Source organism: Cupressus sempervirens, chromosome 2 (genome assembly GCF_028749045.1).
Source record: "Cupressus sempervirens isolate cs-2001-9-10 chromosome 2, ASM2874904v1, whole genome shotgun sequence".
NCBI lineage: Eukaryota > Viridiplantae > Streptophyta > Pinopsida > Cupressales > Cupressaceae > Cupressus > Cupressus sempervirens.
Window position 1 is genome coordinate 9,847,386 of NC_143119.1, and position 72,089 is coordinate 9,919,474.

Here is a 72,089-nt window from a genome sequence, read left to right on the forward strand (position 1 = left end):
TTTGAAATGAATAAAAGCTTTAGCTTTACTTCTAAGAAACTAAACCCATGTTCTTCTACTAAAATTATCAATGAAAGAAACATAATAAACTGATCTACCAATAGAAGGAATATCAACTGGACCAAATACATCCAAATGGATTATATCCAAAATACATGAGGACTTATGAGAACTTGAGTAAAACTGAATGCAATTTTATTTACCATCGATACAATGCTCAGAAAAATAAAAATCAAGATTTTAGTCATTCAACCCATCAACAAGGTTTTTCTTCTTTAGGGTTCATAGACCTTTATCACCTATGTGGCTGAGTCTCTAGTGCCATAACATACTCTTCTTTGTAGGTAACTTTGATTCAATAGATAGAGCACCCTTGGGTACCCAGAAACCATGACCATTTGTTGAAAGAGAAACCCTCTCTAAGTTAGTCCTCTTCAAAATATTATTAGAAGTACAATTGTACTCAACCATGCATGCATCAATATGGTACAATGTACCCAATCTTCTTCATCTTGCTATTACTATAGTACCTTTCACCATTTTCACACCTACTTCAAAAAATTGTACATGCACACATGCATCTATTAGTTTACTAATAGATAACAAATTCCTTGCTAGTCTTAGGATATGCAAGACACCATCAAATCTTCTAATTATACCATTAGAAAATTTCACACAAATGCTTCCATGACACACAATATCAAGAGTTAAGTTATCACCTAAATACAGCTTACCACCATCAAACTTTTCTTATTTCCTAAACCAATTTCTATTAAGAGTCATGTGAAAAGATGCACCAAGTTCTATCAACCATGCATTATCACCTGCATGAGTGGCCAAGGTGGCATTGAAAGCATCTCCATCTTTCTTCTTAGACTCAAAATTAGAATCTTGCTTCTTCTTCTTTTTCTTTTCCTCTTTGTAATCCTTTCAAAAGTGTCCAAATTTGCCACAATTCCCACAGATTGCCTTGGACTTACCATGAGATTTTGATCTCCTCTCATTCTTGGACTTAGAATGGCCATGTTTCTTTTTATTCTTGCCTCTTTCCTTTGGTCTTCCTCAAACACTCAAAGCCTCTTTGGCATTTAGAGAGACCCTCCTTCCCATCTCTTTAGAAAGTAGAGAACCAACAACACCATCCATCTTCAAGATGATTGAAGTGCTCTCTATGGCCATGACAAGGTTGTCCCACGAGTCTGGAAAAGAACATAGTAATAATTGTCATGTTTCTTCTTCATTCATTCAAACCCCAACTAAGGTCAACTAAGTCACCAACATATTAAAACTTTCAAGATGATCAAAAATCTATCCACCTTCTTCCATTCTCAAGGAATGCAACTTCCTTCTCAAGTAAATCTTGTTCAAAAGTTATTTTTCTTGACAGATCACACTTAGCTTCTTCTAAAGGTTTTTCATAGTTGGTTCTTCATGGACATTAATCAATATAGAGTCTACAAGACATAATTTGATGAGACTTTTAGCTTTTCTATCTCTAATATCATACTCCATGGCTAAAGTTGGATTTGTGGGCCTTAACTTCTTTTCATCGATTGCATCCCATAGATCCTAATCAAATAATAGATCTTCCACCTCCAGCTTCCACATTTCAAAGTTTGTGCTAGAAAACTTCTCTAGATCAATCCCCTTGATGTGCTTGCCATCTTTGCAATCCTACAAGATGGAAATTAAAAATCTCAAGACAAGCTCCCACTCAAACCTTCATTAGCTCAAAAAGCCCTATACCCAACAAATAAAACCAAAATTGAACAGGCTTTGATACTACTTGTAAGGAAGCTAAGGCGTGTGGAATCACTTCCTACACTAATCTTTGAGAGAAAAATTATACAAATTCAGCTAACTATTTCAGAGATCTCAAAATGCATAACAACATAATCAAAATAACAATGAACTCATAAAATAATGATTAGTATGGGGAAACCCTTCTAGGAGAAAAACCCCATCCTCCAAAACCTACAGAATATATTCTCAAATCTGGAAGATTACAATACACTTGCAATGCAAGTTCTTACAGGAGTGCATCACCACAACTTCAACTGGGACTTAGACTTAGAGAGACTCCTTCTAGTACTAGTCTTGCAACCTAAACTCGATGATTCAAACACCTCCCCAAGCCCTCCTTTTATAGTGATTTGACACTTGGAAACCATTTTTCATTTTACAAAACCATGGGCCAAAACCATGGGCAAAACAACCATGCCACATGTTACCCACTTGTAATTGTACCTCCAAGAATACTATTTTTGTTCATAATTTTGTCCTCTAGTTTAGACCCCCATAAACTTCATATAATTAGTTGTTTACACTCTAAAAATAGCCTTTCTACAATGTTCTAGAAACTAGACACATTTTTAACAACTTGTACACCTTTTTCCAACTCATAAACATGTAGAAAACTACCACAAACAAATTCTAGAATTTTCTAAAAATTTCCTAGAGTTTTCTAGAAAAAGCTTGCAAGGTTCAGACACAATTATCAAAATTCTCTTGCTTTTCAAACACCTTGCAAGAGTTAGAGGATCCATAGTTTCATGGACTCAATTACTAGAGGTTGAGAGGCCCATAGACTCCGAACACCATTTGAACTTCTCTATGCTCACAGGCTTAGTTAATGCATCATCAACATTCACCAAAGTCTCCACCTTTTCTAGCTTCACCTTGCTATCCTTGACCATGTCTCTCACAAAATGATATTGTACATCAATATGCTTGGTCCTAGCATGAAATGTCAAGTTCTTTGCTAGGCAGATTTCACTCTGACTGTCACTATACCATGTTTGAATTCTATGTCTAAACATAGTCTCTTTAGCTAGATAGCTTCCTTCTAGGCATAAGTAGCTACCATATACTCTACCTCTATAGTGGAAAAAGTTACCATAGCTTATCTCTTTCTCATCCAACTAATTGCACCACCAAATAGTGCAAACACATATGCCCTAGTGGATCGTCTACTATCAACATCTTTGGCCTAGTCTGAATCCGCATAGCCTCAAATATCCAAGGAATTCTCATATCCTATTCCATGAAAACATATAGAGTACTCTGAGGTACTTTTCAAGTATTTGAAAACTTTTTTTACTGCATCCCTATGTGCTCTTCCTAGATTATAGATATAATGAGAAGGTACTCCCATTGCTTGGGCAATGTCTAGTCTTGTATAGATCATAGCATACATCAAACTTCCAACAACACTCTAATATGGTACTTGACTCCTCTCTTCCATCTCCAATGGGGATGTAGGACACTATGAGCTAGAAAGATTTGTTCACATATTAATAGGAACACTCAATGGTCTGGAATCCTACATATTGAATCTTCTCAGAATAGTACCAACATACTTACTCTATCCTAGCTAAAGCTTTCTATTTTTATTATCTCTTATAATCTCCATTCCAAGAATGTACATTGTTGAAACAACATATTTCATTTCAAACTTTGTTGAGAGATGAGATTTTAGTTCTATAATCAAATATTTTCCTTTGCTAATAAACAATATGTCAGCAACATATAGGGCAATAAAAAGGAAACAATCACCATGAAACTTGTAGTATATACATTGATTAGATTTGGATCAAACAAATCCCAAACTCAATAAATATGTATGAAACTTATGGTACCACATCCTAGGACTTTGTTTTAGACCATACATGGATTTCTTCAATTTACAAACCAAATGACTTTTACCTTTCCCCAAAAAGTGCTCTGGTGGTGTCATTTAAATTTCTTCCTCCAAATCTCCATGAAGGAAAGTTATTTTCACATCCATCTGCTCAACTTCTAGATCATAAGCTACTACAATAGAAAGTAAAAATCAAATGGATTCCATTTTTTCTAGAAGAGAAAAAAATTCACCATAATCAATTCCTACAACTTGATAGTAACCTTTTGCAACCAAACGTGCTTTATACTTCTCAATGCTTCCATCTAAACCCATCTTCCTTTTGAGCACCCATTTATAACCAATAGGTTTTTGTCCTTCAGGTCATGGTACAAGGTCCCATGTGCCATTCCTCTTAAGAGCTACCATCTCTTCTTCCATGACCATCTTTCAAGACTCTGAATCATTCATACCAAGAGCATCTTTCGTAGATTTCTGTTCATCAATTTTAGCATTCAAAGAAAATATACACCTCCAATCATCAGGAGAATATCCATACCTTTTTGGTGCTTTCCTCTGTGTACTAGACCTTCGAATAAGATTAGGTTCAAGTTTAGGTTCAAGTTCATGATTAGGTTCTCCCTCTTCGGTTGATGATTTAGAACTCATAGAGCTCTCTTCAACAACTTTTCTTTCTAAGGGCCTTGATTCAACCTTATCAAGTGTAGCAAGAAGTTGAATCACATACTTTTTTTATTTTATTTGTTCTAGTTGTACTATAATAGAAGAAGAGCCAGTTTCTCTAAAATTAACACTTCTAGATTAAAATACCTTTTGTGCAATAGGATCCAAAAGCTTGTAACCTTTCACACCATAACTATATTTGATGAAGATACATTTGATAGCTTTGTTGTCCAATTTTGTTTGCTTCTCCTTTGGCACATGAGCATATGCCTCATAGCCAAAAACTCTCAGATGTCTAAGTGAAGGCTTGTGGCTTGACCATGCTTCCATTGTTGTCTTAAAAACAAGAGCTAATGTAGGAGGCCTATTTATTAGGTAGTGGGCAGTGGCTATAGCCTTAGCCCAAAACTTTTTTTCTAGTCCAGCTCCACTGAGCATACTCCTAGCTTTCTCCATCAAGGTCTTGTTCATTCTTTCTACAACTCCATTCTACTATCGAGAATATCGAGTTGTCTTCTCTCTTTTAATACCAAAATCTTTACAAAATATATCAAAAACATTGGAGAAATATTCACCACCATTATTAGTTCTCAAAAACTTTATCTTCTTTCTAGTCTCCAATTCAACCATTGCTTTAAATTCTTTAAAACGATTAGAAAATTTAGCTTTACTTCCAAGAAAATAAACCCATGTTCTTCTACTAAAATCATAAATGAAAGAAACATAATAAATTGATATACAAATAGAAGGAACATCAACTCAAAAAATTACATTTGAATGGATTAGATCAAAAATACAAGAGGACTTATGAGAATTTGAGTAAAACAAAACATAGTTTTTTATACCATAGATACAATGCTCACAAAAATCAAAATCAAGATTGTAGTCATTCAACCCATCAACAAGGTTTTTGTTCTTTAGGGTTCATAGACCTTTATCAACTATGGGGCCAAGTCTCCCATGACATAACATAGTCTTCTCTATAGGTAACTTTGATTTAGTAGATAGAGCACCCTTGGATACCTAGAAACCACAACCATCTATTGAAAGAGAAACCCTCTCTGAAGTAGTCCTCTTCATAATCTTATTAGAACTAATATTGCACTCAACCATACATACATCAAGCTGGTACAATGTACCCAATCTACTTCCTCTTTCTATTACCATAGCACCTCTCACCATTTTCACACCTACTTCAAAAAACTGTACATGCACACTTGCATCTATTAGTTTACTAACAAATAAAAAATTCTTTGCTAGTCCCAAGATATGCAAGACACCATCAAATCTTCTAATTTTACCATCAAAAAATTTCACATGAATACTTCCATGACCAACAATATCAATAATTTAGTTATCACCCAATTACACCTTACCACCATCACACTTTTGATACTTACTAAACCAATTTCTATTAGGATTCATGTGAAAATATGCACCTAAGTTTATTAACCATGCATTGTCACCTACATGAGTGGCTAAGGTGGCAATGAAAGCATCTCCATCTTCCTTCTCAGACTTAGAATCATAATCTTGCTTCTTCTTCTTTTTTCCCTCTTTGTAGTCCTTTCAAAAGTGTCCAGGTTTGCCACAATTCCAATAGATCATCTTGGAATTACCATGATATTTTGATGTCCCCTCATTCTTGGACTTAGAACAGCCATGCTACTTCTCATTCTTGCCTCTTTCCTTTGGTCTTCCTCGAACACTCAAAGCTTCTTTGGCATTTAGAGAGACCTTCATTCTAATCTCTTTAGTAAGTAGAGAACTAATAATGTCCTCCATCTTCAAGATGACTGAAGTGCTCCCCATATCTATGAAAAGGTTGTCCCATGAGTCTAGCAATGAACATAACAATATTTGGCACCTTTTTCCTCATGCATCCACATTCCAACTAAGGTGAATTGAGGCACCAACATATTAAAACTTTCAAGATTCTTAGAAATCTATCCACCTTCTTCTATTCTCAAGGAATACAACTTCTTTGTTAAGAAAATCTTGTTCATAAGTGATTTCACTTGATAGATCTCACTTAGCTTCTTCCAAAGTTTTTTCACGGTAGGTTCTTCATGGACATTAATAAGTATAGACTCTATAATATGCAATCTGATAACATTTTTCGCTTTTCTATCTCTCACATCATACTCTATGGCTAAAGTTGGATATGTGGGCCTCAGCTTCTTATCATCGATTGCATCCCATAGATCTTGATCAATCAATAGATATTACATCTTTGGCTTCCACATTTCAAAGTTTGTTCCAAAAAAATTCTCTACATCAATCATCCTTGATGTGCTTACCATCTTTGTAATCCTACAACACAGAAATGAAAAACCTCTATACAAGCTCCCACTCAAACCTTGATTAGCTCAAAAGCCTTGTACCCATCAAATAGAACAAAAACTGGCTAGGCTCTTATATGACTTGTAAGGAAGCTAAGGTGCATGGAATCTCCTCCTACACTAATCTTTGAGAGAATAATTATGCAAATTCAACTAACTATTACAGAGATCTCAAAATTCATAACAACATAATCAAAATAATAGTGAACTCATAACATAATGATTACTGTGGAGAAAACCTTTCAAGAGAAAAACTCCTCCCTCCAAAAGTTGCACAATGTATTCTCAAATTTGGAAGATTACAATACACTTGCAATGCAAGTTCTTATAGGAATGCATCACCACAACTCAAACTCAGACTCAAACTCAAAGAAACTCCTTCTAGCACTAGTCTTGCAAACTGAACTTAATGATTGAAACATCTCCCCAAGCCCTTATTTTATAGTGATTTGGCATTTGAAAACCATTTTTGGTTTTACAAAACCATGGGCAAAAAAACCATGTCACATGTTACCCACTTGTAATTTTTAACTCCAAGAATACCATTTTTGTCCATAATTTTGTCCTCTAGTTTAGACCCCTATAAAAGTCATATAATGAGTTGTTTACACTCTAAAAATAGACCTTCTACTTTTTTCTAGAGACTAGACACATTTTTAACAACTCATACACCTTTTTCCAACTCATAAACATGTGGAAAACTACCACAAAAAAATTCTAGAATTTTCTAAAAAATTCCTAGAGTTTTTTGGCTACAATTTTTTGAGTTTTTCGATAAAAGCTTGCAAGGTTGAGACACAATTCTTAACATTCTCCCACTTTTCAAACACCTTGCTAGAGTTAGGGGATCTATAGATTCATGGAGTTAATTGCTATGAGTTGAGAGGCCCATAGACTTTGAACACCATTTGAACTTCTTTGTGCTCATGAGCTTAGTTAATGCATCAACAACATTCACCAAAGTCTCCATCTTTTCCAACTTCACCTTGTCATCCTTGACCATATCTCTCACAAAATGATATTTTACTTCAATATGGTTGGCCCTAGCATGGAATGTCACATTCTTTGCTAGACAAATTGCACTCTAATTGTCATTGTACCCTATTTGAATTCTATGTCTGAACATCATCTCTTTAGCTAAATAGCTTCCTTGCAGACTTGAGTAGCTGCCATATACTCTACCTTTGTAGTGGACAAAGTGACCATAGCTTTTCATGGCTCATCCAACTAATTGCACCACCAAATAATTTAAACACATATGCACTGGTGGATCTTGTACTATCAACATCACCATCTTAGTCTAAATCCACATAGCCTTGAATATCCAAGGAATTCTCATATCCTATTCCATGAAAACATATAGAGTACTCTGAGGTACCTCTCAAGTATTTGAAAACTCTTTTTATTACATCCCTATGTGTTTTTCCTAGATTATACATATAACAAGAAGGTACTCCCAATACTTGGGCAATGTCTAGTCTTGTACAGACCATAACATACATCAAACTTCCAACAACACTCTAATATGGTACTTGACTCCTCTCTTCCATCTCCAATGGGGATGAAAGACACTATGAGCTAGAAAGATTTGTTCCCATAGTAATAGGAACACCCAATGGTCTGAAATCTTGCATATTGAATCTTCTCAAAATAGTACCAATATACTTACTCTTTCCTAGCCAAAGCTTTCTATTTTTCCTATCTCTTATAATCTCCATTCCTATAATGTACCTTGCTACACCAAGATATTTCATTTCAAACTTTGATGAGAGTTGAGATTTTAATTCTGCAATCAAACCTTTTCCTTTGCCAATAAACAACATGTCATCAACGTATAGGGGAATAACCAGGAAATAATCACCATTAGACTTCTAGTATATATAGTGATTACATTTGGATTGCTAAAATCCCAAACTCAACACATATGTATCAAATTTATAGTACCACATCCTAGGACTTTATTTTAGACCATACAAGGATTTCTTCAATTTGTAGACCAAATAACTTTTACCTTTCACCACAAAGTGTTGTGGCTGTGTCATATAAATTTCTTCCTCCAAATCTCCATGAAGGAAAGTTGTCTTCACATTCATTTTCTCAACTTATAGATCATAAGTTTCTACAATAGAAAGTAAAAATTGAATGAATGTCATTTTTTCTACAAGAGAAATTTTTTTACCATAATCAATTCTTGCAACCTAGGAGTAACGTTTTGCAACCAAACATGCTTTATACTTCTCAATGCTTCCATGTGAACCCATCTTCCTTTTGAAAATCCATTTAAAAACAATAGGTTTCCAACCTTCAAGATATGGTACAAGGTCCCATGTGTCATTCCTCTTAAGAGCTACCATCTCTTCTTCTATGGCTATCTTCTAGGACTCTGAATCATTCATACCAAGAGCCTCTTCTACAGATTTTGGTTCATCAATATTAACATTCAAAGAAAATATACACCTCCAATCATCAAGAGAATATCCATACCTTTCTAGTGCTTTCCTCTGTCTACTAGACCTTTGAACAAGATCTAGTTCAAGTTCAAGTTCATGTTCATGATCAAGTTCTCCCTCTTCCTCTGATGATTTAGAACTCATAGAGCTCTCTTCAACAACTTTTCTTTCTACGGGCCTCAATTCAACTTTCTTAGGTGTAGCAGGAAGTTGAATCACATCTTTCTTTTCTATTATGTTTTTTAGTTGTACTATAATAGAAGAAGGCTCAATTTATCTAAAAATAACACTTTTGGAGTAAAATGCCTTTTTTGCAATAGGATCCCAAAGATTGTATCCTTTTACACCATAACAATATCTGATGAAGATACATTTGATAGATTTTTTATCCAATTTTGTCTACTTTTCCTTTAAAACATGAGCATATGTCTCACAACCAAAAAATCTCAGATCTCTAAGTGAAAGCTTGTGGTCAACCATGCTTTCATTGGTGTCTTATCAACAAGAGCTGATGTAGTTGACCTATTTATCAAGTAGTAGGCAGTGGCTATAGCTTCAACCATTTTTTTTTGTTCTAGTCCATTTCCACTCAGCATACTCCTAGCCTTCTCCATCAAGGTCATGTTCATTCTTTTTGCAACTCCATTATGTTGTGGAGAATACAAAGTTGTCTTCTCTCTTTTAATACCATAGTCTTTAAAAAATGTATCAAAAACATAGGAGAAATATTCAATGCCATTATCAATTTCTCAAACACTTTATCTTCTTTCGAATCTACAAGTTCTCAAATGCTTTATCTTCTTTCCAGTCTACAATTCAATCATTGCTTTAAATTCTTTGAAATGACTAAAAACTTTAGCTTTACTACTAAGAAAATAAACCCATATTCTTCTGCTAAAATCATCAATGAAAGAAATATAATAAACTGATCTACTAGTAGAAGGAACATCAATTGGACCAAATACATATGAATGGATTAGATTCAAAATACATGAGGACTTATGAGAACTTGAGTAAAATTGAACGCGGTTTTGTTTACCATAGATACAATGCTCACAAAAATCAGAATCAAGATTGCAGTCATTCAATCCATCAACAAGGTTTTTCTTCTTTAGGGTTCATAGACCTTTATCACCTATGTGGCCAAGGGTCTAGTTCCATAACATAGTCTTCTCTGTAATTAACTTTGATTTAGTAGATAGATAACCCTTGGGTACCTAGAAACCATGACCATCTATTGAAAGAGAAACCTTCTCTAAAGTAGTCCTCTTTACAATCTTATTAGAAGTACTATTACACTCAACCATGCATGCATCAAGATGGTACAATGTACCCAATATGCTTCCTCTTTCTATTACCATAGCACCTCTCACCATTTTCACACCTACTTCAAAAAATTGTACATGCACACTTGCATCTATTAGTTTACTAGCAGATAACAAATTCTGCACTAGTCCTAGGATATGCAAGACACCATCAAATCTTCTAATTCTACCATCAAAAATTTTCACATGAATACTTCCACAAGAAATAATATCAAAAACTAAGTTATCACCCAAATATACCATACTACCATCAACCTTTTCATACTTACTAAACCAATTTCTATTAGGACTCATGTGAAAATATGCACCTGAGTCTATCAACCATGCATTTTTACCTACATGAGTGGCCAAGGTAGTGATGGAAGCATCTCCATCTTCCTTCTTAGACTCAGAATCAAAATCTTGCTTCTTCTTCCTTTTCTTTTCCTTTGTGCAGTCCTTTCGAAAATGTCTAGGTTTGCCGCAATTCCAACAGATCGCCTTGGACTTACCATGAGATTTTGATCTCTCCTCATTCTTGGACTTAGAATGGCCATGTCACTTCTTATTATTTCCTCTTTCCTTTGGTCTTCCTCAAACACTCAAAGCCTCTTTGGAATTCAGAGAGACCTTCCTTCTCATCTCTTCAAAAAGTAGAGAACCAAAAATGTCCTCAATCTTCAAGGTGACCAAAGTTCTCCCTATGGACATGACAAGGTTTCCCCATGAGTTTGGCAATGAACATAGCAATATTTCACACCTTTCTTTTTCATCCATCCACACTCCAATTAAGGTCAACTAAGTTACCAAAAAATTAAAACTTTTATGATGCTTAGAAATCTATCCACCTTCTTCCATTCTCAAGGAATACAACTTCCTCCTCAAGAAAATCTTGTTCACAAGTGATTTCACTTGATAGATCTCACTTAGCCTTTTCTAAAGCTTCTTCATGGACATTAATCAATATAGAGTCTACAAGACACAATCTATTGAGACTTTTATCTTTTTTGTCTCTCACATCATACTCTACAACTAAAGTTGGATTTGTGGGCCTCAGCTTCTTTCCATCGACTGCATCCCATAGATCCCAATCAATCAATAGATCTTCCATCTTCAACTTCTATATTTCAAAGTTTGTGCCAAAAAACTTCTCTACATCAATACTCCTTGATGTGCTTGCCATCTTTGCAATCCTATAACATAGAAATAAAAAACATCTACACAAGCTCTCACTCAAACCTTGATTAGCTCAAAAAACCCTGCACCCAACAAATTCAACCAAAACTACTCAGGCTTTGATACAACTTGTAAAGAAGCTAAGGTGTGCAAAATCACCTCCTATACTAATCTTTGAGAGGAAAATTATGCAAATTAAACTAACTATTGTAGAGATCTAAGAATGCATAACAGCATAATCAAAATAACAATGAACTCATAACATGATGATTACCATGGGGAAACCCTTCTAGGAGAAAAATTCCACCCTCCAAAACGTGCACAGTGTATTCTCAAATCTAGAAGATTACACTACACTTGCAATGCAAGTTCTTATAGGAAAACATAACCACAACTCAAACTCAGAGAGACTCCTTCTAGCACTAGTCTTGCAAATTGAACTAGCTAAATCAAACATCTCCCCAAACCCTCCTTTTATAGTGATTTGGCACTTGGAAACAATTTGTGGTTTTACAAAACCATGGGCCAACACCATGGGCAAAACAACCATGCCACATGTTACCCACTTGTAATTCTTAACTCCAAGAATACCATTGTCATCCATAATTTTGTTCTCTAGTTTAGACCTCCATAAAAGTCATATAATGATTTGTTCACACTCTAAAAATAGCCCTTCTACATTTTTCTAGAGACTAGACACATTTTTAACAATTCATACACCTTTTTCCAACTCATAAATATGTAAAAAACTACCACAAACAAATTCTAGAATTTCCTAAAAAAATTCTATAGTTTTCTGGCTACTATTTTTTTGGAGATTTCTAGAAAAATCTTGCAAGGTTAAGACACAATTCTTAGTAATAGGTGGGGACAATTCTTTATATTTCAAACTTGTAGATCTACTTCTTATCTATACTTTTCTCATAAATCATATGCTCTAATCTTTTTCTTTCTATAGTTAGTCACCATATGTGTATATTCTTTTTACCTCTGCACAAGTTGATTTACCCTTGTACACACTACCAACAACAAGAAAATATGGAGAAAAGACTAAAAACACTTTTCTCACTCCCACCAGGTGTGACAAAATTGTTATCTCTAGAAGTTGCACCTCAACTGGATTTTGAAATTCCAGTCACTCTGAGTAACATGGAAACACTCTTGGGTAGTGGGAAGTACCAAGGTTAGGAGTGAATCTCTGAGTTATAGGTTGGTTCCTTATGATATTTCACCTATTTACTTTTTCAAATAGAAAATTAAACTTGAGAGGGAAAGAGATAGAAAGATAACCTGAAAGTAAATGCTGAAAAGTAAAATGGGTCATACACCAAAAATTTAGATGAAAATATTTCTGGCTTGACACAATGAAACAATTTTGAAAAGTTTGGTGAGCACAATATTGACTCTAGGAAAACTCATACATGAATAATTTACAAGAAGGAAGAACTTTGGACAAGATGCCAAGGGGAATGCTAACATTCACAGTTAACTATTTGAGATAAAGTACAATTTCATGGCTTGCAACCTATACAAACATTCTAGAACTTCACTTGCAACTAAAATTGAGTCAAAAACCCAAGGATTCAAAGTAAATCACAAAAAGTCCTATCAATTCAATAAATAAAGTAGGAAAAGACACAAGAAGGGCTCTTGAACTATTTGTTTATTTAGATTTCAAAGGTCATTCCACAACATTCATCCAAACTAACTGTAAAGTAAAGTAATCTGTAGAGAAAGCATGAAGGATTCTTAAGAAATATTGACAACACTATTTTGCATTAAAACTTCAAAATTTCAGCTCCCTTTCTATTGGAAATATAGAAGGAGTAACTAAGAGTGGGGGGGTGAATCAGTTACTACTAAGATAAATCTTAGATCCGTTGGATGTTAGCAATAAAATTGATTGCCGCTATTATCTGGTAAACACGTAGAAAATGTTGTAACTCAATAAATGTAGAGTGTGATTTAATTTTAACTGATCTTAAAACATTAATATTGATTAATTTTCAAACATAAGAGAAATAATATGAACACATGAGACACCAGGATTTAACGTGAAAACCCAATATGGGAAAGACAACCAATGTAACTAGTTACTATTTTCACTCTTCTGAAGTGAGCCTTGTTAGGAGCCAACCCGGCCAAAGGTTACAAAACACACTGTTAGGTGTAACCTTGTTAGAGGATTTAATCACCATATAAGGAGTGGCCTTGCGAGAGGTCTTAAAACAATTCAATGGAACTATCACCTTGTTAGAGGATTTACAACTAGTTGTTAAACCAACTCTATTAAGAGATTTTAGATCACTGCTACAATGGCAAGAAAGTAATAATGATATAACCTGATTGTGATGCAACCAAATTGCTAATTAAAGATCTCTATTTTACTTCATACTTGATGCTTCTTGATTGAATAAAACTTTTTTTCTCCAAAAGGATACCTACTTATCCTTCAAGTTCACTCTTACTCTTTCTTTCTCAATTCAATTAGCATATTCACACACACACACAAAAATCTCAACTTGACCTTTCATTTATACCATCTAGATTGTCAAGTCGACTCAATTACAAATTACAATAACCAATAATCATTACCATAGTTTTCTAGAAACAATACTTTAAAATAATTAAGCTTCTTATGTCAAAACAACAAGATCCTTCATTGGCCAACCCTGCTCGGTAAATACTGGTTCTGAGACAATTTCCTGTGTTAACCAATAGAAGCTTGGTTAATATTGTGAACTTGAAAAATCCTTTGGAAATCAAGTCAACTTAGTAAATGCTTACTCTATCAAACTTTCCTTCGCTAACTATGAGAACTCGGTTAACACTGTTTCCAACAAGAATTCCTTTGATGCCTGGGTGAGCTCGGTAGACACTATCTTCATAGAGTAATCTTCAAGAATACTCAGTAGACAAGGCAAATTGTCTAGCTGACCAAGTGAGTTCGATAAGCACTGATTGATAATTGATATGACATTTTTGTAACATCAAAGACAACACATAATTAGGCAATTGCATCCAACAATCTCCCTCTTTGGCATTGATGGCAACACAACATGTCATAGCATAATGAAATTTGAAAACAAGACTTTCTCTAATAGAAAGTTTTCTCCCTCTTAGATTTTGACAAGAAACTTCTTCTCTTTCATGTAGTAATCTCCCTCTATGAAGGAATTACATAACTTCTAAGATAGTGTACTTCTTTTCTCAAAAGATATAATTTTTTTTTAGAAAGATATGACAATAATCTTCTCCCTCTTTGACAACACATGTCAAAGAAAACACATCAAATTAGTATCAATGTACCTTGAGTTTTGATTCATATGTAATATTTTCTTTGACTATGCTACATCAACTAATTGATCTTCAACTTGGTTCCTATTGATGCATCACTAAAACTTTATTTAGTGAGCTTCAGATAGGGGAGTGACCCCTAACTTATCTCTTACATATAGGAATTCATCCTTAGGTAATGGCTTGGTGAATATGCCTGCAATATCTTCTTTTGTGTGAACATATTCCAATCTGATTTCTTTATCCTACACTAATTCTGTGACAAAATAATATTTTATGGCAATGTGTTTAGTTTTGGAATGCATCAATGGGTTTTTTGATATGTTAATTGTGTTGGTGTTATCACAATACATGACAACTATCTCTTTGATCTCAACCTTCATGCCTTCCAACAACTATTTGAACCAAATAATTTTAGAACAATTCACTGCTACTAGAACATATTCTGCTTTTGTTGTAGATTGGGATGTGCAGTTTTGCTTTTTTCTTGTCCAAGATACCAATCTTTTACCAAGAAATAATGCTCCACCACTTGTACTCTTTTTTTCATCAAGATTTCCTACCCAATCAACATTAGTGGATACCTTTACATCTAAGTTTCCTCCAAGTTTGTACCATAGACCATAATCTTCAATACCTTTTAGATATCTCAAAATTCTTTTGATTTCCATCATATAATTTTCTCTACATTTAGCATAGAATCTTGCCACTATCCCAACTACTAAAGCAATATCAAGCCTTGTATAAACTACATACTATATTTTTCCAATCATTGATTTGTATAAGGTCTGATCTATCTCTTTTGAATCATCATCTTTGGTAAGCTTTAGGCCAGTACACATGGGGGTTCCAACTGGTTTAGAATCTTCCATTCCAAATTTCTTGAGTATCTCTTTAATATACTTACATTGAGTAATGTAGATACCATTCTTGCTTTGCTATATCCAAAGTTTGACAAAGAATTTTATCTCACCAAACATGGACATTTCAATCTCTCTATTCATTTTTTTTGAAAATTATTTGCATAGATCATCCTTCCCTATAAATATAGTGTCATCCACAAATATCTCTACCAATACAATCTTGTTATCTAGTCCTTACTTGATGTACAAACTACTATTATCATTAGTTCTCTAAAAACCAATTTGTATAAGGTAGTTGTGCAACCTCTCATACCATGCTCTAGGAGCTTGTTTTAGACTATACAATGCTTTGTGTAATTTGTATACCATGTCTTTTTTGTCTCGATCAACAAAACCTTCTAGTTGCTCAATGTAGACTCCTTCATCAAGAATACCATTGAAAAATGTAGATTTAACATCCATCTGATATACTTTGAATCCTCTATGAGCAACATACACAAGTAGATTCTTAACACCTTCTAATCTTGCAATAGGAGAAAAAGTCTCACCATAATCAATTCCTTCTTCTTGAGAATATCCTTTACACACCAATCTTGCTTTGTTTCTTGATACTTGTCCATCTTCATTCAACTTATTTCTAAATACCCATTTTGTTCTAATCACATTTTTATCTTTAGGCCTAGGAACAAGAGTCCAAGCTTTGTTCTTCTCTATTTGTTCTATTTTTTCATTCATAGCCTCAATCCAAATTTTATTTTTCAATCCATCTTTAACATTTCTAGGTTCAAAATCAACAAGTAAACATGTACCTTTTAGCTTACTTCTTGTCATAGTACCTTTTGATTTATCTCTAATAATTTGATTACGTGCATGATGCCTTCTAATATACTTGGCCAATATAGGTTCTTTTCCTTTTGAATGAATTTTACTATCTTCATTTTGAATTTCAACTTCTAGCTTTGGTTGCGTAGACTTGATAGGCATTGTTTTAGTAGCTTTAGAATGTGACTCAAGTCCTTGTGACTCAATTTGAACTTCTTGCAACTCAATAACTGAGGAAGACTCAGGAGTTGAAGTCTCCTTTTTGATACATGTGTCCAGCAATGTATCAAGTCTAATGTAAATAAATCTCCTGTAATCTTCTAATTCCTTTTTGCTTTCTTCTTTAGTCCTTTCTACAAACTCATCAATTCTCACATGTGCACTTTCTATGATTTTATGAGTAGACAAATTCAAACATCTATATGCCTTACTTCTACAAGAATATCCTAAGAATATACCTTCATCACCTTTTACATCAAATTTTCCTTTTCTAGATTCTTTCAAGATATAACATTTACTTCCAAATACATTTAGGTAACTTACATTAGGTTTATAGCCATACCATAATTCATAGGGAGTTTTATATGAGTCCTTCTTCAATTGTACTTAGTTCAAAGTATGAACTACAGTGCTAATAGCTTCCTTCTAGTATTTGATAGCAACATTCTTTTCAATCATTAGAGTCCTTGCACAATCTATGATGGATCTATTTCTTCTTTTAGCTATTCCATTCTGCTCAGGAGTACCAGGGGCTGATACTTGTATTTTAATTCTTCTTTCAATGCAAAAGTTATTGAATTCATTGGAGATGAATTTACCACCTCTATCTGATCTTAAGCATTTCAATCTTTTCCCTATTTCCTTCTCTATTCTTGCTAGATACTATTTGAATTTTTCAAATGCTTTCGACTTTTCTCTAAGATACATGACAGTCATCATTCTAGAATAGTCATCAACGAAAAGAATAAAGAACTTTTCTCCACTATAGCTTTCTATTCCAATGGTTCCACATAGGTTAGTATGCACAATTTCTAAGACATATTTAAAATAATAGTTTTTTCTTTTAAAACTAGTCTTTCCCATTTTTCCAATTTGACAATTTTTGCATAAACCAACATCTAGTTTCTTCAAACTAGGAATACCTCTTACTTTTCTAAATTTTCTTATCTTGACCATATCATAAAATTTTACATGACATAATCTCTTTTACCATAACCAAATTTCTTCTATTTGAGCAATAGAACATGAACAATCACCAAGATCAAGATAAAATAGGTTACCTTTTGTTTGTCTATCTGATCTAATTAGATTACCTTTGTCATCTAGAAGTCTTGCCTTGTCATGCATATATTTCACCTTGAATCCAATGTTGATTAGTTGTGCCACACTTAGGAGATTATGTTTTAGTCCTTCAACCCAATAGGCATTGCCACATATAAGTTCTTCGGTTAATGAGATTTGGTCTTTCCCTTTTATGTAACAAGGTTCATTGTTTCCAAACCTTACGCTACCATCATCAAAGTCTTCAAAGTGTTCAAAATTTTTTTTGTCTCTATTAATATGATGTGAACATCCACTATCTATGATCCATGTTTCATTTTTACTGACATGAGAGATAAGTGCCATCTCATCTTCTTTTTCATTTAATTCATCTTTCATAGCAATGTATACTATCTCATCTTCACTGTTATTAGAATCTTTAACCATAAAACAAGTCTTCTTACCCTTGGCCTTGGATGATTTGTAATTTTTGAAATCCTTCTTGTCATTGCACTTGTGACTTTTCTTCTCATCCTTGCTTTCTTTGTTTGGGCCTTTGGTAGTAATATGACCAATTTCTTCAAATGAAAAATAGATTAGGGAAACTTTACCTTTGTATTTTCCTCTACCTCTAGAATATTTCCTTGCAAGTAAAGCTTCAAAAACTTCAAGATCACTATCAAAACTTTCTTCTGATTCTTCTTCACTTTCTGACTGAATGTCCTTTATTTTCTTTCCTTTCTCCTTAAGTGAAAGTTTAGCCTCAAATGCAGATTCAATATTCTTGGAAGTTGGAAAATAATTGTCATAGTTGTCTAGCTCAAAAGCTGTTAATCTTCCTACTAAGGTATCCAAAGCTATCTTATGATTTAGCTCACACCTATTTTCTTGAATAGTACTGGATACAATTATTCAATTGTGTGTTTTCTTTGATACAAAAAATTCATATCTATTATCAGACAGAGTCTACCAAGCTCAGTTGGTTAGCAGAGAAAATTCCAAGGTCTACTGAGCATTCCTAAAAAATACTCTATGGAAATAGTTTCTACCAAGCTCACTCGAGCGTCGAAGGATTCTGTGGCAGAAGTCAGTATTAATCAAACTTACAAGTTTAATGAAGAAAATTCAGTGTTTATCAAGTTCACTCGGTCTCCAAAGGATTTTGCAGAATTCATAGTGTTCACCGAGCTTCAGTTGGTTAACACTAAAAATCATTTCTAGAGTAGTGTCTACTGAGCAGGATCAACCAATGAATGATTTTATTTTTTTAGGAAATAAATTTTAGTTATTTCATGTAATGATTGTAGTTGACTAATGTAATGATCATTGGCAAATGTAACTTGTAAATGAGCTGACTTGACAATTTATAAGGTATAAATAAAAGGTTAAGTTGTGAATTCAAAATTGTAATGAGCTAGCATGCAAGTGTGTTGATTATATGAAGAGGAAAGTGTGAGAAAATTTTGAAGAAGGATCATATATCCTTGAGGAGTAGCAAAGTTGTATTCGATCAGAGAGGATCTAGTGAAGTAGAATAGAGATATGTATCAACAATTTAGTTGCATCTCATTCAGGTCAACTCATTGTTACTTTCTCACCATTGTAGTAGTGATTTCTAAATAGTTTAACAGAGTTGGTTTAACAAACATTTTGTAAATCCTCTAACAAGGTGATAGTTTTATTGAATTGTTTTAAAGTTCTCTAGCAAGGACACTCCTAGTAGGGTGATTAAATCCCCTAACAAGGTCACACCTAACAGTGTGTTTTGTAACCTTTAACAGGGTTGGCTCCTAATAGGGCTCACTTTAGAAGAGTGAAAATCAGTAGCTAGTTACTTGGTGGTTTTTCTCATTTTGGGTTTCCACATTAAATATTGTGTCTCTTGTGTTCATGTTATTTCTTTTATACATGGATGTTAATCATGATGAATGTTTAAGATCTATTAAAGATAACATACACTGCATCTACCGAGTTACAACATTTTTCTATATGTTTACCAAGTGAAAGCAGTAACTATTTTATAAGACATCTAAGGGATCTGTAGATTTATTTTTGTGGTACCTGATTCACACCCCACCCCCTCAATTACTCCATCTATATTTTCAACAATTGGTATCAGAGCATTTGGTGCTTGTATGCAGGATTTCAAGGATTTAAGCTAAAGATTAGAATGTCTTACAAGAGGGAAATTCCAAGGCTTAACAAGGATAAATTTTTGGCATGGCAAGGTCTCATAAGACTCCATTTGGCTTCCATTGGAGATATATGATTGAAATATCTTGATAATGAATATAAAACTCTTGTTGGTACATTATTTATCAATGACATTGCTAAGAAGAAGACTCATAACACCATGATGATAGACACTACATCAGTCATAAGCTATGAAGAATTTGATGATATCAAGGACTGTAAAACTACTTTTGATATGTGGAACAAGCTGAAAGATATCTATGGAGGTGATGAAAATGTGAGGAGAGCCAAAGTATAAAGTCTAAGAAGAAAATTTGATGAGATGAGGATGAGAGAGCATGAGAACATTGCTAAGTATGTTGAAAGAGTCAAAGCAAGCATGAATGCAATCAAGGCTTCTGGAGGAGATATCAAGAAGGGAATAGTTGTAAGTAAAGTTCTTAGAACATTGCTTCCTATTTATGCAATTAGAGTTTCTGCAATTTAGGAAAGAAGATGTGAAGCAAATCATAAAATAAATTTAGAGGCCATAGTAGGAAGTTTGATTGCATTTGAGCTAGATAACTAAAACAATTATGTTCTAGCTTCCAAGAACATTCAATCAACATTTGAAGCCAAGCTTTCACTCAAAGAAAAGGGTAAAAAGATAAAGGATTCTCAATGAGAAAGTAAAGAAGAATTAGAATAGAGTTCTGACAATGATCTTGAGGTGGCTGAAGCTCTACTTGCAAGGAAATATTCTAGAGTCAAAGGAAAATACAAAGGTAAAGTTTCTCTAATCTATTTTTCATGTGAGAAAATTGGTCATATTGCTGCTAGGTGCCCAAATAAGCAAAACAAGGATGAGAAGAAAGGTCACTAGTGTAATGGCAAGAAAGACTTCAAATCATTCAAGGACAAAGGTAAGAAAACATGTGTCATGACTAAGAATTCTAAATATTTTGAAATAGTGAAAATGAAATTGTTTACATTACTGTGAAAGATGAATCTAATAATGATTAGGAAGATAAGATGGCACTTATCTCTCATGTGAGCAAAAATGATACATGGACCATAGACAGTGGTTGTTCTTATCATATGATTAGTGAAAAAACAAAGTTTGAACAAAGTGTGAGGTTTGGTAATAATGAACCTTATTTCATAAAAGGAATAAGAAGAATCTCACTAGCCAAAGAGCTTGTATGTGATAATGCCTATTGGGTTGAAGGACTAAAACACAATCTGTTGAGTATGGCACAGCTAATCAATATTGGATTCAAGGTGGAATTCATGCATGGAAAAGAAAGACTGTTGGATGACAAAGGAAAGCTAATTGGATCAGGCATACAAACAAAAGGTAATTTGTTTTATCTTGAACTTGGTGAATGTTCATATTTTATTGCCCAAGTTGAAGAAAGTTGGTTATGGCATAGAAGGTTATGTCATGTGAATTTTGATAACCTGATGAAAATAAGAAAATTCAAAAAGGTAAGAGGCATTCCTAGTATAAAGAAACCTAATGTTGGTCTATGCAAGAATTGCCAGATTGGGAAGATGGGAAATACTAGCTTTAAAAGTAAAAATATCAGTTTGAAGAAATTTTGGAAGGTGTGCATACTGATCTGTGTGGACCTATTGGAATTGAGATCTATATTGGAGAAAAGTTCTTCATTCTTTTTGTTGATGATTACTCTAGAATGATGACTTTCATGTATCTTAGAGAGAAGTCAGAAGCATTTGAGAAGTTCAAATGGTATTTGGCTAGAGTAGAAAAGGAAATAGGGAAAAGACTGAAATGCTTGAGGTCAGATAGAGGTGGTGAATTCATCTCCCATGAATTCAATAAATTTTGCATTGAAAGAGTAATCAAAAGTCAAGTATTAGCTCTCGATACTCTTGAACAGAATGGAATAGCTAAAAGGAGGAACAAATCTATCATGGATTGTGCAAGAACTATAATTATTGAAAAGAACATTGCTATCAAATATTGGAAGGAAGCTATCAACACTATAGTTCATACCTTGAACTGAGTACAGTTGAAGAAGGACTCATTCAAAACTTCCTATGAGTTATGGTATAGCTATAGACCCAATGTAAGTTACCTAAAAGTATTTGGAAGCAAATGTTATAGTTTGAAAGAATCTAGAAAGGGAAAATTTGATGTGAAGGGTGATGAAGGTATGTTTTTGGGATATTCTTGCAAGAGTAAGACATATAGATGTTTGAATTTGTCTACTCACAAAGTCATATGTGAAAGTTGATGAGTTTGCAAAAAGGACTAACGAAGAAAAAAAAAAGGAACCAAAAGATTACAGGAGATTTGTTTTCATTGAACCTAATATAGTGCCAGATACATCTATCAATTAGGAAACTTCCACTCTTGAGTCTTCAGTCACCAAATTGTAAAATGTTCAAACCAAGTTGCAAGAACTTGACTCACATTCAGATGCTACTGAGCCAATGCCTACCAAGTCTGAAGGACCTGAGCAACAGTTAAATCAACCAGAGCTAAAAATTAAAATTTAAAATGAAGACAATAGAATTCAGTCAAAAGGCAAGGAACCTATATTGGCCAAGGATGTCATGAGACATCATGCACCAGATCAGATTATTGGAGAAAAATTTGAAGGTACTATGACAAGAAGTAAGCTAAAATATACTTGTTTACTTGCTAATTTTGAACTTAGAAATGTCAAAGATGCATTAAAAAATGAAAGTTGGATTGAGGCTATGAATGAAGAGATGGAGAAAATAGAGAAAAAAAAACATGGACTCTTGTACCTAGGCCTAAAGATAAAAATGTGATTGGAACAAAGTGGGCATTCAAAATAAGTTGAATGAAGATGGTAAGGTATCAAGGAGCAAAGCTAGATTGGTATGTAAAGGCTACTCTCAAGAAGAAATAATAGACTATGGAGAGACTTTTTCTCATGTTGCAAGACTGGAAGGTGTCAAAACCTTACTTACATATGTTGCACACAAAGGATATAAGGTATATCAAAAGGATGGCAAATCTGCATTTCTCAATGGTATTCTTGATGAAGAATTCTACATTAAGCAACCTAAAGGTTTTTTTGATCCAAACAAGAAGGACATGGCCTACAAATTACAAAAAGCATTGTATGGTCTAAAACAAGCCCCTAGAGCATAGTATGAAAGACTGCATAACTATCTTATTCAGATTGGTTTTTAGAAAACTAATGATAATAGTAGCTTGTATATCAAGGAAGGACCAGATAATAAGATTGTTTTGGTAGAAATATTTGTGGATGATACTTTGTTTATAGGGAATGATGATCTATGCAAAGAGTTTTCATAATAAATGAACAAGGAATTTGAAATGTCTATTTTGGTGAGATCAAATTCTTTGTTGGTCTTCAAATTCGGTAGAGAAAGAATGGTATCTATCACTCAATTTAAATACATGAAGGAGATACTCAAAAAATTTGGTATGGAAAATTGTAAACCAGTTGGGACTCCCATGTGTACTAGACTAAACCTTACCAAGGATGATGAGTCAAAAGAGCTAGATTAGACCTTATTTAGATCAATGATTGAAAAATTGTAGTATGTACTTCATACAAGGCCTGATATTATTCTCGTAGTTGGTATTTTAGCAAGATTTTTAGAAAAACCAAGAGAAAATCACATGATGGCATTCAAAAGGATCTTGAAATACTTGAAAGGCACTGAAGATTATGGATTGTGGTATAAATTTGGAGGAAATTTGGACTTGAAAGTATTTTTAGATGTTGATTAGGTAGGAAATATTGATGATAGAAAGAGTACAAGTGGTGGAGCATTCTTTCTTGGAAAGAAGTTGGTTTCTTAGACAAGTAAAAAGAAAAATTGTGCATCCCAATCTAAAGTAGAAGCAGAGTATGTTGTAGTAGCAATAAACTTTTGTAACATTGTTTGGTTCAAAAAATTGTTGGAAGGCATGAGGGTTGAGATTAAAGCACCAGTTCTTACATTTTGTGACAATACAAGTGTAATCAACATATCTAAAAATCCAGTGATGTATTCCAAAACCAAGCACATTGCAATAAAATATCACTTTGTTAGAGAATTGGTGCAGGATAAGGAAATTAGATTAGAATATGTCCATACAAAGGAATATATTTATGACATATTCACCAACCCATTACCTAAGGATACATTCTTGTATCTAAGAGGTAAGTTAGGGGTCATTCCCCTATTTGAAGCTCACTAAAATGAAATTTTAGTGATGCATCAATAGGAACTAAGTTGAAGATCTTTTAGTTGATGCAGCATAGTCATGGAAACATTGCATATGAATCAATACTCAAGGTACATTGTTACTCATTTGGCTTGCATTTTCTTTGCCATGTGTTGTCAAAGAGGGAGGGTTTACTATCATATCTTTCTAAAATTTGAAACTATTTATTGGAGAGTTTACTGCCATATCTTTCTAAAATTTGAAACTATTTATTAGAGAGTTCATTGTTTGAAAAGAAGCTATGTAATTCCTTCACAAAGGGAGATTGCTACATTAGAGAAGTTTGTAGCATAAAATCTAAGAGGGAGAAATGTTCTTTCAGGAAAAAGACTTGTTTTCAAATTTCATTGTGCTATGACATGTTGTGTTGCCATCAATGCCAAAGAGGGAGATTGTTAGATACAATTATTCAATTGTGTGTTGTCTTTGATGTTACACAAATATCATATATATTATTAGATAGAGTCTATCGAGCTCAGTTCGTCAGCAAAGAAAATTCCAGAGTCTATCGAGCATTCCTAAAAAGTACTCTATGGAAATAGTTTCTACCGAGCTCACTCAGGCGTTGAAGGATTCTATGGCAAAAGTCAGTGGTAACCAAGCTCACAAGGTTAATGAAGAAAAGTTAGTGTTTCTCGAGTACACTTAGTCTCCAAAGGATTTTGTAGAATTCGTAGTGTTCATTGAGCTTCAGTTGGTTAACACTAGAAATCATTTTTGGAGCAGTGTCTACCATGCAGAGTTGGCCAATGAAGGATTTTATTATTTTAGGAAATAAAGTTTAATTATTTCATGTAATGATTGTAGCCGACTGATGTAATGATTATTGGCAAATGTAACTTGTAAATGAGCTAACTTTACAATTTATAAGGTATAAATAAAAGGTCAAGTTGTGAATTCAAAATTGTAATGAGCGAGCATGCAAGTGTGTTGATTATGTGAACAGGAAAGTGTGAGAAAATTTTGAAGAAGGATCAGATATCCTTAAGGAGCAAAAAAGTTGTATTCGATCAGAGAGGATCTAGTGAAGCAGAACAGAGATCTATATCAGCAATTCAGTTGCATCTCATTCAAGTCAACTCATTATTACTTTCTCACCATTGTAGCAGTGATTTCTAAATCTCTTAATATATTTAGTTTAACAACCATTTTGTAAATCCTCTAACAAGGTGACAGTTCTATTGAATTTTTCTAAAGTCCTCTAGCAAGGCCACTCCTAGCAGGGTGATTAAATCCTCTAACAAGGTCACACCTAACAGTTTGTTTTGTAACCTTTAACAAGGTTGGATCCTAATAGGGCTCACTTCAAAAGAGTGAAAATTAATAGCTAGTTACTTGGTGGTTTTTCCCATATTGGGTTTCTATGTTAAATTTGGTGTCTCTTGTGTTCATGTTATTTCTTTTATGCATGCATGTTAATCACTATGAATGTTTGAGATTTGTTAAAGATAGCATACACTACATCTACCAAGTTAGAGCATTTTTCTATATGTTTACCGAGTGATAGTAGTAACTATTTTATAAGACATCTAAGGGATCTATGGATTTTTTTTTGTGGTAAATGATCCACCCCTTCCCCCCCAAGTTACTCCATCTATATTTCCAACAAAATAGAATATACTCGAATTGCATAGATAGGAAGCAATGTTCTGAGAACTTTACTTCTAGTAGTTTCATTCTTGATTTCTCCTCCAAATGCTCTGATTTCACTAACACTGGCTTTGATTCTTTCCACATATTTGGCAATATTTTCATCTTTTCTCATTCTCATCTGATCAAATTTTCCTCTAAGGCTTTCTGCTTTAGCTCTCCTCACATTGTCATCACCACCATAGATTTCCTTTAGCTTGTTCCACATACCAAACATAGTTTTACAGTCCTTGATATTATCAAATTCATCATAGCTAAGAGTTGATGCAATATCAATCATCATGGTGTTATGGTTCTTTTTATCGGCAATATCTCCAATAGATAATGTACCAGTGGGAGTTGTGTATTCTTCATCAAAGTATTTCAAGCCTAAATCATTAGTGTAAGCCAGATGGAGTCTTATGAGTCCTTGCCATGCTGAAAAGTTATCTCTATTAAGCTTTGGAATCTCTCTCTTGTAAGACATCTTGATCTTTAGCTTAGGTCCTTGAAACCTTTCCTACAAGAACCAAAAGCTCTGATACCAATTATTGAAAATATAGAAGGAGTAACTGAGAGGTGGGGGTGAATCATTTACTACTAAAATAAATCCTAGATCCCTTGGATGTTAGCAATAAAATCAAATTCTGTTGTTATTCGGTAAACACATAGAAACTATTGTAACTCAGTAAATGTAGAGTGTGATTTACTTTTAACTAATCTTAAAACATTAGCAGTGATTAATTTTCAAACATAAGAGAAATAACATGAACACATGAGACACTAGGATTTAACGTGGAAACCCAATATGGAAAAAACCACCAATGTAACTAGTTACTATTTTCACTCTTTTGAAGTGAGTGCTATTAGGAGTCAACTCGGTTAAATGTTACAAAACACACTATTAGGTGTGACCTTTTTAGGGGATTTAATCACCTTGTAAGGAGTGGCTTTGCAAGAGGTCTTAAAAAAATTCAATGTAACTATCACCTTGTTAGAGGATTTACAACTGGGTGTTACACCAACTCTATTAAGAGATTTTAGATCACTACTACAATGGTAAGAAAGTAACAATGAAATGACATGATTTTGATGCAACTAAATTTCTAATTACAGATCTCTTTTCTACTTCATACTTGATCCTTCCTAATTGAATAACACTTTTCTGCTCCACAAGTTACCTACTTATCCTTCAAGTTCACTCTTGCTCTTTCTTTCTCAATTCAATCAGCATATTCAAACACACACTAAAATCTCAACTTGACCTTTCATTTATACCATCTAGATTGTCAAGTCAGCTCAATTATAAATTACAATAACCAATAATCATCACCATAGTCGGCTAAAAACAATACTTAAAATAATTAAGCTTCTTATGTCAAAACAACAAGATCCTTCATTGGTTGGCCTTGCTTGGTAAATATTGGTTTTGAGACAATTTCTTGTGTTAACCAATAGAAGCTTGGTTAAAACTGCGAACTTGCAAAATCCTTTGGCAACCGAGTGAACTTAGTGAATATTGACTCTGTCCAACTTTCCTTCACTAACCATGAGAACTCAGTTAACACTATTTCCTGCTAGAATTCCTTTGACACTTGAGTCAGCCCGATAGACACTGTCTTTGCAGAGTAATCTTCAAGAATGCTCAGTAGGCAAGGAAACTGTCTAGCTAACCAAGTGAGCTCGATAAGCACTAACTGACAACTGATATGGCATTTGTGTAACATCAAAGACACCATACAATTAGGTAATTTTATCCAACACTTTCCACATCTTGGAAATCTTCATAAAGAGAAGGATTGAAACAAGCCTCAGATGTGTGGGCATATGTCAAAAAATATTGGAAGATTACAGAATTGAAACTCTAACCCTACCATTTCTTATTGACCCTTTTCACCATCCTTGGAATATGGCACATGTCAACACTTGATTGGTTCAACCTCAAAATTTCTTGAAACTGGGCCATCTGCATTGCATGTCCCCCCTCTTGTTATGTCTCTTTGGGTAACCTTCTTGCTTCTTTGGTTAGTGACATAACGACAACCCTTCATCAACCTTCAATCTAATGGTGGAAACCAATAACTACAACATAACTATTTTGGGCCTAGTAGGACATGTGTCCTATTATTCCTATGCTTCCACCCAGTTATTTGGTGAACCATGTTAAATCTTTATGTCATGTGTTCTCTTCTATGTGATTTATTATTTTTTGATATTGGTTATATTTGCATACAATTTTTATTTTCTATTTATTGTTAATCCTAACACCTAGGAACCAATCTATAAACATCCTCCAAAACTGAGATAATCAATAGAAGAATTGTATTGAGATGAGGTGAGTACAAATGTATTAAGGGGATTGTTTATAAAGACATAAGTAGATATGTGTGGGTTGATGGAAAAGCATCTTGGGTGTAAGAACAATCTCACATCAACCAAAACTATTTCATTTTAGTTGTTTGAATAAGGCTTGTCTTAATACAGAGTTTCTATCTATGGGGGCTTGCTACTTAGGAGGTCATTCATATGAGTTTAGAATGTCCAAATTTCAGAGGAGGATATTCATCTTGGATATATCAACCTACCACTTGAGGCTTAGTGCCATATCATGAGTATTTATGGATTTATTGCAAATTTTTAGTGTGTAATTTTGGTATAAAAACTTTAGGGTCACTAAAGGCCTCAATGTGTTTGAATGGGGTCCAAAAATGTGATGGATGGGTGCTTGCACCAATTTGGGTGTGCATGCCAATTTCAGCTTATAGATTAGGAGGTGAGGATTTTGAAAAGTGGTTATAATAGCAAATCGAAGCAACATTTCAAAGTTACAACCTTCCAAAGTTGGCTAACCAAAAGTTCTTAAATAAATGTCAAAGATGTATTGGCTGACTCAATATGTATTGTAAGGGTCTATTGGCCCTAGGTATTAAATTTCAATCTCTAGAACCTTCCTGGGTAGCATGAAATTGCATATTTAAGAAATTCTCATACATTGTCTAAGGCAACTCTGGGTGATAGTTTGCAACTTTGTCTTGCATATTTTTGTAATGAAGGCACCCATGAGGGTTATCATATTGTAATTATGAATTCTATAATTATGCATTTGTGGTGATAATAAGAAGCCTATATTTTGTTCTCACAAATTTTTGTTAATTCCTTGTTTATGTTATGTGTTCATGGTATTAAGGGGAGCACCCTTCATCATGGGTGTACCATTTGTGTCCTCTCATCTATGGGTTTTTATATGAACTATCTTGATCATCATTTTACTTAGTGATTTTATAGAATTATTCATTTTGTTAAAATATAATTATATTATCATTAAATAATACCTTAATATTAATTCATTATGATAGAATACAATTGAATATTATTGTTAATATTAATTTAATGTAACTTAATAGGCTAACTTGTCTCGTAAAAAGTTATATATTTGATAAATCAATTAGAATTAACTAGTACAACCCTAATTATTATTAATAATATATATTTTATTACTATTATCATTCTATCATTAATATTTCAATTAATTGCATCAACTCTTCAAAATTATAAAATTAATTTTAACTATTACTACATACATTAATAACTTTTATTTATAAATATATAAGAAAATATTAATTTGATAATTAATTTAATTTGTTTTTAAGTGATAATTTTAATTTAACTTAATAATATTAAATAATAATAATAAAATATTTAATATTTCATCAATTGAATGCCAATTTTTGCAAATGACATTAAATATTAAAAATGAACAATTATTACATAAATGAGATTTTGAATGTATTTCTATGTTTTTAGTGGAGTTAGGTGGTTAGCCTTTTGGATGTTTCTAAATAGATAATAGAATCTTTCCTTTTGAATGGAGTTAGGTGACTAGTCTTTTGAATGTTTCTAAATAGATTATGGAATCTTTTCATAATGGTGCCATTTTGAATGGAGTTTAAGTGACTAGTCTTTTTGATGTTTCTAAATAGATTATGGAATCTTTCCATGATGGTGCCATTGCATGAGTCTATTTATTTGGATTTTTGTGTTTCAAATCTAAGGTAAAAAGAAAACAAAGCTTACCAAAGGAGAATTTTGAAGGCTGATTTTCAATTAGTGGTAGATTACAAGTTTTGAATCTACGAATTGAGGTAAATTAAAGGAGTTGCATGTTCTAGATTTTCCTTCTTACAATGGTTATGTTTATGATACTTTTTTATTAAATATAAATTGTGCTTATTTAAAATATATTATAAAAAATAATAAGGAAAAATATTTAAGTTTTTACTCTTGTTACAAGAACTTATTATCTAAAAAATTCTTTAAATTTCTTTGATTATTTATTGGTTTTTTTTTTTTTCAAATATTTATTTTAAATTAACTTATAATAACCACTCTTTATAGATTTATAATAGAAATTATCAAATTCTTTCTTTCTTTCTTTTTTTTTACAAATATTTATTTTAAATTTTCTTTTAATAAACACTCTTTATAGATTTATAATAGAAATTTGTAGTTTAAATCTTAAAAAGCTAAAAAAGATCTTCTATAATATATTCTCTAAGAAGTTTTTGTAGTTAAAACTGCTTTTTTATTTTAAATAGAAAATTCAACTTTAGCATGGGATATTATTTATTAAATTATTCTATTTTTCTAGTTACTTAAACATATATATTCTTTGAGTTTATACAATTAGTTTTCATGAAAAAATAGTATTATATATATTATTTTTATTATACCTTTTTATTAACTAATATTGTTTACAGTTAACATATATCATAGAAAAATAATATGCTAGATTTAAATTAATTTATAATAACATGGCTTGAAGAAATTTGTATTTTAAATCTTTATAAAACTAAAGTTTCTTCTTTTATTATATTTTTTCCAATGATATTTTATAATTAAAAATGCATATCTATTTTAAATAAAAAGCTACTTTAACATATAATATTTGTTTATTGTTAATTATTGTCAAACATTATATGTGAAAAATAGTTATATACTTGGACTGACTTAAAGATCTAATATTATTTGTTACAAATATTATGTCTTAAGTAAGTTATGTATTTGATTCTTTCATACTTATTACAAAATTGAGTTATTTATGCATTTTGCACTTAGTGCTATTATTTAAAAAAAATAAAAAATAAGTTTCATGTACTAATTAATAACTATCATAGATAAAGAGCCTACAAAACACAATGATTAATTTAAAAGAAATACAATTCACTTTTATTTGTTTGATGTCTTTCTTAATTAGATTAAGAATGGAAAAAAAAATGATTATTATTTATTTATTTTTCAAAAAGTTAAGTAAAGAGCAATGAGATTTTTTTATTTAATTTAATTCCTTCAATTGATGTAAATTCAATTTCTTTGATTAATATGAATATGATGAGTGTATTAATCTTATTCATTTATAATTTATAAACAATAACTTGGAGTGATGACTCATAGAAATTCAATAAGGATGTTAGTGAAATTCAATCATTGATATATGAATAAATTAGAATGCTATTTGCTTCTTCTTTTTTACTTCTTGTTGTCTTTTTGTGTTATGACATTTGAAAGTTGATTTGTTTTGTAGGAAATTGATCATTCAAGAAGCTAAAGTTTGAACTCAATTATGACTTCCAATTTTAAGGTTTTGGAAGAGATAGATAAAGGTGGTAAGAGAACCATTGTTTCTAAAGGAACTTACGAGTATAGAAAGAATGTAGCTTAAAAGTACATGGAAAAGAAATATATTAATAATGTACAACAAGAGATTAGACTTTTATCTAGATTAGATAATCATCCAAATATTATAAGATATTATGGTTGTACAAAAGATGAAGATTTTATGTATATTGCATTGGAGGGGTGCAATTGTAATTTAGGAGAATTTATTAAAGTACAAAAAAGATATATATTTCTCGGTAAAGATATAAATGAAATAAAAGATGAGCTAAAGAGGAAAAAATTGGAATCAATAAGAAATTTATATCAAAATAAAAAAATTGAAATGCACATTATAGATGGAAGTTCAAAGAGAGTTCCTAGCGACCAAACGTTGAGTATACTGAGGTGAGTTCTAACAATTTTATAATATTTTGATTTTATGTTATTTAACTCTTAAATTAGTACTAATCAATTTTTTTTAAATTTAATATAGAGAAATAAAGGAGGGTCTTATTCACATACATAATGCATCTGTTATTCATGGAGATTTGACTCCCTCAAATATTTTATTAAAATTTGAGCACAATTATCTCCATGCAAAAATTGGAGACTTTAATTCTGATGGTAAGATCCATTACTTGAGTTCCTTTCTATTTATTAAACTTTTTTTTTTTAACAATAAGACTTCAAGCATTATGAGTTTCATAATATATTATCAATATAATTTATGTTTCATATATGTGCATTCATGAATTCTTAAATTTTATTAAACATATATTTATGATTATATTTAAATATAAAAATATATCAATTGTGATACTATATATTATGATATATCTATGTTATTTTGTAATAGGTTATGGAACATTTGGATGGAGAGCCCCACAACAAATTAATAGAAATTCACAAACTATATTAATAGACGCATTCACTTTTGGATGCATTGCTTTCAATTGCATTACTGGAGGACAACATCCTTATGGTAATAATCTTCAACAAAGAGAAAAAATTATAAAAAGTGGTGGTCACTTTGATCTTTCCTCTATTGAACATATTCCAGAAGCATATGACCTTGTGTCTCGACTTCTATCTGGGTAAGATTTTTTTATATGCAATACATATTTGAATTGATAAATATAAGTATTTCTAAATGTGTTTATTTATATTTTATTGAAAAATAATTATTGAAGTGTCTTAATTCTATTTCAGATCAACAATATATCAAGTGAATCGACATCCGTTCTTTTGGAATTCAAAAAAGCGTCTTGAATTTCTTTGTGCTGCAAGTAATCGAATATGTTTGGCACAAAAAAGGAGCCGCCTCTCTCGCCAATCGTCGGGCCCATCGAAAGGAAACATGTTTCATTTGGTTCGGGTGGACGTAAATATATTGAGTGGTTTTAGAAAAGCTACAATGAAAGTTTTAAAAGGAGTTGATTGGTATCAAATCTTAGATCCTATGATAATAGAGCAGCTTTACAACCCTGTAAATGACCATATTCCCAGTGGAGATGTAAATGCAGATGACCATATTGCCACTGGAGATGTAAATGCAGGACTAAAGTTAACTACTTTGCTTCGAGCAATTCAAAACTTGTCAAATCATTATGAAGAGTTGCCTGAAGATGCACAGGTATATAAAAATTTAAACTTATAATTATTATATATAATATTTGAACTATTCATATTTTCTTCTTTATCTATATTTTTCATAAATAAATTTATAACATGATTGAAATGGATGACAGCATCTTCTTGGTGCAAAAGATGATGGGATGCTGGAGTATTTTCATTGTAGATTTCCAGATTTATTTTTTGAAGTTTATTGTATTATACATTATTGTTGTTCCACTGAAACTTCATTTCTTAAATATTTCAGACAATAACTTGAGCAAGAATTTTGCTACCTGTTAAATAAATAATAGCAAGTGATTTCTATTTGTATTTCTTGCTATATATTTACATACCATTTATCGTAATTTGCATAGAATTTAAAATATTATTTTTATACTTTGATTTATTTAAGTTTTTTAATGTAGTAAAAAATAGAAAATATGTTTAGTTTAAAGTTAAAAGTCATATTATGAATAATCTAAAATATATATAAATCTTGTAAAGAGGGTCAATAATGGATATAAATTCTTTGCATGTATGAAAGGGAAAAAAAGAAACAATTTTAGTTATGTAAGATATTATTGAAAAATTGTAAACTTTTTAAATTTTAATGTGTAAATTTTTTAATTTATTTTCTCTATTATTTATTTTAATTATCATCGGTTCACTTAATTTGATTCTATAGGATCCTCCTTTTTAATAAGATATACAATTATTATTAATTATAAATGAGAAATAATTTCCATTAAATGTCTTTTAAGTTACATCATATTTCTTCAATGCATTCTATCAAGCAATTCTATATGCTTTCACACTTGGATGGATTTTTGACCAAATTCTTTTCAAAAACCCCCGTTTTAGAAAGCAAGAGCATGTTGAACACATTACAGAATTTTTCTCAACTAATCATAATTGATTATTTTTAAGATTAATTAAATAGTGTGGGCTCCTTAAAAATTTCTTGTTTTGACTGTATGTAATATGGTGGGAAGAATGTGTTGGGCCCAATGAATTTAAAACATTTGTGGTATAAAATATTTAGGGTTTAAGATTTCTAAATATTTATTAGGCAAGGTTAGATTTCTAAAAATTTAGATTTCTAAAAAATTAATCTAAATTTGGAAATTCTTATTTTAACTAGGGTTTAAGATTTCTAAATAGACTTTGAAATTAACAATGACACTATTTTAGATTTCTAAAGATAATCTACTTAGTTGTGGGCAAGGTTCTAAATATATTTGTAGATGTTAATGAGAGGGGTTCATAATATCAATAGACTCACCAAATCTAGAGATTAAAAGTCTAAAGGATTAAAACTAAAGGGTAATGGGAAGAAGGGTATTATGGGGAGTTAAGGAGGGTGGAAAATGAAGGTGCCATCAACTCCTATATTAGCAAGGGAGTCTTCTTGGGTCTTTCCCTCTCTATAGATGTGGGTAATTTTATAGAGGGAAAAATGATCAAGTAAAACTAAGGCTCTATCCAACCTCCTATTCAAAATCCAATAGGGGAGGATTTCTTGCTTAAAGCATCGAGGAAAATATGAGAATACCCTTCAATGATAAGGATTTTCACATTAATCATTTTACATAACAAAAGACATTCCACCAAAACTTCTAATTTTGCTATGTTATTGAAGGTCATTCCGATTGGCTTAGCGATTTTCCCACAAATATTTCCATCAAAATCATGAATAATACATTTAATTCCAACAAGGCTTGGATTACCTCTTGAGGCTCCATCAAAGTTGATCTTAAATTGATCAGGTGGGGGGGGGGGGGGGGACCAGACACAATCCTATCTTAATTGTTTTACATTGTTCCCACCAGATCCCACACAATGAGGATTGATAAGTCTAACCCATTCTTTCTTCATTCAAGCATCCCAATATGAAATAGTCCTTTAGGTTAGAAAATGGTCCTCAATTTATTGTTAATATTTTTTACTATACTGGCTTCAATTTCATTACAAAGAAATTCATGAGACATAGCAAGATTCTTGAAAATTCTTCTATTACGTTCTTTCCATAATTTTTGTATTTGCATAGCAAGGGTAATTAGCCAAAGAGGACTATAGGAGCTCTTGGGAGCTCTAGTAGACTAATCTTGGAGGTGACTCAATAGGGTATTAGGGAGGGCCATGTGGATATGAATTTTGTTTCATAACCATACCTAGAATTTATTGGCATAGGGACAAGTGAGAAGGAGGTGGTCCATTGATTCCTCATTTTGTTTGTAAAGGTAACATCTAGATAGGCCAAAGAATTCAATTTTCTTAAACCATTATGTTGTGAGTGATTTTTTTGATATACTACCTAAAGGAACATGCCAGCTTTGGGAAAGCTGAACTTATTCCAACAAAGATTGAGAGGGTGAAATTGGTCTAGTGAACAAAAGAGTTATACCCTTCCTTAAGATTTTAATGTCCTGACTTGGCCTTGGTCCATACTTTTCACAAATCGACATGTACATGTTGCAACTAGGTGGCTCACTCATTGTCAAGTTATAGTTAGGGTTTTTGGTTAAAGGAGTAATCATCAATTCTTTAACATTTTGTATTCAACCCATCTCCTCGAATATTGCTATCCAAATTTGAAATGATACCTTAATAGTTGGCTGAAGGTTCAACTTCATTGACATTGAGCATCAAGGAAGTAGTTTTTTTGATACTACATCATAAAATGATTGTAAGAAAATCAGCTTTGTTCAACCCTTGATGCTTGCATATATTAGGGTTTATTAGTGTTGAATGTTAAACTAATCAACTGGGTATGAATGTGAATTCTACATCTAAGGTAAGATTACATTAAAGGGTAATGCTTATTCAATATGCAAATGTATATTAGTCACACGCAATGAATATGAGTAATGCTTAGAACATCAAGCATTTTGAGTTGACAATTAAGTTGCAATACAAGCATGAAGGGCTCATTATTCTATTCAAATTGGAGCATAATAGTACAATCCATTGGGTAGATAACTATGACTATGCTCCTACATTTACAAATTCATTGATGAACTCAAGAACCTTTCCTTCCTAAAATTCACTATATAATTGGGTTGGATTGCTAGACCCTCCTATTTTTCCTAAGAACTACATTTACTAATATTTCTAGCTAAACATTCTTATGTTAAAATTCCCATGGTCGTATCCACTATAAGACTCCTTATTAAAGTAGCATCTTGAATAATGACTTACTAACAGACATAATGGTATTATCACAAAACAACCCTCACATTTCAATATAATCACCTCTACACATCTATTTACTAAGTTATTTCCTATTAAGTCCTTAGTATTACATTTTGATAATTATTGAATTTTATTTTATTAAAAAAAACCTATGTTCTATCATGATCCTCTAACCATTCCATTACAAACATGGATATCCTATAATGACTTTATACTCTAACCACTCAATGTTAACTACCTCCCACAAACAACTAACAATCATGTTATATATATATATATATATATATATATATATATATATATATATATATATATATATATATATATATATTCATTCCAACCCTATCACTTATATCAAATCTATTGATATTGCCTATTCCCTATTATGTCTAAAATTTATTTACCAACTTATAATTTTAATTGTAAGTATAACAATTATTATCTTTTACCCATGTTATTAGTTTTCCTTTCATTATAAACTAAATCATTTAATTAATTTCCTAGCACTTCTACTAACTAATACTAAACATTGACACATTTCCTATAAAATCTAACAATCCTAATAATATGTCCTCACTACACATATGCTATTCTAATTGATTCCTAACTAACCTACATGCTAACATACTGGCATTACTAACTATCTACTAAATTATTACTACCCATAATTACATCTCTAATATATTTCTTAAACTATCTTTTACTAAATTAAACCCTTATTTCTAATTTCCCAACCAAGACTATATCCAATCCATACATACCAACTAACTCCCACTTCATCGTTACATTCATACTTAATATACTCTTTCTAAACACCTACCTCTATACACTTAAATTTCCACTAATCCTCACTCCTTACACTCCTAAAGGCATGTGGCTCTATATACCACCCAAACTAGCCATACCTTATTAACTTTGGGATAGGCTAATCTCCCACAAAAAAGTACCAAAAACAAAATAAAGTCAAACCTTTTTTTTCCAAATTCACAAAAACATAGTGATTTGTTTCCAAATTTTTTGGTTTTTTTTTACTACAAACTATGGAGATCACGAAGATCAAATGCTGAAATTTTCAAAAAAATCCATGATGTTTTTTATCATTTGAAAAATGGTCAACTGTACATTTTTATGGGAGGATAGCTGCATCCATTAACTTCCACATAACCCTTTTCCCTTAGCCAACCCACCCTCTCTCTCCTAAGTAGGTGGCATGTGTCAAAACACATAGGGGAAGCACTCAAGGACATGGTCTGACTTTTCAGTCATGTCAAAGCCTAAAAGTGCTCAAGGAGGAGTGTGATGTGAATAAGGGAATGGGGAGGTGGAGACCACTCTCCTCCTCACCCCCCATTGGTCATTACTTAAACATTTTTTTCTATTATTTTTCTTATAAAAAGAATCCTTTCCATAATTTGGTTGATCCCTTACTTGGGAATGACACCAACGACTTAACACAAGATACATATTTTTTGTGGGGTGAAAGTGACTTGTCCCTTAGACCATAGTCATGTGCATGTTGAGTTATAATTACCCTAGATGATGTAGGCAAAGGATGAATAACTAGGGCCAAAGGTTCACCCAGATATCCAAACCACCCCACAAGAGTTAACATTACAGAAGCAAACACAAGGAACAACAACCAAAGGAGGAAGAAGAGTGAAATACTTTTATTGATTCATCAAAATATCTTCATACATGCCCACCTATAAGGCCTTTTGGGTTACAGCCAAATAGAAATACATTCGTATTCAAAGATCCAACAACAAATTTGTACTTTCTAGTTCTACTCTACAATCTACTCTCTAAAAACTTTCCTAACTCTAAGCCTAAAAACTCCATATATATACTTGCTAAAATGTCTTACAGATTATTCTAGAACATTACATAAGAGGAAGGTTGACCCAACAATGGTCTAGACACATCCCAAGGAAAGATCTTAACATAAATGTCACAATTGAAATAAATCCCACAAGTTGGCTTGTAGAAATCACGTCCAAATGCTGACACTCAGCATATACTAGGTAATTCAGCACATGAAGAGTCACTCAGCATACACTAGGTAACTTGGCACATGAAGGAATTGCTACAATAACTCGACACGTGAATGAATTTCAATAGTAACTCGACACATGAAGGAACCGCTAGGCACATGAAGGAATTGCTACAGTAGCTCATCACATGAAGGAACTAATAGGTACATGAAGGAACTAATAGGCACATGAAGGAATTGCTAGGCACATGAAGGAATTGCTCAGCACAAGAAGGAATTGCTAGGCACCAACTTGCTGAATGAACACAAATGTGTAGGATAAAAAGGCAACCTAGGATGCTCCTGCATCACTAGATGTACAGATTGATTTCTTCTTGGGGTTTAAGTAAAAATTTATAATATTATTTTATTTTCCTTCCATTTGAAGGTGACTTATTTATGAAGCCTTAGTCAGGGAATTTTGATTCATCTACTTTTTTTATTAAAAAAACTTGTGATAGCATTGTTTATTGGGGTTTTAAGTGGAATACTACTTTATGGGTCCTCTTATGGATAAGAATATTGAGGAATATTCCTTTATGAATATTTAATTAGACTGTAATAGACAGAGGAGTATTTTTCTACTCTCCATACAAAATCCAAAGAGCTAATATGCATGTGCACGCTTATTTTCTCTTGTGGTTTATGTTTTATGACTTATTTGATTTCTCTTCTCTACTCATTCATAAGGTTATGAAGATTGGTTTGTTGGTTTTTTATGTGACTTCTATATTCCATTATTACTCTCTAGTTAATTCATCTAATTTGAAATCACTTGAATAATAATTTGGCACATGAATTGTATTTGAAGAAAAATCAATTGAGAACTATGGATTTATCATTCCTATTAGTTAGAGAATTTAAATCGATATTCCTTATTTCACAATATTTGAAAGGTGTTGATTTATGATTCAAGATGAATGCAATCCTACATTTACATGCTCATTACTTGAGCATCCAAAATAATGACTACCCTATGTAATGAATCTCCTTTATATCTCATTTATGATAAACCACTCTCTCCCTTTCAATGCAACTAAATGTATGACAATAAAACTTGCAACACAAATATATATTGATGATATATAAATTTATTCATTTCCTTCATGGATCCGTCCTTCACAACTATGTACATAAAATGAAGACTTCACTTTTACAATACCACACACTAATGACAAACTTGAAGTTCATCTTTACAATGCATATTTTAATAACACAGAGAAAGACTTCATTCTTTCAAATGCATTACAAAATGACGTATCCTTTCCTTACTACTATGCAATCATTCATTTCAAAAATATGAATAAGATGGAGAGGGATTCTCCATTATATGTACAATGCATAATGACAAGTTTTCTCCTTCAAGCAACATCTACAAGATGATCATTCCAAGCTTTTTCCATTGCTCCCTTGAGCACAAAATCTGCAAATACATCACAAAGAAAACAACAAGAACCATGGAAACTCTCCACCCAACCATAGGCCTCCAAAGAGACCACCCCCAAGCTAGGGGAACAAGGCTCAACTAGGTTTCATATCCACTCTTACAAAGGCATATACATCACATTAGAATACTTGAACAATCCCATCCCAAGGATATTTCACAATGGTTCACCAATGGAACCATGAGCATAGGGTGAAGGTGTTCTTTTCCAATAAGAGACTTTCCATATCAAACAATATCTTCAATAAAAAAAATTCCATGCCCTTTTGGGGCTTTCATAATCAACAATTTACACGTCCTTTTGGGGATTTCACAATCAAAAAATTTCCATGCCCTTTCAGGGCTGTCACAGCATCCTCCTCTTCACAATAAATTTCCAAAAAGCTACCATCAACTATATATTTTTTAGAGCCCATACTCCATAAACTTCCTTTATCCACCATACTTCCCTTATCACCCCCAAAGCAAGATATGAATGATTATTGCATACAATGGATCCCATACTCCAAGGTTCTCAACTACATTGTCAAGTCTAACTAAACACTTCACCCTGGACTTCTCTTCCCTTCTCAAAGGGTGAGTGAAGTCCTCACACCCATAAACAACATGCATAACAAGATGGAGAAATAAGAGAAAATCAAATGCAACAACACAATCTTCCCACAACATGAATCACCATTCAAACATTTACATGAATGCTACATTACAATACAACACCATGCAATTGACTTACAATATGAACTCACATTCCTTCATACTCATGAATGAAAGACCATTATGAAAGTTTGAAGAAAAATACTACATGGGCAAGGGAAAACCAACCTTGAATCCTTTTGCAGAATGGTAATGAAAGGTTTTAGAAGAGCTCCTTCCAAGCTTCCAAACCCTAAGAGTCTCTAAAGTTAGAGAGTGTGTAGATGAACCACTAATTTCATCACAAGTCCTTTAAAAAGGATCCCAAAACTATCACTATCTAAAAATGGTCATAACATAAGCTTCCTTTACTTACACCATTGTCTCCTTAAAACGTAGCCTTGACCAATTAAGAGGGTGTGTAAGGAGTCATGTGACACTCCAAATTTCGAAATGCTTTGAAAGTGGCTTGTTTGGAGGGTCTCCAAAGTCATCTAGACCCACTAAAAGTTAAATTTAGACCCCCAACCCATACTACTATCATGTGAGCACTTATTTTTCACCAAAATAACCCCCTAGAACCACTTTTTGATCCCCCTAAAGTCACTAGGAAGTTGGAATTCGAATTTCAATTGGATGGAAACTTCTCGTAACATTTATTTTTTCATGTGAGGTTAACTTGGGTACTGCATTGGGGTTAGGTTTAGGTTAGGTTACTTCTTTCCAAACCCTAAATGATATGTCATGTAGTGCCTCTCATGTTTGCAGTCTATATCTCATTATATTTTGATCTGAGAGATACTTGTTACTCATGTTATTTGTACATTGGAGATGACTTGATGGGAAAATGTTATACTTTGATTTCTAGTATCATAGATATTAGATTACTATGTTGATTAGTTGATCATATATGCATGATGATGTCATTTTGAAATGACAGTATGTTCTGTGATGATATCTATTTAACCAGTATTTGGACATATCTTATTATTACATTTATGTGTTAGATTTAATGCGATGGTTATTAACTTCATTCTTGGTTTGTGATGCTTTATGCAAAAGTGGGTGATATGAATATATTATCTTGGTATAATTAAATAAATAGTTAAATTAGTTCATTTAATGCATTTATTGTTTTGGCTATGTTGTTATATTTAATTGCACTTCATCATGTATTTTAGAGTGCAAGATTTATATCCCTAGTAGTGGCACATGGAGTTAGTGATTCAACTATTCATATATAGCCAATATCATCCCTGTATAGTCGATGTATCTTATTTAAGTGTTTAAATTGAACCTTTTGATGATTTAATAAATTCATACTCATTTACATTATGTGATTAGACCTGTGAGTGTGTCTATGCATTTAGAGGTTCACATTTATCATGAAAATTATGAAGTATTTCTATGATTTTGGTTTAAGGGTTTTCGAGCTTTATTTTATTTAATTTTAATTTATGGTAGATTTTTTGTGGATAAATTCCAATTACTTGAAATAGCCTATTTTCATTTGGGTTGAATTAGGGTTAAACTAGGTTATATGATTATTTGTCCTAATTGATTATTCACTCGAAAAGTGAATAAGTATCCAAAGAGAAATTTTATTCCTCACTTCTCACTTTTGGAAATAAGAAAATTAAGAGTAATTTCCAAATCCTCTTCAATAGGACTATGTTTCTATTCACTATAGGAGCTATGAGTGTAGGATCTTCACAAGATTTGTCTCATTGGATCCATCTCGAGGAGACCTTAGATTGCTGTGACTTTTGGTAGGTTCTGTTGGATATTTATTTTATTTTATTATTTCCCATTTTTTTCAATTTTAGCTATCAGGTAGGGCTCTCCTATTTTTATGTTTCAGCTTTGTTTCAGCTTCCATTTCTAGTAGTTGTATGTTAGGAGGTTGATAACTAGTGTTCCCCTTTGTTTCTGATTGTTGGTTCTGCCTGATTGCTCGAGTATGAATGTTTCCTTGATTTTTGGCATAAAGGTTTGGGGTTTCACATCATTATGCTATCCATTTTCACATACGGTGTTCAAAACCAAATTTTATTGGATTTTTGTGGCCTATTCATCCTTGGGGTGAATGGGTTTTATTTTCATTGATTTTCATCAACGTTGGTTTTTCGGAGGTTTTCACCTCGATTTGCATGTCACCTAGTTTTCTCAAGTTTCCTTGGCATAATGTTGGTCATGAACCTAGATTATCCATAGGATTTTAGTCTAATCATTATTTCATTTTTATGTTGCATTGGGATGTGTGTCATTATGTCATATCTATACTATCGAGCTTGTTTTTTATTGAGTGTTATTTTGCTTGTGTTCTCGTCTAGACCTTGTTTTATGATCTTCATGGTAGTGCTACACCACACATGAGCATGCATAGGCATGCATTTTTTAGGTCACTTGTGAGCCCTAAACTCTTGATTGTATTTTGGTGAAGTTATATTCATTAGTGTTGGGTTGGGAATATGCATACCTATGGACACTCATCATGTGATGAGCATGGGTATGTAGGTAAATAGTGGAGGGGCTTCTCTCTCACAACCTGGTGACTATATCCTAGAGGGTTGGCATGACAAAGTTTCCAAGTAAGTGATTACTAAAGAAATAAACTAGGTAATAAAATTAAGATAATTAATTATAATGCCTATATAGTTTGTCTGAGGGTGAGTGTCTTATGGTTTGATTCTAAGAACATTCAATAATGGCATCCAAGGGAGTCCCTTGAGAGTGTTTCCACACTACTATGATGGCCTCTAAGGGAGTTCCTTGAGAGTGCTTCCACACTAGGTTATCTTGGGAGTCCCAAGTGCATTATTCTTCATTATAGCCTCTACATAGTGACCCATAGAATGTCTGACCAGGACCTGATCCACACACATTGTCTCATGATCTTGGTTGTATTCCTCTTTATTGTTTGGCATGAGTTTTAGCTATGGACATTTTCTTTATGTGTGTTTGTGGTTGGATCACTATCTCCATCAACATGGCAAGATTGGACCTATGGGTTCCACATGGTTGGGAGGTGTAGCTACCTATGCCACTACTTAGGATTGATGTACAAAGATGGTTTACTATGCCAGTGCACCCGATGCTTGATGCTTCACTTAGTATTTTGGATTTTTGTAGTATGTTTCCTTGTGATTTATGCTTTACTGAAATGCTTGGATATCATGTTTAGATGATATTTTTTTATTTTATGCATTCCTATTTTATGATGTCGAGCACATGGTTAGATGATGTGATTCAATTAGTTGGAGTATCTATTACTTTTTTTATTAGCATTTTAGATCTTTTTGTTCTTATGATGTTATTACATTGTAGTAGTGATGCCCTCATAAGATAGCTTTGACTGTCTAGTTGGCAGTTTGGAATGTTACATGTGGGAGATGTCTAGGACCTTTGAGGTCTCACGATGTTATTACAATTAGGAGGAACCATGCAAGAGTTTAGCTATTTTTGTACATTGTGATGTTGCTTTTCACATGTTTTCATTTATTGCTATGGTTTAGATGGTTAATTATGTTTTTGTCATGCTTCTCTTCTATTCAAGTGTCTAAGCCTCAATTTGGGTATTTGATACTCCCCAATGTGGAGGAATTACATTTTCTTCTTTTTCATCCTTCATTTTCCTTGTTTACTATTTTACTTCCTCACATCATAGAAGTGTTTCCTCATGCGAGAACACATTCTCTCACACAAAGCATGGTGGAAGCTTACATGAGATTGTACTCACTTGTGTGAGATAGGGAACTTCCTCACATGGATTTGGGCATTCTCTCATGCAAAACTCAAAAGCAAAGCAAAGAGAATTTCTGGTTGATCTTGTCATTTCCTCATTTGGTAAGGTACTTCCTTGTGCAAGACTATGGGTGTATTTCTATTAGAGATAGATAATATTGAGAGGGGGGGTGAATCAGTATTTTCAATCTTTTTAACCACAACTGAATATTGTTAATTACTTTTCCATAGGTATAAGAAAGACAACCAATAGTGCTAAAAAAAAAAAGAAACCATATATAGAGAAACCTCATAACACCATATTTGGTTAACTAGGAAAACCCTGGTGGGAATGGAACCCACAAGATGATTCACTATATAAAGAATCTAGTTAAAGATATTGACCTTGTTAGGATTCTATGAAAAAATGTATAGTGTCTCGAGTCCCTATTAGGAGACTAGGCCTTGTTAGAATCCTCAACCCTATTAGGAATTGTTTCAACCCTATTAGGATTTGGTAGATCATATACAAATGTGTGCAAGAAAAGCCCACTGCACTAACATGCAACTATATAATTGAGTTCTTAAAGAGAATACATATATATACATAATTGGATCACTTGTTGTACTTCACAATTCTTCTGATTATCAGTAACTATGCATAACTAAATTACTTATTTTACTTCACAATTTTTCTAATTGTCAGTTCTTCATACAAGGGGTAATTGTGTATATATCAAATTTGCATCATAAGATTACTTCACATAGAATTTTTTTCATCATTCATGTTATACACTAACTTTGCAATTGAATTTCTTTGCATATACCAAACACATTAATAATTTCTTCCTTCGTTAGCTCACATATCATCCTTAGAGTTGGATCAACAAGATTTAATAGTCAAAACAATTTTGCAAGTCATTTAAGTCAATTTGCTGACATGCTCTATTCTACACTATGAGGTATCTACATCAGTATTTCTTCCATAACTTGAACTCAGTTGATCATATAGACATGTACACTAGGATGCATCATTAGGATGACATCATGCATCTCTAGTTAACTACACAAGAGAATATTCCAAGGGAGTATTCTACTATCAACAAATATTGTCATGTTGTTGTAACATTGTCTAATACTTAGACAATTTTCCTTCACAAGTAAACATGAATAAACTATAAAAAAATGTTGTCATAAATGACAACCCCATATCTCACCTTATTTGATTTATTGGTTATATTGCCAAAAAAACTCCCCCTTTGGCATTAATGGCAACATTTTGGGAAAATTGGTTAAGTCCCAAACATGCTGTCATACCAATCAAAGTAAATAACCATAACATAGAAAAAGAACATTGTATTCATGTTTTGAAAGGATTACATCCCTTATAACTCTAATTACAAATTTTTGTTAAAGAAAAACTTACTACTATACTTCAAAATATAACTATATAATTTACAATTACAATTTTCCTTATTTCTCCCCCTTTGACATCAATGTAAAATGTGTTAATAGAAGGGAAAATCTATTAGAATATGTTAGCTACATCAAAACTTGGAAAAAAAAATCACTGAAGTTAGTCTTTAACTATACAAGGTGTTTCTTCCAACTATCTTTCAGTGCATTAGACACATTGATTAACACACATAAAGCATATGCAACTAACTCTATTGTATTCAAATCTATAGCTACAAAATTTTCATATGAGGACTTGGCAACTAAGTAGTCCTCCAACTAATTTTGTAGCACTGTAATTTGTGGGGATAAGTGATCTCTCAAAAGAGTGAATCTTTTCAGAACTTTCTCCTTTTCTGCTTGTGTATCCCTGATGCTATCATGGAGTACTTGCATTTATGCTCAATGGTTTCTAACTTTTGATTCTATTTCACAAAGTTGTCAGTGAGCATCTGAAGCTCAGTTATCTTCCCTTTGATTTGATCATCAAAACCTTGATGGTAAAGGTATGCCAAGTTGCACTTAGCATAACTCTATTTTCCTTCTTCTATACTTTGTCTCAATGCTTTAATGCATACATTCAAAGTTTCTATATCATTCCTTATATTTGTACACATGGTATTAAGAATTTTACCATTATGCTCAGTCTATGCTTGAAATGTAAAGACATTGGTAAGTGCTGTAAACTCATTATCAAAAGTTTTGCACAAAATTGTCTCTCTCTATTGGATATATGTAGGTGTGTCAATAGGACTTACTACCTTTTCCAATCTATCCAAAATTGAAGTTAGTGTCTTCTCAATAGACTTGACAGATTTCTTCTTTTCAAGAAATTTACTTAAATAAGATATGAGATTTTGTGCCTCATCTTCTTCATCTAACTGTACGGCTACTTCTGAGATCACTATTGCTTGTGAAGGAGGTGTAGTGGGTGTTACTGCTATTGTTTCTAAGGGCACATTTGAAGTAGTTGTTTCAATGCTAGATTCAATTTTCTTAGAAGGTTCATCTTCTTCCTTAGGCTCCTGACCTTTTTTCTCATTAGATGAGCTATTGTAATCAACACTATTGCCAACAATGTTGAAACCAAAATCTTTTAAAGGGTCCTTATTTTTATCCACTATCACATTGGTGTCATCCACTCACATAGATTTACACCAATGGTAATAAGTGGTGAGTCACTTAGAACTAGTATTTCAATTGGTTGCTCAAAACTGTGAGGTGGACTAACTATAGTAGGACTTGTTTCCTTTGTCTGAACACTCTTCTTAGACTCCTTAGGCACAAGGTTTCCCTTCTCTAGCTGCACACTCTCCTTTGGCATAGTAGACATATATGTGACTATTTCCTTTTGAGTTTCCACATTTACTTCTTCATAATTTCCTCCCACGAGGAGAATGGATCTCCTTTTATTCCTCAATAATGGTGCTATTCCCTTCAAAATTTATGTCATCTCTTCCTTATTATTTATAATGCATAACTTTTTCACCATATTAATCCTTATTTACTTGTCTTCATCAATTGCTCTACTTTTTCTATTTAATATTATATTGTGCAAATCTTTAGGTATCTAACCTCTTATACTATCAAACCTTTTATCTTTTAGGATCATACTTCTAACTACAACATTCTCTAGTTATCTCCTATCAATATTATTATACAATTCATAATACTTATTTAGTTGCACAAAATTGTTTTCATTAATAACTTGAATGTTAAGATTCTTTACTTTTGGTTTCCATGCTTTTCTTCCCATTGAAGTCTTTGCTTCCTGATCTGCTGGTTCTACTAGTCTATCACCAATTTCTTCTTCAAATTTAGAGGAACTATTGTATAGGGTTCTTCTCTTCTTGCTTGGGTCACTTGTAGTTTGTTTGACTCTCTTCTTAGGATGGGGTTTGCTCTTTTTAAGCCTTGTAGACTTCCTTGGTTATGGTGCTTATTTTGTCTCCTTTGGATGCCTCTAAGGTTACTATTGTGCAACTACTACATAAGGCACTATAGGTTCTTATGCACTTGACTATGCAATTGTGACCTCTTTAGTAGGTCTGACCATTGTAATAGGTGTAAAGGTCAGTAATTTAGATTGACCACTGGCTTTCATTTCCATGGCTATCCCTTTTACCTCTTCAAATTCCTTTCTTGTCATTCTTGATTCCTTTAAGATAGAATTAATCACTTTTTCTAACTTCTTCTTGGAGTCCTTGATTATTTGACTTATTTTAACTTCTCTAATCTTCTCAATATATGTCTTCCATCGAGGACATTCAAAATCAACTTCATACTATAGGATTATTTGTATATATCCTTCAATAAATTTCTCACTCATTTCATAACCCATAGGTTCAATGAACTTAACTTAAGGAACTACTGTCTCCATACATGTGAAATCCATTTCCACCATGAAGCATAGTTCACTATTATATTTTTCTACTAGTGCAGGATGTATCCTATACCTTTGCTTCATTTTAGCTTAGAAAGACCTCATCATTTTGCCAATATCATTGTCGCTAACTATTGCTACGTTGGCTCTATATGCACGAGTGATAATCTAAATTGTGCACTCACTTCCATCCCAATTAGTGATACCATGAAACTTCTTTGTTGTGTAGAAGCATATATGTGTTAGTAGGGATTCAAACCTAAAGATTGCACTCCTAAACTTCTTGATTCTTGATATGTTGTCCAAAAATTATGTTATGATAATGTCACATAGATTAACCTCTTCACCCTTTACTGCCATGTAAGCTACATAAAGAAATCTTGTAGGGACTGAATCTATCCTAGATCCATGGTTGAACTTGTATCTCAAAATTTTACTAATGAATCTACCTCCATCATCTTGAATGGTGCTGAACTTCATGTTTTTGCTATCAAAACATGTGTTGAGATTTGTTTCAACTAACTTGCAAACATTCTTTATGTTTCCTAGATTGCATCCTTCATTACTGAAACCTATGACATTGTGAATTAGGTCATTATCAATATATATGATAGAATCTCCTAACCATAGAAGGTCATCATGAACTCAACTCAGAATTATTCTTGTCCATTCATGATTATAAAAGTCCATGTAGAACATATGCTTAACTAGGTTAAGTTTTTCTAGGTATCCATATTGTAGTTTTAGTGACAAATCATTTTTGCACATTTTCTAAAATTCCTTATGAATCTTTCTACCTCCTATGCTTTCAATTTTGCAGTGAATATAACCTCTTATATCTTCGACATGAAGAACATTTTCTAGAACTTGCAAAAATGCACCAATAGGTTCATCAAGAAAAGAGACAAATGGGTGTTTCTTGAAATTATATCTAGTTCTATTGCTTACATTAAACACTTCTTGTCTTGCCATTTCTAAAAAATATACATAAAAATTCAGAAAATACCTCAATTTTTTATTTTAGGGTTTCAGCGAATTAGCACTTCAAATTTTGCTTCGATCTCACACATAGGACTTCATATAAGAAAATGATTTTTGGAAATCAATTTGTGTCCTTTAAATATTTTGCAATCTATACTATGCATTAAATGCATATCTACCACTAGTTTTGTATATTGTCTCTATATAACAGAGAGGTTATTATTCTTATATATCCTTATCTTGATCATATTAAGCAACACACACTTTATTCTAGACTCCTCTCAATACCTAGTAGATATTTTTAACTACACAACCTATGATATTCTCTCTAACATTAGTTACTGATAACTAATGTGTTGTTTCACTGAGAAAGCTTAATTCTAGTAGGATGAGTCATAGATAATAAGTGACTTTACTATCTTGTCAAGTATATCTTTTAGAGCTTTATGAGAGCTTTCAGTTTCCTTGAATTCTTCTATCTACTCCTTCATTTCTTCCTTCAGAATATCATTATTTCTTCTATTGTTTCATTTGTAATTCTAATTCATGTTTAGGTCTCTTTTATCCATTCTAAAAAATTTCACTATGTGTCCAAAGTTATTACACAATTGGTATATAGGTACATTCCTTCTTTGTTCATTCTACTGGTCATTAGGTGCTCTACAATTCCTTGCAATGTGTCCAAGATTTTTGCATCTATAAAAAATAATTTGTCTTCTTTCTCCACTTTCACTATTGTTATATCTTCTTCTATTTCTTGCATGGTTAGTGTTCCTAAACATTCTACTATTTGTATTATTACTATCAAATTTATGTTTCTTACAATCTACTGCATAATGTCCATATCTGTGACAATTATGACAATAAAAATTTGAAATTGGTTTGAAAGACTTACCTTTGCAATCATCTCGAATATGTTCAAGTTCATCACACTAGGCATGAGATTGCTTTCTTCTATTATCCTCATCTTGATCAGATTCTTTAGATTTCTCAGAGTGAGTAACATTCTCTTTGTATTTAGATGTATCATTTTTTTTTCTTAGATCCTTCTTGACTTCAAGAGTATCAAGTTATTTTCTTTCAATAGATTTCTTAGCAGATTGTCCATGGAAAAATCCAAGTCCGATTTTGTCATAACTAGGTCTTTGTACATATATTTGTTCTTTAATCTTTTCACTACTGGTATATTATTTCTCAAGTTGTTGTTTAGTATGCATCAACTCACCTTTAATAATAGTGTTGTATTTTTCTAATTCTGCATGTTCTAACATGATAGAATCCAATTTAGATGTTACCTTGGTTAACTGGGATCTTAGATCTGCATTTTCATATCTTATTTCTAAGTCATTATTTTCTCCATTTTTCTTAAGACTTAGCTTGAGTTTAACTATTTTTAAATCATGTTTCAAGATCTCATTTTATTTCTTTAGATCTTTAATATCATCATCACTGGTTTTCTTACTATGTCATTTTTTCTTTAGGTCATCTATCTTGTCCTTAAGTTCACCAATGTAGGCTTTTGCATCTTTATATCTATCTTTTAGGCCATCTCTTTCATTAGTAAGGAGATTAATTTTCTCAAGAGATTCTTCAAGATTCTTCTTCAATTATTCCATATCCACAGGGATCTTATTCAAGTTTTTAAGCCTCTTTTGAATAAGTAGGATTTGATACCAATTATTAGAAATAGATAATACTGAGAGGGGGGGTGAATGAACATTTTTAATCTTTTTACCCACAATTGAATATTTTTAATTAATTTTTGACAAGTATAAGAAAGAGAACCAATAGTGCTAAACAAAATAAGAAACCATACATAGATAGAGCTCAAATCACCATATTTTTTTAACTAGGGAAATCCTAGCCAAGGGAAAACCCTAGTGAGAATGGAACCCACAAGATGATTCACTATATAAAGAATCATGTTAAGGATATTGACATTGTTAGGAGTCTATGAAAAAATGTATAGTGTCTCAAGTCCCTATTAGTAGACTAGGCCTTGTTAGAAGCTTCAACCCTATTAGGAGTTGCTTCAACCCTATTAGTAGTTGGTAGATCATATATAAATGTGTGCAAGAAGAGCCCACTACCCTAACATGCAACTATACAATTGAGTTCTTCAAGAGAATAGATATACATACATAACTAGATCACTTGTTGTACTTTAAAAATCTTGTGATTATCAGTAACTTTGCATAACTGAATTACTTATGGTACTTCACAATTCTTCTGATTGTCAGTTCTTCATACAATGGGTAATTGCACGTATATCAAATTTGAATCATAACATTACTTCACATAGAATTTTTTTTCACCATTCATGTTATACACTAACTTCACAATTGAAGTTATTTATGTATACCAAAAAAATTAATAATTTCTTCCTTAGTCAGCTCACATATCATCCTTAGAGTTGGCTCAACAAGATTTAATAGTCAAAACAATTCTACAAGTCATTCAAGTCAATTTGTTGACATGTTCTATTCTGCACTATAAGTTATCTACATCAGTATTTCTTTAATAACTTAAACTCAGTTGATCATACATACATGTGCACTGGTATGCATCATTAGGATGAAGTCATGCATCTTTGGTTAATTGTGCAAGAGAATATTCCAAGGAAATATTCTGCTATCAATAAATCTTGTCACTCTGCTATAACATTGTCTAATACTTAGATAATTTTCCTTCACAAGTAAACATGACTAAACTATAAAACAAATGTTGCCATAAATGAAAACCACATATCTCACCTTATTTGATTGATTGGTCATACTTCCGTCAATTTCCTCATGCAAAAAAAGGGGGGTATCTCTGCTATTTTTTTAGAAACGTGTATTGGTGATTTGAGTACCCTTTTGGTTTTCTCATCATTCTAGGATTTGATAGGTTAGAGATTTTAGGTTTTTTTGTTGTCTCTTCTCTCATCTTTCAATTTGAGTGTGTTAGTTTGGTAGTGGCACTCGAAGATTCATTGTCTACCTTGATTTTTGGTTAAGTGTTTCATTGTGATCTTTGTGATCCTTTTATGTTGATTGTTGTGTGCATCCATACTTGTTTAAAAAAAATTATCTTTTCTTTTATTTATCCTTGTTCCAAGGATCTTTTGGTGGGGCATTACATGTCATCTCCACATGGATAACACAAGTGTCAAGTGACATACTAAAACACATTACAATTCACAATGACACATCTCTAATTGATCATGAAATTAAATCCATCATACACATACAATTTACATTTACAAAATAAAACACATTACACTAGGTTAAAATCTTTCCAATTCAACCTTGGCTATGTCATGTTCACATGGGTTTGACCTTTGATTCCCTAATTAATCCATGGTTAATTTCCTACACACTAAAATCAGGTATCAATAGTCCAACAAAAATCATATTAAAATACATGTACATGTGCATGACAATTTAGTGTTGCATAATTCACAATAATTAGCATATTGAATTATCACATTGAACTTTCCTTTTTCTAATCATTTCATATAAAACATTCAAAATATTAAACTATCAAATTATGCATATCCACATTATGTTGGTATACATTAGAATAATTTGGGGGGGCGGGGGGAGGGGGGGGTGCAGGGGTGTGAATTAGTTATCCAAGGTCTAGATGTATAAATGAAAAATTTCTTAGCTTAGTGAACCCATAAAAAAATTATACTCATGCATGCATCCATTGGATTATGCAATCATCTAAAACTTCCAGGTTACTATCAAGTCAACTTGTAGAAATGTAAAGCATGGAACATAAAAAATTCATCAACACACTTGACATAATGATTTACATGGAAACCCAATTTGGGAAAAACCACAAGTAACACGCTACTCTTTTCACTCTTTTGAAGTGATGCCCTATGAAAGGCCAACCCAGTTAAAGGTTACAATATGCACTATTAAATGTGATCCTATTAAAGGATTTCAATCACCTTGTTAGAAGTGAGCCTTGTTAGAGGTCTTTAGACCATTCACTTGGAATGTCACCTAGTTAAAGGATTTACAAATGACTATTAGGTCAACCTTAATCCAAAGGATTTACCCTAGACTAATACAATTGTTGGAGAGTAACAATAAGGCTTGATCTGATACAACTTACAACTTCATTTGTAGATTATAGATCATTGTTCAGTCCTCCATTCTACTTGGCCTTCATACATTGCAACTCTGATAGCTTGTTCTCTCTTCAAGAATTCATATCCTTAAGCCTTCTTGCTTAGCATGCCAATGTAGTCTCCTCTTAGGTCACTTGATGAAGAAGATCCCTTGAATATTTGTCTTCCTTAGGTTCTTGCACATGACTCTCTTGTTCATGACCAACCATCCCTATAAATAGGAAATTAAGATTTTTTTTGCACATTTTCCATTTTCCAATTTAGGGGTAGAATGGATTAGGTAGGATACAATGTATCTACCCCACATTCCATCTCTCTTCTAGAAACTTCTCCTTGAATCCTCATTAGATTTTCCTTATAATGGTTTACCTTCAATTCTATGCCACCAACTCATCATCCTTATCTTCCACCTAGTTCAAACAATCCAAGAAAAAAAGCTTGTTAGCTCAGATTCATTAAATCCACAATCTTTTAAATAATGCAGCAGCTCTGGATTATCAACCTTTTGATGCTTGGCACATATTATGTTTCTCAACATCCACTGTGAAATTACTCTACACTAACTAAAGTTTACTATTCTTGACATCAACTAAACTTTACTTGACATCCATTATTCTACTCGACATATATTAGAATGAACTTTTACTTGGCTCCAACTAATTTTCTACTCAACTTGCACTAAATTTTCTTGGCACCTACTATCCACTCGGTCAAGTTTGGTAGACAAACTTTGTGTAACTTGTTCTTCTAAACTTTCTTATTGTAACCAGCCTTTGTAAACTTATGTATATTATCAATGCATCATGTCATAACTATCCTAATTGATCCTTGTACTTTATTACATAATCATAACTCAACCTTTCCTCTAGGTGTCATTGTTACATCTTTTGATCAAATCCTCTTCATCAATCAAATAAGTGATAGTACTTAAATTTTATAAGTAGTCATCTTACTAGCAAATAGTAGGTTTGACATAAGTGAAAAAGAAATGATTGAAGCATACTTATATGTTCTCAACACTCTTCCTTTACAATCTCCCTCTTTGAGTGGATTCTTCAATCTATTTTCAACAATCTCCCTCTTTGGCATTGATGGCAAACCAAACTGATCAACCAAATCAACCAAGTGGTAAACACCTTGTTCAACCAAACTAACTAGGTTAAAATAGTAAGACAATACCAATAGCAAAAAGAAAATAATTCTTTGTATTGAAATCTCTCCCTTTATCAGCAACTTCCGTCTTCTAAAAAGGTTACAAAAATTCTTTCTTATAACTCCCTCTGATTATGATGTGTCTACCTCTTACTAGGTAGATGTTAGGATTTCTCCCTCTTTCATGCATTTGTCTCTATCTCCTTCATCATACAAGTATAAAGTTCTCCTTTGATTATCAATATCATCAATTAAGTCCTTCTAAGATCAATAACACTCTCCATCTCTTTGAAAAAAATCTCTTGATATCTCCCTCTGATGATGACCAGTTTAATATTCTTTAACAAGTGATAGTACTTAAATTTTATAAGCAGTTGTCTCACCAATAAATAGTAGGTTTGACATCAGTAAAAAAACAAAGATTGAAGCATACTTGTATGTTCTCAACACTCTTCCTTTATAATCTCCCTCTTTGATTAGCTTCTTTAGTCTATTTTCAACAATCTCCCTCTTTGGCATTGATGGAAAACCAAACTAATCAACCAAATCAACCAAATGGTAAACACTTTGTTCAACCAAACAGACTAGGTTAAAATAGTAAGACAACATCAATACCAAAAAAAGAAATTCCTTGTATTGAAATCTCTCTCTTTATTAGCAACTTCCATCTCCTAAATAGTTTACAAAAATTCTTTCTTATAACTCCCTTTGATTATGATGTATCTACCTTTTAGGACTTCTCCCTCTTTTGTGCATTTGTCTCTATCTCCTTCAACATACAAGTATATGAGTTCTCCTTTGATTAACAATATCATCAATTAGCTCCTTCTAAGATCAGTAAAACTCTCCATCTCTTTGACAACAATCTCTTGATATCTCCCTCTCATGATGACCAGTTTAATACTCCTTCTCCCTCTTTGGAGACAATGCCAAAGACATGCCAAAAACTTGTCATCTTAAACATGTAGATATAGGATTTTTTTAGTTTCTTTAATTTCTCCCTCTATCACCCTTCTTGTGACTATTCTAAAATTTCAGCTCTTTGATTACTTTAGGCTATTCCTACAGTAAGATCCCCTGTGTCAATTTGTAACATATTGCAATCAACTTGTTTGATGTAGGGAACTCCTTCTATTACTTAGTTAGCCTTTGATAGGGGTATAACCCCTATTTTATCTCTTAGATACTCACGAGCATCCTTAGGTAATGCTTTTGTGAAGATATCAACAATCTTCTCTTTTGTGTTAACATATTCCATCTTCACCTCTTTATCTTGAACTAATTCTCTCAAGTAATGATACTTGATTGCATTGTGCTTAGTCTTTGTGTGCATCATTGAATTCTTTGATATATTGATAGAACTTGTATTATCACAATAAAGTATCACTGGTTCTATGATTTTTTCCTTCATTCCTTTGAGTATCTATTTGATCCATACAATGTTTATGCAATTTACAACAACAACAACATATTCAACTTTAGCAATAGATTGTGAGGTACAATTTTGTTTCTTGCTAGTCCATGTAACTAGCCTCTTGCCTAAGAAAAATGCTCCTCCACTAGTGCTTTTTCTATCATCAATGTTTCTAGCCCAGTCTGTTGGCCTATTTTTTCACCCTTTGTGACAAATTATTCCTCACTATGAAAAACCCTAGATAAAATTCCCTAAAACTTCCATAAACTCTCATTTGTGTGCCCTAGCCCTCAAAAGTAATTAAATATAATTTTCAAATAAAATGCATAGGACATGCTTATCCTAAGTATTATTTGTTCCAAGGTCATTTTATTTTGTTCTACAACTTAAAACTTTTGTTAAGTATGCCCTAACCATGGCAAATTATCTTTATGCCATTTGTGTAACATCTTGACTATGGTGTTTTGCTTTGATCAACCATTGATCTTTCTAAGACCAATGGTAGGCACATGCCTACAAGGTAAACTTGTTCAAACTTTAAGCAAAGTGAGCAAGTGCCTTTGTGACACCCATCCATTTGGTGACATGGATTGTGACTACATTACACAGACCCAATTTTGTTAGAACTTGTCAAAGCTTTTCATAATTGTTAATGCACATTCCATTTTCTTGCAATATCATTAGTTGTCCCATGCGATGGGGTTTTTTTGATGTCATGTTAGATGAGTTGTTGATCTTTTGAAGATCAAAGGTGGGCATATTACTGCTTTATGGAGATGTAAGGATTTTAACCAAAGTAGGGAAGCACCTTGGTGACACCTATCCAGGATGATGCCATGAAGGATGTTACACACAATTCAAAGAAAGAAACCTTTACATCATTGATCTTGATAAGATTTATGGGTAGCACATGCCCATAATCTAAAAGTCAAAGGGTTTTAACTAAAGTCTAAAAGCACCTCATTGACACTTGACATATGATGATGTCATGGACACAGTCCTTAAAGGGTATTCCATAGTCTGTACTAGTGGCAGAGTTTTCAGACATGTTGGCACAAATGTAATGCATTTATTGGTTGGTGTGGCTAACTCAGCATTAAAATCAATAATTTTACTGCACCATTGATCTTGGATAGATCAATGAATTTTGTTTACTCGTAATACCAAGATGACTAAACTTTAAGCAAAGTGGGGAAATATCAGCATGCCATGTGGCATAGTGAGACCTATTACTGAGAGATTTGTCAAGTCGTGCCAAGTTGGAAATAAAGATGCTATTTGGACAACATTTTAAGAAATCATTTTCAAGGTTATAGTGGTTTTATATGATTGTTGATCTTTGGAAGATCGACGATCGATGCTTCACTGCATTACAAAAGTGGTCAAAATTTAAGTAATGGGGGAATACGCCTATTTGATGCATAGAAAACTTCATAAAGTTTTAATACAACTTTTTAGATTTTAAAGAGGGTCATCTGATGCTTGAAGATCAATAGACAAAATTCAAATTTCATAGTATGGCACAAATTTGAACTGTGTAATATCAATCTTGATCAATGCTACTTCATGTGAGTTTAATACTATAGAATAATTTTAAATTTTCCACTATTGAGTCATACAATTGCAAATTGTCAAAGCACAAGGGTTTCCAGAGCTAGGGCACAAGTTTCTACAAGGGTTTCAATGATCTATAGAGCAATTCATAGAGAAAATAAAGCAAAAATCAATGGGTAAGTGGTCTATAACTTTTGAAAATTGAGAAATTATAGTTGTGCTAAGTCAAATTGAGAAGATCCCTCCTCAAAAGGAATTTTATAGCATGAAGGATTACTTAAAATGGTCTGTTCATGATGACTTTCTTGAAAAAATACCTCCCTCTATGAATGAATTAAAAAAGGGTAGAGAGTTCATCCCTAAAAATCCTAGGTTGGTGGTTAGTGAGGGTTTTTATGACAAGGCCAATTATTTAAGAGTTGCACAAGTTTTGGGGGGGGGGGGGGGGGTTTAGAATTAATCAAAAAATGGTTTGTAGAATGTAACTTGGATACTCCATTCAGCAATGTGTGGGAGTTTGACATTGGAAAATTGGTTGTTCCTGGAGTGTTTTTTGATACTGACCTATTAACTAACATGGCCAAGACATATGACCCAATTACTGGAATTGTAAAAGCCCATGTAGGGGACAACCTCTTTAGGGTTTCACCTACCTTAATCAAAGAGGTATTCAAGCTCAACCCCAACCATGCAGTCCATGAAAAAATTGATATGGAATACTTTCAGTCAAGGTATGATGCATAGAGGGTATACTTGAGGGTAGGACCATTACAACAACATATTGCCAAATTTGGGTCACTGCCTTTGGTTACACTAAATACCCTAGTGCCTTTGATGAAGAAATAATTTAATCTTAGGGCACAAACCCTATATTTTTCTCTCTGCAAAATATTTGGAATGGATGGACAAGATTATATCCAAGTCTTTATTGTTCTCATCATAACTCAAACCCTACAGTTTGGAATGAGCTCAATTCTGGATTTTGCTACCTTCTTAGTTGAGGAAATTCATAATTGTTTGATTGGAATAGCTCAAGCTAAGGTAAAAAGGCCTTTATGATGGCATTCTCTTTTGATGTATACATGCCTATACAAAGGAGTTACCTTATTATCAAAAGAAATGAAGTTTGAATTGGAGAGAGATGGAGAGAAATTCCCAATTTAGTTATGGAGGACTGACATGACAAGAAGTCACAGATGCCAGTTATGTCACATTTGATAGGTATTTTTCTTCAAGGCTTAGACTACTTTTGAGAGGAGATAGTTTGAGGATCCCATATCCTTTGTTAGAATTGGTAATACCCAAGGACCATGCCAAGGGGTTGTTGGTCAGGCATAATTGGGGTGATATCATCCCATAACCTACTTCCACTATGATCAGCGTTCATGGATATTTGAGAAAACCCCATGTATTACCCTATCATGTGCCTTTAAAGATAGGAATGGCAGAGTTATTATGGCAGATCAGATAGATTGAGGAAAGGGATATACTGGGAAAAGGTAAAGGCACATTCTTCCCTGTTGTTACTATTCTACATGATTTTTCTTTTGTTAAAAAAGGATGGAGAAATTTAGGCCTATTTTTGGATAAATATCAAATGTCCCAAACCCATTCTCACAACATTGATTTGGAGGGATTTTATAACCTCCTTAGGGAGAGAACAAAAGCTAAGGCTCATATACAAACTATGTATTTCCTGAAGGATATAGTCAAAAATATATTTTCATTACAAGAGCAAGAAATAATAAAAGAAAAATGGGTAAGTTTTAGCAAGGTTTTAGAATTCATCAATGCTTTTGAGCACAACTATAACCCCCTAGCATATAAGAAATATTGGGAAGCCAAAATGGATGTTCTGATGAATAATTTTCTTGGAATAATGGAAACTTTGAACGAGAAGAAAGGTATCTTAGTAAAAGCATATCCAGATAAATCTACTAAGGTAGAAAGGAGAATAAATAGAAGAATGGTTGTGACTCTAGGCCAATATACACAATAGAGAAAGGCTCGATATGTTGTAGTTCAAAAGGTAAGACACATTCCCCCTTAAGAAAGGTCAAGATCATAGAGTCCATTTATCACAAGTACCCCTAAGAGACAGAGGTTAGAACATAGATCCATCTCTCAAGTAGGAGAGTATTCAGCATCCCACACCCCACTCAGAGTAGATGATGAAGCATCTCTAAGAGAGTAGCTAAGGAAAATTAGAGGGGAGGGTGACATAATTGTCACTACTGCTGATATAGAAGGGGGATTGCCTAAGGAGCCTCCTATGCCATCACTTGACCTTACTATTTCCGATTATAGAGGTAAGGAAATAGATTGAATAATTGCAAAAGCATCCTAGAAATTTATAGATGATGAAAATTGTGTAAAGTCTAGGTCTTTTGCACAATTCTTATGGAGGAAAAATATAGGAAATTTTGAGGCAAAGTGTAAAACAATAAAAGAAGAGCAACCAAATAAGTTGGACTCTGAAATTGAGGAGGAGGTAAAAGCCAAATTTTTGGAGAATGTTACCTAATTAACACCTAAGGCTAGGAGACAGTTAGTTAAAGAATCACGGTCTTTGGTTCTGCTTGAGTGGGACATAGCTAATGCTATGATTTTTGATTTCATTAGAAAATAAAAGGATGTGCAATATAAAAGTGAAGAAGAAATAATGCAAGCACATAGAGGAATAAAGTTTAGCAATGATCATCAAGCTTGGGCAATTTGGTCCATTGAAAAAAGAAATAAAATTAGGATGTAGGAAATCTTAGAGGCTGAGCATGCATGTACCCTCATAGTTTACAAGGTAGATGAGGTTGATAGTGAAGAAATCAGAAAGATGACTCAAGAAATGGTAGCTTTTGGGATGGTGATAGTTGGAAAAGAAAAAAGTATATTCCTAGAGCTCAATGCCAAGTTTGAAGAAATATCAAAGGCATATGAGGAAAGAGTAAAGAGGATACTTTTTCTAGAAAATCAAGTATCCCAAATGGATAAAAAACTAGGAAAGAGAAAAGTGGGAGAATCTAGCAAACCTAGGAATGTATGTCCCTGCCCATAATTGAGCCATTCAAGTCTACCCCAATTGTTAAGTTTCCTGATACCCCACAAAGATTTGATTTTTATACTACAAAGGAATTTGAAGAAGAAAAGAATAAATTATGGGAATTGTAGGTTGTGTTGAATAATCAATATGAGGAAAAACTCAGAAAAACAATCTTATACTTAGTAGATAAGATTGACTAGCTAGCATTCTATGACTATTTAGTGGGGATTCTTAATATGTGGGATGAAATAAAAAGTGTTGAAAACAATCTAAAACCCATTGTTCAAAAATGGAATGAGAGAGATAAAGTTATTACTCTAATGTGTCTCCCAGTTATCCATTTATCTTGTGATCAAATAGAGGAAACCTTTGATATAACTAATGATTTGATAGAATTTAATGAAAAAAGGATTTCTACCCAAAAAAGAATAATAATTTGTCTCTTAAAATATATAGGAGAAAATATTTTCCCTAGTGCACTCAAAAGGATAGATAAGGTAAAAGAAAAGGAAGAGTAGGGGAAGGAATTGGATTATTTACTTTGTCATAGAATAAATGAAGTTATTAATGAACAAGGACATGTGCTATGGGCCATAAATAATGAAGAATGTGTCAAAGTAAAACTATTATACAATGCCATTAGAAAGGAATTTGTTGAAATAGAAAAAATAGGAGGCTTTATAATCAAAAAGCTGTGTGAAGTCCTAAATTTTGATTGGCATGATGATACTATTTTCAACAAATGGAGGGAAGACCTTGTGTCTTTAGAATAGATGGAAATAGAAGAAAATGGTGTGGGCCAAGAAGAGGATAAAGAAAATTACACCTTATTAGAAGAAGAAAAAATAGAACAATCGCCCTTAGTAATAAAAATTGAACAACCAATCACAACTACTAGCCTGGGGGACCAAACTGCTAATGACAAGGACTCAGAAATAACTATTGTCTTAATAGTTCATGATGATGGAAGTGGAGAGCCTTGAGTTGAAGTGAAGATGCACAAATTAAAGCTAGATCCATCATTAGCAAACCTAATCATTACGTATTTTGAGGATTCAGAATAATAAAAAGTCAATCAAAGAATTTGTAGCACTTGAAAATGTAACAAAAAAATGGGTCCACAAAGAGAATGTTTTGATGTAAAGTTTTTCTATTGCACAAAATTTTGTCTTTTATGAATACAATAAATGTAAATATATTTTGTCTAAAGGATAGCTATCAGTTCTCTATGCTTGAAGCTTGTCACATCTCACCCTTTATAAGTGGGATCCCAGGGCTATAGAAGAGGTCCAAATTGTTGCATAATTTTAGTTTTGGTTAAGTTTGTTCAGTCCAGTTTCTTGGTTTAAACTTTATGATGTTTTTCTCTACAAATATCTTGAGAATACATTAATCTTGTAGGATCTTGTTGTTTTATCTTGAGTCATTTTGAGTTTCATTTCAATTTTATATAATTTGCAAAGAGAAATTAATACAAAGATGAACTATCCCCATGACTATTCATGTTGAGTCTTGTCTCCATTTTATTATCTAGTTATTTTGAAGTTGTATAAGAAAAGCTTGTCTAATTGAATGCAATTAAATCAGACTATACGTCAATTTACTATTGCCTTTAGTTAAATGAATTAAGTAAATGCTTCATTATAATTGATAGGGTTTCCATGGTAATAAGAGAGATGTCTATAAGAATGATTTTCAATGAGAATTGCTAATAGTATTGATTGTAATGTAGTCAATTAGATCTAGGAATTGAATGGACTCTGAATCCTAATGGATGAGGCACTAGTCTGTTGATTTAGTCTATAGATGGAAAGATCATGAACAACGATCAAGTCTAATTTCAAAATCAATTTTATTTTACTATTTTGAAGAATGTCAATGCTGGTCAGCACTTGTTTGCATTTAATCCTTGTGTCCTACTTAGTTGCTAATATCCAGAATTATCTATAAATCTAAGAAGAACTATGACCAAATCTGCTATAGGGGGTGTGTGTTATCATAAAAAACTACAAAATGAAGAAAATGAATATGTAATGTTAGATTGAAATTCTTTCATCCCTCAAGTGCACCCACCTTGGTTTTGTAGAGCCTAAAGAGTAGAAAATCTCTTATGATTTTGTTGAAGATTGGGCTCAGATTTAAAGAAAAAGTAACTATTTATGGGAAGTAGTTGATCCTTAGGTTATTGGATTCTTTATTATCTTGATATTAAGTATTATGTTACTTAATAGTTGAAAAATACCAAAAAAATGGTGACCCTGCTGGGGAGTTGCTCAACACACGCTTGTGTGTAAGAAGTACTATAGTTTCCTTGGTCTTGGTGTATACATGACTATCAATTTTTTTAGTATTGCTCATGGTTATGGTGGACCTTTTTAGTAGAAAACCTTAAAAATTTAAAGAAAAGAGAAAAAAGACCATAGTACCACAAACATACATTGACATATACAACCCTTATGAATTCTCTTATCTATCAAGCAAGAGTTGCAGTCTTATATTCTTTGTGATTGGTTCTTTTGTGTGTCAGATAGTTTCATTTTATCTTGTGTTCCTCTTGTAAAGTCAAAAGCTATTTTACTACTATTTTTCCTTAGAATAAGGTGGTGACTCAGCCAAGGTTTTGAAGCTAGTGCTTATGATAAGTAATCCCATTTTCAATGGCTGACAAAAGGAAGAATACAAGATCTTACAAAAGAGCCAATCTTGATGTATCATTATATATTGACTTGCCTCAAGGTGGTAGGAAGAACCCGAATAAGAAAAGGATAGACCCAAATCCTACCTAGAAACCAAGGGGTAGCACATCAGTAAACTCTCAATACCAACTAGTGGTAGGGAAAGAATCTTCTTCACTTAGCTATGAATTAGAGACTACAAGGCTCTTGGGAGAGATATTTACTAATCCTTTACAAGAAGACTAGGTTTATCATGACAAGAATGTTTCCTCAATAGGAAATCCACTACATAGAACAGATGTAATAGGTCACATGAATCATAGGTTGGGATATGAGAATATCATGAAATACCCTTTTAATCTTAGGATAGTTCCATATGAGGAGACTAACCTTATAGAACTTGATGATCCTACTGATTTAGAAGCAACTTCTATAGATCCTAAAGAATTGTGCTTAGAAATAGAACTCCTGAAGAAATGGATTGCATAAGAGGAGGCCAAATGTGTTCATTTTGGAAAAGAAAGAGAGCAAGCCACCTTCAACACCATTATTGAAAGAGATAATTTGCTTAGAAGGATGGCTACTTTAAAAGAGAAAAACAAGAAGTTAGAAGAAAGGACCTTAGTCCTTTATGTTGATTTTTTGGGGATATAGACAGTTTGAGGTCTATGGTTCTAGAGCAAGAAAAGGTCATAAGCCAAAGGCAAGAACCTATCATTTCTCAAGTCCAACCCTACAAGCCTCCCCAAGTAGACCCTATAGAACCCACTGTGAAACCCATAGATAAAGGAAAGGGCAAAGTTGTAGGAATCCAAATAAATGAACCCCAAATTATACAAAGTAGATTAGTGAATCCTCCCATGTCTAAATTGGTTCTTGATCTAGAAAATGCTAGAAAAGAGAAAGAGGATCTTGCAAAAGAGCTTGAGAAGGTTGAGAATGAAGCTCAAGTAGTAGAAACTAGGAGAAAGATTCAGTTTATTAAGTCTAATTCTACCTTAGCCTTGTGGCCCAATTTGTCCATTCAATTTGCAACTTATGTACCTACTTGTGGACCAGTAATTTCTAGTTAGACTATGTCTCAATTTTCCCCTATGTCATCATCCACTACTAGTATTCAAATACCTACTATTCAAGTACAACAATCTCAAAATGTTGCTCATAATCAGGCTAATATAGCAAGCACATCCAATGTTGCTAGTTTTTAGAAGAAGCCTATATATATGGAAAAATATAGAAAAATAAAATTTGTAGGGATTCTTGGTTTTCCTCATCCCATATACTTTCATCTAAGAGACAAAGTTGTCAAGTTTTCTAGAAATAATGTTGTCACTAGTGAGGACCACTTGAGAGTATTTATAGATATGTTGAATGATTTTGAAGTTGAGCATGAAGATGTGGTGATAAAATTATTTGTACATTTTTTGATTGAGCATGCTAGGGATTGTTTTAGAAGACTACTAGATGGCTGTATTAGTTCTTGGAATGATTTGGAGAAATTGTTCAAAGAGCAATGTGGAGATAATACTAATGTTGGTTTCATGTTGAATGATTCAATAATATCAAGAAGAATCTTAATGAATCTACAATTGATTTCAATGTAAGATTCCAAAAGGAAATGTACAAATTGTTCCAAGTCATGAAACTAAATGAAGACGTCTATCTTATAACATACTTTAATGCTTTTGATAGAAAAATGGCTTATCATTTGAGGGATAAAGAGCCTAAAACTTTAAGGGATGCTTTCAAGTTTGTAGTAAACATTGAAAACAATAGAAAAGAATCTAGTAAGTTGGGAAGGAGAGATGATCCAAAGTTGTTTAACCCTAAGAAAAAAAAAAGAGAAAATGATAAATCCCCTATGAATAAGAAGCCTGAAGAAGCTACAATAAGTTAAGTGTTGGATTTATTGAAGAAGATGAATACACCAACTTTCAATTCATAGAAACCCAATGTTAGTGAAAAGGCCTCAATGAATAATAACCATTTTAATAGATAGACAAAAATGTAGAATTACCCCTATACCACTCAATGGAAGGATGGTAAACTAATTCCTAACCAGACCTAGAATGTGAAAGAAAAGGTCACATTAGATCCTCTACAAAGAAACTTTGTCAATATGGATGATGATATACCATGGTGCATCATATTTCAATCACCTCATTCTTTAGGTCATTGTGCGGTTGCTCAGTCATTTTCCTCAGATTAGAATACAAAAAATGAGGAAGAAGAAGAAGGAAATAGCCATGATGATGTAAGTTGCAATATAGTAATCATATTCAATGATTGTGTAGCTAAAGATTTGGAAGAATTGGAAAATGATGTTGCAGATCAAAGAGTTTCCTACTAATTGCACCATTAGCAAGCATTCTTAGATGATGAGGGTTATGATGAAGATAAGGTATGTGTTATGACTTATGATGTTAGCTATACAAATTTGAGAATGCCTTCTAAGGAAGAGATTGATAGGATTACTACAAAAACAATTTCTCAAGTGCATAGTAATTATAATTTGAGAAGTAGAATAGTTAATAATGATGCTAGCAAACCTTTTGGTATATTCATAAAGGACATTACACATAAAGTGAAGAATTCCAATAAGAAGACTAATGTATATATAGCTAAGGTGAAAGATAGCAAGATCAAGAGGTGGGAGCCCAAAAAGAAAGTTCAATTCCAAACTAGTGATATGGTAAAGGCAACTAAACAAGGGAAGAAATTAGGATTTGACATTTTCAAACCAATGATGGCGCCTGTTGTTCAAAATACTTCCACTCTAGGTATGCATCTAAATCCCACTATATCTAAATCTATTGATATGATATCTATGTTGTCACAAATAACTATCACAGTACCTTTGTCTAAGCTGTTCAGAATTGAAGAACACAAGAATAAAGCATTGTCATGGTTGGGTGGGATAGGAAATAATGGTAATATAGCTGAACAAAGTATCATTCAACAAACCCAAGTGATAGTTGAAGATAATGTAATCATTTATCAAATTCCCTCAATGTTCCTAGATGACTCATCTATGGGCTACTTACAAGATATTAATCCATTCCTTCTCATTCTAATTATAAAAGGGAAAACCTTAAAAAATTGCAGGATAGATTTAGGAGCCTCTAATACCATCATGCCCTTTAAAGTCATGGAAGTTTTAGGTTTGAAGGTTGATACTAAGCAAGGTAGATGTAGAGGCATGGATTCTAGAGAAGTTCCTACCATAGGTACTATCAATGCACTACCATTCAAGCTAGTTGCATACCCTTAGGTAGAATTAATGGTTGATATTAGTCTACATTATGGAATGTAAAGCTCTCTAGAAAATAGAGTGCTTCTATGGGAGGTAGCCTTCAATGTGACTTGTCTTATGCAACTTTTCACATAGGTGATAAGGCTATCAGGGTAGATAGGGAGACAAGGGTCAACAAAATTCTGGGAGAAGGAATTGATAAGAATTCAACTTGTTTCTTAGACACTAGTGTGAATGCTTTTAGGGAAGAACTAATAATTCAAGAAGTTAAGAAATTGCCCACTATGATTGAACATGAAGTGAAATATTGTATGGATTCACTAGTTTTATGGAACATGTACTTTAATGCAGCCAGTTCCAAAGAAGGTTTAGGGGTAGGAGTAGTCTTTGTTTCTCCTAAAAAGAATACCTTAAGATATTCATTGACCTTGAATTTTTCTTGTACCAACAATATAGTAGAGTATGAAGCTCTTCTGTTAGTATTGAAAGTTGCCACCCACCATGGAATCAAGAAGTTGCATGTCATAGGTGATTCCAAATTGGTTATGTCACAAATAAAGAAAACTTATGCTTCAAAAAACAAAAGGTTGAAACAATATAGAAATGCAGTACATGACCAGATTGAGTTTTTAAATGCATTTTCAATTTCATGGACGGATAAAAGTCAAAATAAAGACCTACTAGAAAATGTACCAATCAAGCCTAAGGACATGGCATTTGCAAGAATTTCATAGATTGAGGTTTAGAAACAACCTTCAATACTTGACAATAATGAACATTGGAAAGTATTTGAAGATGACAAAGATATTTTGAATTTCATGCTAAGTGAAGACAAGCATCATGGTCAAGAGTTAGACTGTAGTGATCTAATTGAAACTATAGATGGCAAGGAAAAAAAAATTTGTCAAAAGATCATACAGTTGAAGACTAATAAAGTACCTAAAGGGTTGGTTGTTCTAGAAAACATGTTTAACAACCAAGATAGGGTGAAGCCTAGAATTAGAGATCACAAGCATCAAGAACTTGAAGAGATAAACCTAGGTACTATTGAGGCTCCAAAGAAAGTTTATATTGGCCAAAACTTGTCAGCTGAAATTGGAAAACCATTGATTGACTTGTTGAGAAAGTAAAAACATGTTTTTACATGGCCATATGATGACCTTAAGGCTTATAGAGAATATTTATTTCAACATGTCATACCATTGAAAGATAATGTAAAACCTTTTAGGCAAAAGTAGATACTAGTGAATTCCACTTTAGCCCCCAAAATGCAAGAAGAGTTGATGAAGCTAAGGGATGGATGAATAATCAAACCAATTAGAAACTCCACTTGGGTTTCAAAAATTTTACCCATCCAAAAAAAAAATGGAGATATAAGATTATGTGTAGACTTCACAAATGTAAATGTTGCATCTTAGAAGGGTAATTATGGATTACCAAAGATGGAAGCTATGCTACAATAAGTAACTGGTTCTAAATTGATGTCCATGATGGATGGATTTTCAAGATACAATTAGGTCCTTGTGAAAGAAAATGAATAATTTAAGACAACATTTATAGCTCCATGGGAAACTTATGTATATGTGAGGATTCCATTTGGGTTGATTAATGCAAGTGCAACTTTCCAGAGAGCTATGGATGTAGCATTCCATGAATATATTAACAAATTCATGGTAGTATTCCAAGATGACCTTCAACATATTCTAAGAAGGCTAAGGATCATTGTAAACACCTAGAAAAGATTTTTATCAAAGCTTTGGAATATGGAGTGTCCTTAAACCCCAAGAAATGTACATTTGGGGTGATAGAACGTAGATTACTAGAACATATAGTATCAAAGGATGGAGTAAATATAGATCTTCAGAGAGTGTCAGCCATTGATAAGTGTCTGACAAAAAATGTGAAGGGAATACAATGTTTCTTTGGGCAAGTTAATTTTCTGAGAAGATTTTTTACAAATTTTGCTAAGATTAGTAGACCTATTTCAAAAATGCTCAAGAAAGGAGCTACTACTAATTGGGATGGTGAAACTTCACAAGCCTTTCAAGATATAAAGACTACCATAAAAAATGCTTGAGTCCTTAGAACCCTAGATTATACTAATCCAATGCACATATTCTCTTTTTCATCCTTCCATACTATAGTTGTAGTCTTATTATAGAAGAATGAGGAAGGATATAAACAACCTATTGCATTCTTCAGCAAATCTTTACAGCTTGATGAACTAAAGTATGAAATAAATGAGAAACAAGTATATGCCTTGATGAAAGCTATTAAAGCGTTTAGGCCTTATTTGGTAGGAGCCATTGTCATTGCCTTTGTACCTAGTATAGTTGTTAAGGATATATTTTCTCAGTCAAAAGTATCATGTAGGAGATGTAGATGGATGAATAGGATCCAAGAATTCAACATTGAATTTTAAATCACAAAATTGGTAAGAGGTCAAGGACTAGCTAATCTTATGGCTTAGTCCAACTTAGATGCTAACCAGATAAATATAGTAGTAGATGACCTAAGATCAAGTTTATGTGATATGGGTCATTGTGAATGGTATACTAATGTTATTCATTATTTACAACATATGGAAGCTCCTTCCCATTTGACTAAAAATGAGAAAAGAAGCACAAAATTACAAGCCATTAGATATATCATTATTGAGAACAACTTATGGTGGAGAAACTTTGAAGGAGTGCTACTAAAGTGCATTGATCAAGAGAGATCAAAAGAAGTATTGAATGAAATGCATTCTAGAATTTGTGGAGGATATTATATGGCCAAGACCACTAAACACAAAGTAATAAGAGCTTGATTCTAGTGGCCTTCCCTTTTCAAAGATGCTCAGGTAATGGCTAGAAAGTGTGATGCCTGTCAAAGATTTGTAGGTAAATTAAAAATTTTAGGTAACACTCTTTTAAAGCCAATGGAAGTTCAAGCACCATTCCAGCAATGGGGGATGGATTTTATAGGTGAAATATCTCATAAGTCTAGCACTGGTTATTCATGAATCTTGGTTGCTATTAATCACTTCACAAAGCGGGTGGAGGAAATTTCGATAAGAAATGCAACTAGTAAGGTTGTTAACAATTTTCTACTAAGTAATATCCTTTCAAGATTTGGTTCTCCTTAGAGGATTATGACAGATAATGAAATGTGCTTTAGATTTGAGGACTTTATAAAGTTTTGTGATAAATATAGGATTACAAGATCAACATCTTCTCCCTACCATCCACAAGGAAAGGGATAGGCTGACTCCATAAATAAAAAATTATTGAAAGCAATAAAAAAAAAATTGGATGAGAACAAGATGGCCTAGGATTCTAAATTGCAGTTAGCAATATGGGCTAACCGGGTGACTGTGAAAAAAGCCATAGCTATAGCATCTTTTGATATTGTATATGGAATCTAGGAAAGAATGCCTCAGAACAACCTAGTGAGACTTTATAATTATATTCAAATATATGATGAAGACATTATTGATGACATGTAGGAGAGATTGGATGAGTTGGTTGGACTGACTAAGACCAGGAAAGAAGTATCTCTTAAAAATCAGAAGTTGCAACTACAAGTCAAAGCACTATATGAAAGAAGAATAGTGAAAAATAAATTTGAACTTGAAGACTTAGTCCTCATGTGGAATGCCAAGATTGAAGATAAGGGGAAAAATGGTAAATTCAATCCTATATGGGTAGGTCTCTATCCAATTGAAGCTACATGGGGAGAGGACTCTTGTGTTTTGAAGGATCTATTAGGCAACATTCTTGAATTGCCAATTCATGGATAGTTATTAAAGAGCTATTTTTGCCAAAATAATTATTTCTCCCATGAAAAGTAGCTTAGGGTTCCTGTAAATTCTATAAATCCTTTGTGTCTCTTGTATAGCCCTTGTATATTTCCTTTCTTGTTGTTGTTTCTCTTTCAAAGTTGTCAAATAAGAAGGATTGTCAAATTTGTGGTCTGCTTCTCCTAGAGATTCTAAGCCCTCATACAAATTTTTGTTATTCATTGTCCCTAGAAAAAGCCACTATTGGCCTACTTTTTCACCTCTTTTGACAAATTGTTCCTCACTATGAAAAACCCTAGATAAAATTCCCTAAAACTTCCATAAACCCTCATTTGTGTGCCCTAGCCCTCAAAAGTAATTAAATATAATTTTCATATAAAATGTGCATGACACACTTATCCTAAGTCTTATTTGCCCCAAGGTCATTTTATTTCATTTCACAATTTAAACCTTTTGTTAAGTATGCCCTAACCATGGTAACTTTTCTTTGTGCCATTTGTGTAACATCTTGACTATGGTGGTTTGATTTGATTAATTGTTGATCTTTCCATGATCAACAGTAGGCACATTCCCACAACATAAACTTGTTTGAACTTTAAGCAAAGCAAGAAAGTGCCTTTGTGACACCTATCCATTTTTTGACATGGATTTTGACTACACTGCACATACCAAAGTTTGTTAGAACTTCTCATTACTTTTCAGAATTGTCAATGCATGTTCTATTTTCCTATGATATCATTGGTTGGCCCATGTGATGGGATTTTTTTTCTCTCGTGTTGGCTGAGCTGTTCATCTTTTGAAGATCAATGGTGAGTGTATTACCACTTTATGGAGATGCGAGGATTTTAACCAAAGTGGGAAGCACCTTGGTGACACATGTCCAAGATGACGGCATGAAGGATGTTACATATAGTTCAAACAATGTAGCTTGTACACTATTGATCTTGATAAGATCAATGAATAGCTCATGTCTACAATCTAAAAGTTGAAGGATTTTAACTAAATCAGGCAAGCACCTTGTTGACACCTGGCATATGATGATGTCATGGATGTAGTCTTTAAAGAGTATTACATAGTTTGTATTGGTGGCAGAGTTGTCAGACACATTGGTACAAACATAATGCATTTATTGGTTGGTGTGGCTAACTCAATGTTAAAAGGAATAATTTTGCCACACTATTGATCTTGGATAGATCAATGGATGGCACTTACTCGCAATACCAAGATGACTAAATTTTAAACAAAGTGGGGAAGCATCAGCATGCAACATGGCATAGTGGGACCTATTGCTAAGATATTTGTCAAGTTGTGCTAGGCTAGAAATAAAGATGTTAGTTGGACAAAATTTTAAGAAATTTATTGCAAGGTTATAGTGATAATCCCTGATCGTTGATCTTTGGAAGATCGATGATCAATGCTTTACCACATTATGAAAGTGCTTGAAGTTTAAGTAATGTCAGAATGCGATTGTTTGACACATGGAAAACTTCATAACGTTTTAATATAGATTTTTAAATTTTAAAGAGGGTTGTTTGATGCTTGGAGATTAATGGTCAAAGTTTAAATTTCACAATATGGTGCAAATTTGAATTGTGCAGTATCAATCTCGATCAATGCTACTTCGTGTGAGTTTAATGCTATAGTATAATTCAAAATTCACCACCATTGAGTAGTATAGCTGCAAATTGTTAGAGTGCAAGGGTTTCTAGATCTAGGGCATGAGTTTCTACAATGTTTTTAGTGATCTACAGAGCAATTCATAGAGAAAAGAAAGTAAAAATTGACAGGTCAGTGGTCTATAACATTTTAAAATTGAGAGATTATAGTTGTGCTAAGTCAAATTGAGAAGATGCCTCCTTGAAATGAATTTTCTAACATGAAAGATTACTTAAAAAGGTCTATTCATGATGACTTTCTTCAACAAAAGGTAGAGAGTTCATCCCTAAAACCTGTAGGCTAGTGATTAGTGAGGGTTTTTATGACAAGGCCAATTATTTAAGAGATGCACAAGTTTTAGTGGGGGGTTTGGAATTGTTCAAAAAATGGTTTGCAAAATGTAACTTGGACACTCCATTAAACAATGTGTGGGAGTTTAACAATGGAAAATTGGTCATTCCTAGGGTATTTTTT